The sequence below is a fragment of the Papaver somniferum genome, chromosome 3 (genome assembly GCF_003573695.1).
Source record: "Papaver somniferum cultivar HN1 chromosome 3, ASM357369v1, whole genome shotgun sequence".
NCBI lineage: Eukaryota > Viridiplantae > Streptophyta > Magnoliopsida > Ranunculales > Papaveraceae > Papaver > Papaver somniferum.
In genome coordinates, this window is record NC_039360.1 from 22,274,081 (window position 1) to 22,335,028 (window position 60,948).

At 41.2% G+C, this 60,948-nt stretch overlaps 1 protein-coding gene across 1 annotated transcript; it reads left to right on the top strand.

Annotated features, from left to right (window-relative positions):
* Window positions 1-32,055: 32,055 nt before the first annotated feature.
* Window positions 32,056-48,760, top strand: LOC113359147 (ankyrin repeat and SOCS box protein 3-like). The gene is made up of 5 exons (XM_026602824.1): window positions 32,056-32,106; window positions 46,272-46,397; window positions 46,714-46,836; window positions 48,077-48,178; window positions 48,638-48,760. The coding sequence occupies exons 1-5, from the start codon at window positions 32,056-32,058 to the stop codon at window positions 48,758-48,760; spliced, it is 525 nt and encodes a 174-aa protein (XP_026458609.1).
* Window positions 48,761-60,948: the final 12,188 nt, after the last annotated feature.

Sequence of the window (60,948 nt, forward strand, 5' to 3'; positions counted from 1 at the left end):
TAACTAACAATCTCCCACTTTGAAGACTCATTTGTTGTCTTAAATTCTCCTTTTCTTCAACTTTGGATTGACGGTGCTAAAACATTTCATGTCAGTGCGGCTCCCTCCCAGATCCTCATTCTGAGAGACCAACTAAAGCCTTGCAGAGCTTTAGCTTGTCTGATATAACTCCCTTGGTAAACATATCCGCCGGATTCTTCGAACCAAGAATCTTCTCGAGCTTCAACTCTCCTTTTCTAAGAGATCCCGAATGAAATGATAAGATATCTATATGCTTCGTCCTAGCATGATAGGCTGGTTCTTGGTAAATGTATAGCACTTGACTGTCGCTAAACAGAACACTATCTCTTGTTCCTTTCCCAACTCAGCTAATAATCCTTGTAACCAAATCATCTCCTTGCTCGCTTCCGTCACCGACGTACTCGCTTCCGTAGTAGACAATGTCACCAACTTCTGTAACCGTGAGTTCCAACTCACTGCAGCTGACCCCATAGTATAAACATAACCGGTCGTACTTCGCCTTTTATCTACATCACCTGCGAAGTCTGCATCCACATAACCCCTCAAGATAGAACCACCTTTTCCATAACACAATGGTACGTTTGTGTTACCTCTCAAATACCTGAGAATCCACTTCACAGCTTCCCAATGTTGTTTTCCTGGGTTGCTTGCATATCTACTCACTACTCCCACTGCATGTGCAATATCCGGTCTGTGCACACCATAGCATACATTAGACTCCCAATAAGAATATGGTACGTTACATGTACTCTTTTCTTCATCTGTCTTCGCACACTGCATACTTGAAAGACGAATTTGACTTCCAAGTGGAGAACTAACTGGTTTAGCATTCTCCATATTGAACCTTTTCAACACTCGTTCATATATTCATCCTGACTAAGCATAAGTACACCCTTAGCTCTGTCTCTTATGATCCTCATACCAAGAATCTGCTTTGCTTCACCAAGATCTTTCATAGCAAACTCACTTGCTAATTGTTTCTTCAAATTCTCAACTTCTTGTAGAGATGTTCCGGCAACCAACATATCATCCACATACAGTAATAATATGATGTAGTCAGAACGCACCTTTTGAAGTAACAACAATGATCTGCATTACAGTGAGTAACCACCTATCATGAAGTTATCAAACTTCTTGTACCACTGTCTCGGGGCTTGTTTTAAACCATACAAACTCTTCTTTAGCTTGCACCATCTCTTCCTTGCCTTTTACTATGAATCCTTCTGGCTGCTTCATGTAAATTTCTTCATCTAGGTCACCATGAAGAAAAGTTGTCTTTACATCCAACTGTTCAAGGTAGAGACTTCAGAAGCCACTAGACTTAACACTACTCGAATAGTAGTCATCTTCACAACTGGAAAAATATCTCGTTGTAATCAACACCAGGTTTTTGCTGGAAACCTTTCACAACCAACCTCGCCTTGTAGCGAATTTCTCCATTTGCTTCAGATTTCATCCGATAAACCCACTTGTTATACAACGCCTTCTTACCTCTTGGTAATTTTACTAACACCCAAGTGTCATTCTCCTCAAGTGAATTCATCTCATCTTCCATAGCAAGTTGCCACTTGCCTGAATCATCAGACGCTAGTGCTTCTTTAATATCTTCAGGTTCACCTCCATCCGTAAGTAATAGATAATTCAGAGCATACCTTGGGTTTGGTTTTAGAGTTCTTGATGATCTTCGTACTTCTTGTGGAACTATAGGAGTAACTCCCACTGCAGCAGAAGTCTTTTCACCTTGTACTTCTCTGCCATCAGCAACACCGTGCCCTTCTTGTACCACACTTTTTCCAGAAACATCATCAATATCGATATACAACTCCTTATCGATGTTGCTTGATCCGACATCTTAAACTTGTGTTTTATTCCTGTCCTTGTACATCTCATTCTCATTAAAAGTGACGTCTCTACTTCTAATAACTTTGTGACCCTCGTAGTCCCAAAGTTTATACCCAAAAGCGTCATTTCCGTAACCAAGAAATATACACTTCTTTGCTTGAGCACCTATCTTAGACCTCTCACCGGGACTAAGATGAACATAACCAACACAACCAAAAACTTTCAAATATGAAAGATTTACCTTTTTTCCGGTCCAAACCTCCTCTGGTATCTTCATATCTAATGGACTACTAGGTGTCCTATTAATTAGATAAGCAACCGTCTCTGTTGCATGTGCCCAGAAGGTCTCGGGCAAACCAGACTGCAACCTCATGCACCTTGCACGTGCATTCAACGTCCAATTCATACGTTCTGCTACTCCATTCTCCTGTGGCGTCCTTGGAACTGTCCTCTCCAAACGTCCATTTGTAGCACATAACTGTAAGAATTCTTTTTTGTCATACCCACCACCGTTGTCTGACCTTAGACACTTCAACTTCATACCAGTTTCTGTTTCAACCAAAGCTTTCCACTTCTTAAACACTTCATACACCTCGAACTTATTCTTCATGAAGTAAAGCCACACCTTCCTTGAGTAATCATCAATAAAGGTGAAATAATATTGGAACCCGTTGAGAGATGCAACATCAATTGGTCCCCATACACCAGCATGAACCAAATCAAGTTTCTCACTTCTCAAGGCTCTGCCGCCTCTGCTGAAACTAACCTGTTTTTTCTTTCCAAGAACACAATCTTCACAAAAACTCATATCAACAAAATTCACCTTAGGTAGTTATCCTCCCGAACATAGAATCTTCATGTTCTTCTCACTCATGTTCCCTAATCTTCTATGCCATAAGTTAGTGTCCACACCACTACTAGCCACTGATAAAGTAGTTCCATCTGAAGTCCGGTATAGAGTACCGACTCTAACTCCACTAGCTAATACCATAGCTGCTTTCTTAACTTTCCAATTGTGTTTCGTAAGCACAATTTCACAGTCATCATCACAAACTTTGCCCATAGACACCAAGTTCTTCTTCAAATTTGGAACGTGTCGTACATCCTTCAATTTCCATGTCGAACCGTTGACTTTCAAGATCACATAACCTAAACCAATGATGTCGCATGCTTCACCGTCATCTAAGAATACTTGGCCATAATATCCTTCTTTATAAGAGATCATAATACTCTTACCACCCGTTGCATGGAAAGAAGCTCCCGAGTCTATAATCCAAGACTCATCTTGCTTGTCCTTAGAGAGTAGTAGAAAACCTTCTGTAATCACCTTCTTGTTATCAAAAAGGACCTTCACCGGTTCCGCAGCTGCAACTACGTTGATCTCTTCTTAATTACCTTTGTTTCCACCATTATTAACACCTTTGTTTTCCGGACAATCGCGTTGTAATGTCCTACTTTCTTACACGCCCAACACTCAACAACACCTCTAGGCCGGGATTGAGATCTCCCCTAGACTTCCCTCTAGACTTCCATGGATTTGTTGTTGTTGTTCCTATTTGAACTCTGCCTCTATCTTCTTGCATACTTAAGGCCGAGCTTGAAGTACTAGAACCGTAACCTTGTTCTATTCTTTTTTCCTCTTCAGCAGTTAATCTTTGTTGCACATCATCAATCTTCAACTTCTCGCTCCCTGCAGAATTGCTAATGGTTGTCCCTGCAGTCTCCCAACTCTTTGGTAATGACGACAACAACCTTAAAGCTTGAACTTCATCATCAAAAGTAATACTAACTTTTGAAAGTTGAGAAATAATCGATTTAAACTTCCCAAGATGTGCTGAAATCGCTTCGCCTTCTTGCATCTTCAGATTAAATAATTTATCACACAACACGATCTTCCCAGAGGCTGATGACTTTTGATACAACTTTTCAAGTTTATCCATAAGATCCTTCGTACTAGTTTCCTCTTGTACGTTATTGTAGACTTCCTCCGTTAGACATCTACGTATCACGGCTACACACTTGCGATCAAGAGTTGTCCATTCATCGTTTTTGCGTGCTCCCTTTTTCGTAACTCCACCCAATGGATCATCAAGGTCTTTCTCATATAGGTAGTCTTCCATCTGAGACTTCCAAAACGCAAAGTTCTTCCCATTAAAAACTTTAACCCTAGCTACCGCACTTTCGTTATTATCACCCATAATTCCCACCCCAATCGTACTACGATAAACCCTAAAGCTCTAACCCGAGCTCTGATACGAGTTGTCAGGATTTTCTTAGGGAATCACTGATAACCGCGGAATGACGGATCTTGAGATATTACGATGAATAATAAGTAAACCAAGCACAAGTAACTATGAAAATACGAGAAAGATAAATCAACTCACAAGACACAAGATTTATAGTGGTTCGACCAATACATACAACGTGTATATATTTTCTACGTCCACTTTGAGCCGCACCAACTCAAATCCACTATGAAGAAAAACGATTACAACGTCGTGTGAATTCCAGCAAACCCTTGGTTACACCGCAATAATTACCCGTGACGATAACCTTGTCTCTTGTTCCTCACCAATATGCTCTCACCACGAAACCCTAGCTTTAGCCCTAAAAGCTATACAAGAAATCTCTCACCGATCTCTTAATCGTTTTCTACACAATACCAATTCTACAAGGCCTAATTACCTATTTATATAGGTTACAAACTTGGACACCAAGAATTATAATCGGTTTAGGAAACCCCTTTCCTAAAATATCACGGCTAAGTTTAGGAAATAATTAATTAGTCTTCAGTTAACTAACAATCTCCCACTTTGAAGACTCATTTGTTGTCTTAAATTCTCCTTTTCTTCAACTTTGGATTTGACGGTGCTAAAACATTTTCATGTCAGTGCGGCTTCCCTCCCAGATCCTCATTCTGAGAGACCCACTAAAGCCTTGCAGAGCTTTAGCTTGTCTGATATAACTCCCTTGGTAAACATATCCGCCGGATTCTTCGAACCAAGAATCTTCTCGAGCTTCAACTCTCCTTTTTCTAAGAGATCCCGAATGAAATGATAAGATTATCTATATGCTTCGTCCTAGCATGATAGGCTGGGTTCTTGGGTAAATTTATAGCACTTAGACTGTTGTTAAACAGAACACTATCTTCTTGTTCCTTTCCCAACTCAGCTAATAATCCTTGTAACCAAATCATCTCCTTGCTCGCTTCCGTCACCGCTACGTACTCAGCTTCTGTAGTAGACAATGTCACTAACTTCTGTAACCGTGAGTTCCAACTCACTGCAGCTGACCCCATAGTATAAACATAACCGGTCGTACTTCTCCTTTTATCTACATCACCTGCGAAGTCTGCATCCACATAACCCCTCAAGATAGAACCACCTTTTCCATAACACAATGGTACGTTTGTGTTACCTCTCAAATACCTGAGAATCCACTTCACAGCATCCCAATGTTGTTTTCTTGGGTTGCTTGCATATCTACTCACTACTCGCACTGCATGTGCAATATCCGGTCTCGTGCACACCATAGCATACATTAGACTCCCAATAGCCGAAGAATATGGTACGTTAGACATGTACTCCTTTTCTTCATCTATCTTCGCACACTGCATACTTGAAAGACGAATTTGACTTCCAAGTGAAGAACTAACTGGTTTAACATTCTCCATATTGAACCTTTTCAACACTCGTTCAATATATTCAGCCTGACTAAGCATAAGTACACCCTTAGCTCTGTCTCTTATGATCCTCATACCAAGAATCTGCTTTGCTTCACCAAGATCTTTCATATCAAAATCACTTGCTAATTGTTTCTTAAAATTCTCAACTTCTTGTAGAGATGTTCCGGCAACCAACATATCATCCACATACAGTAGTAATATGATGTAGTCAGAATCATTCCTTTTGAAGTAACAACAATGATCTGCATTACACCGTGAGTAACCACTTCTATGCATGAAGTTATCAAACTTCTTGTACCACTGTCTCGGGGCTTGTTTTAAACCATACAAACTCTTCTTTAGCTTGCACACCATCTCTTCCTTGCCTTTTACTATGAATCCTTCTGGCTGCTTCATGTAAATTTCTTCATCTAGGTCACCATGAAGAAAAGCTGTCTTTACATCCAACTGTTCAAGGTAGAGATCTTCAGAATCCACTAGACTTAACACTACTCGAATAGTAGTCATCTTCACAACTGGAGAAAATATCTCGTTGTAATCAACATCAGGTTTTTGCTGGAAACCTTTCACAACCAACCTCGCCTTGTAGCGAATTTCTCCATTTGCTTCAGATTTCATCCGATAAACCCACTTGTTATGCAACGCCTTCTTACCTCTTGGTAATTTTACCTCATCGGGTGAATTTATCTCATCCTCCATAGAAAGTTTCCACTTGCCTGAATCATCAGCCGCTAGTGCTTCCTTAATATCTTCAGGTTCGCCTCCATCCGTAAGTAATAGATAATTCAAATCATACCTTGGGTTTGGTTTAAGAGTTCTTGACGATCTTCGTACGTCTTGTGAAACTGTAGGAATAAATCCCACTGCAGTAGAAGTCTCTTCAACTTGTACTTCTCTGCCATCAGCAACATCATGCTCTTCTTGTTCCACACTTCTTCCAGAAACATCATCAATATCGATATACAACTCCTTATCGACGTTGCTTGACCTGACATCTTCAACTTGTGATGTATTCCTGTCCTTGTACAACTCATTCTCATTAAAAGTGACATCTCTACTTCTAATAACTTTGTGACCCTCATAGTCCCAAAGTTTATACCCAAAAGCGTCAATAACAAAGGAATATACACTTCTTTGCTTGAGCAGCTATCTTAGACCTCTCACCGGGACTAAGATGAACATAACCAACACAACCAAAAACTTTCAAATAGGAAACATTTACCTTTTTGCCAGTCCAAACCTCCTCTGGTATCTTCATATCTAATGGACTACTAGGTGTCCTGTTAATTAGATAAGCAACCGTCTCTGTTGCATGTGCCCAGAAGGTCTCGGGCAAACCAGACTGCAACCTCATGCACCTTGCACGTGCATTCAACGTCCAATTCATACGTTCTGCTACTCCATTCTCCTGTGGCGTCCTTGGAACTGTCCTCTCCAAACGTCCATTTGTAGCACATAACTGTAAGAATTCTTTTTTGTCATACCCACCACCGTTTTCTGACCTTAGACACTTCAACTTCATACCAGTTTCTGTTTCAACCAAATCTTTCCACTTCTTAAACACTTCATACACCTCGAACTTATTCTTCATGAAGTAAAGCCACACCTTCCTTGAGTAATCATCAATAAAGGTGAAATAATATTGGAACCCGTTGAGAGATGCAACATCAATTGGTCCCCATACACCAGCATGAACCAAATCAAGTTTCTCACTTCTCAAGGCTCTGCCGCCTCTGCTGAAACTAACCTGTTTTTTCTTTCCAAGAACACAATCTTCACAAAAACTCATATCAACAAAATTCACCTTAGGTAGTTATCCTCCCGAACATAGAATCTTCATGTTCTTCTCACTCATGTTCCCTAATCTTCTATGCCATAAGTTAGTGTCCACACCACTACTAGCCACTGATAAAGTAGTTCCATCTGAAGTCCGGTATAGAGTACCGACTCTAACTCCACTAGCTAATACCATAGCTGCTTTCTTAACTTTCCAATTGTGTTTCGTAAGCACAATTTCACAGTCATCATCACAAACTTTGCCCATAGACACCAAGTTCTTCTTCAAATTTGGAACGTGTCGTACATCCTTCAATTTCCATGTCGAACCGTTGACTTTCAAGATCACATAACCTAAACCAATGATGTCGCATGCTTCACCGTCATCTAAGAATACTTGGCCATAATATCCTTCTTTATAAGAGATCATAATACTCTTACCACCCGTTGCATGGAAAGAAGCTCCCGAGTCTATAATCCAAGACTCATCTTGCTTGTCCTTAGAGAGTAGTAGAAAACCTTCTGTAATCACCTTCTTGTTATCAAAAAGGACCTTCACCGGTTCCGCAGCTGCAACTACGTTGATCTCTTCTTAATTACCTTTGTTTCCACCATTATTAACACCTTTGTTTTCCAGACAATCGTGTTTGTAATGTCCTACTTTCTTACACGCCCAACACTCAACAACACCTCTAGGCCGGGATTGAGATCTCCCCCAATACTTCCCTCTAGACTTCCATATGGATTTGTTGTTGTTGTTCCTATTGAACTTCTGCCTCTATCTTCTTCTTGCATACTTAAGGCCGAGCTTGAAGTACTAGAACCGTAACCTTGTTCTATTCTTTTTTCCTCTTCAGCAGTTAATCTTTGTTGCACATCATCAATCTTCAACTTCTCGCTCCCTGCAGAATTGCTAATGGTTGTCCCTGCAGTCTCCCAACTCTTTGGTAATGACGACAACAACCTTAAAGCTTGAACTTCATCATCAAAAGTAATACTAACTTTTGAAAGTTGAGAAATAATCGATTTAAACTTCCCAAGATGTGCTGAAATCGCTTCGCCTTCTTGCATCTTCAGATTAAATAATTTATCACACAACACGATCTTCCCAGAGGCTGATGACTTTTGATACAACTTTTCAAGTTTATCCATAAGATCCTTCGTACTAGTTTCCTCTTGTACGTTATTGTAGACTTCCTCCGTTAGACATCTACGTATCACGGCTACACACTTGCGATCAAGAGTTGTCCATTCATCGTTTTTGCGTGCTCCCTTTTTCGTAACTCCACCCAATGGATCATCAAGGTCTTTCTCATATAGGTAGTCTTCCATCTGAGACTTCCAAAACGCAAAGTTCTTCCCATTAAAAACTTTAACCCTAGCTACCGCACTTTCGTTATTATCACCCATAATTCCCACCCCAATCGTACTACGATAAACCCTAAAGCTCTAACCCGAGCTCTGATACGAGTTGTCAGGATTTTCTTAGGGAATCACTGATAACCGCGGAATGACGGATCTTGAGATATTACGATGAATAATAAGTAAACCAAGCACAAGTAACTATGAAAATACGAGAAAGATAAATCAACTCACAAGACACAAGATTTATAGTGGTTCGACCAATACATACAACGTGTATATATTTTCTACGTCCACTTTGAGCCGCACCAACTCAAATCCACTATGAAGAAAAACGATTACAACGTCGTGTGAATTCCAGCAAACCCTTGGTTACACCGCAATAATTACCCGTGACGATAACCTTGTCTCTTGTTCCTCACCAATATGCTCTCACCACGAAACCCTAGCTTTAGCCCTAAAAGCTATACAAGAAATCTCTCACCGATCTCTTAATCGTTTTCTACACAATACCAATTCTACAAGGCCTAATTACCTATTTATATAGGTTACAAACTTGGACACCAAGAATTATAATCGGTTTAGGAAACCCCTTTCCTAAAATATTACGGCTAAGTTTAGGAAATAATTAATTAGTCTTCAGTTAACTAACAATCTCCCACTTTGAAGACTCATTTATTGTCTTAAATTCTCCTTTTCTTAAACTTTGGATTTGACGGTGCTAAAACATCTTCATGTCAGTGCGGCTTCCCTCCCAGATCCTCATTCTGAGAGACCAACTAAAGCCTTGCAGAGCTTTAGATTATCTGATATAACTCCCTTGATAAACATATCCGCCGGATTCTTCGAACCAATAATCTTCTCGAGCTTAAACTCTCCTTTTTCTAAGAGATCCCGAATGAAATGATAACGAATATCTATATGCTTCGTCCTAGCATGATAGGCTGAGTTCTTGGGTAAATTTATTGCACTTTGACTGTCGTTAAACAGAACACTATCTTCTTGTTCCTTTCCAAACTCAGCTAATAATCCTTGTAACCAAATCATCTCCTTGCTCGCTTCCGTCACCGCTACGTACTCAGCTTCTGCAGTATACAATGTCACTAACTTCTGTAACCGTGAGTTCCAACTCACTGCAGCTGACCCCATAGTATAAACATAACCGGTCGTACTTCGCCTTTTATCTACATCACCTGCGAAGTCTGCATCCACATAACCCCTCAAGATAGAACAACCTTTTCCATAACACAATGGTACGTTTGTGTTACCTCTCAAATACCTGAGAATCCACTTCACAGCTTCCCAATGTTGTTTTCCTGGGTTTCTTGCATATTTACTCACTACTCCCACTGCACGTGCAATATCCGGTCTTGTGCACACCATATCATACATTAGACTCCTAATAAGAATATGGTATGTTAGCCATGTACTCCTTTTCTTCATATGCCTCCGCACACTGCATACTTGAAAGACGAATTTGACTTCCAAGTGGAGAACTAACTGGTTTAGCATTCTCCATATTGAACCTTTTCAACACTCGTTCATAATATTCATCCTGACTAAGCATAAGTACACCCTTAGCTCTGTCTCTTATGATCCTCATACCAATAATCTGCTTTGCTTCACCAAGATCTTTCATAGCAAACTCACTTGCTAATTGTTTCTTCAAATTCTCAACTTCTTGTAGAGATGTTCCGGCAACCAACATATCATCCACGTACAGTAATAATATGATGTAGTCAGAACCACACCTTTTGAAGTAACAACAATGATCTGCATTAAACTGTGAGTAGCCACCTCTATGCATGAAGTTATTAAACTTCTTGTACCACTGTCTCGGGGCTTGTTTTAAACCATACAAACTCTTATTTATCTTGCACGCTATCTCTTCCTTGCCTTTTACTATGAATCCTTCTGGCTGCTTCATGTAAATTTCTTCATCTAGGTCACCGTGAAGAAAAGTTGTCTTTACATCCAACTGTTCAAGGTAGAGACCTTCAGAAGCCACTAGACTTAACACTACTCGAATAGTAGTCATCTTCACAACTGGAGAAAATATCTCGTTGTAATCAACACCAGGTTTTTGCTGGAAACCTTTGACAACCAACCTCTCCTTGTAGCGAATATCTCCATTTGCTTCAGACTTCATCTGATAAACCCACTTGTTATACAACGCCTTCTTACCTCTTGGTAATTTTACTAACACCCAAGTGCCATTCTCCTCAAGTGAATTCATCTCATCTTCCATAGCAAGTTGCCGCTTGCCTGAATCATCAGACGCTAGTTCTTCTTTAATATCTTCAGGTTCACCTCCATCCGTAGTAATAGATAATTCAGAGCATACCTTGGTTTTGGTTTTGGAGTTCTTGATGATCTTCGTACTTCTTGTGGAACTATAGGAGTAACTCCCACTGCAGCAGAAGTCTTTTCACCTTGTACTTCTCTGCCATCAGCAACACCGTGCCCTTCTTGTACCACACTTTTTCCAGAAACATCATCAATATCGATATACAACTCCTTATCGATGTTGCTTGATCCGACATCTTAAACTTGTGTTTTATTCCTGTCCTTGTACATCTCATTCTCATTAAAAGTGACGTCTCTACTTCTAATAACTTTGTGACCCTCGTAGTCCCAAAGTTTTTCCATGTCGAACCGTTGACTTTCAAGATCACATCACCCAAACCAATGATGTCGCATGCTTCACCGTCACCTAAGAATACTTGGACATAGTATCCTTCTTTATAAGAGATCATAATACTCTTATCACCCGTTGCATGGAAAGAAGCTCCCGAGTCTATAATCCAAGACTCATCTTTCTTGTCCTCAGAGAGTAGTAGAAAACCTTCCGTAATCACCTTCTTGTTATCAAAAAGGACCTTCACCGGTTCCGCAGCTGCAACTACGTTGATCTCTTCTTAATTACCTTTGTTTCCACCATTATTAGCACACCTTTGTTTTCCATACAATCTTGTTTGTAATGTCCTACTTTCTTACACGCCCTACACTCAACAACACCTCTAGGCCGGGATTGAGATCTCCCCCAATACTTCCCTCTAGACTTCCATATGGATTTGTTGTTGTTGTTCCTATTTGAACTTCTGCCTCTATCTTCTTCTTGCATACTTAAGGCCGATCTTGAAGTACTAGAACCGTAACCTTGTTCTATTCTTCTTTCCTCTTCAGCAGTTAATCTTTGTTGCACATCATCAAGCTTCAACTTCTCGCTCCCTGCGGAATTTCTAATGGTTGTCCCTGTAGTCTCCCAACTCTTTGGTAATGACGACAACAACCGTAAAGCTTGAACTTCATCATCAAAAGTAATACTAACTTTTGAAAGCTGAGAAATAATCGATTTAAACTTCCCAAGATGTGCTGAAATCGCTTCGCCTTCTTGCATCTTCAGATTAAATAAATATTCACACAACATGATCTTCCCAGAGGCTGATGACTTTTGATACAACTTTTCAATTTTATCCATAAGATCCTTCGTACTAGTTTCCTCTTGTACGTTATTGTAGACTTCCTCCGTTAGACATCTACGGATCACGGCTACACACTTGCGATCAAGAGTTGTCCATTCATCGTTTTTGCGTGCTCCCTTTTTCGCAACTCCACCCAATGGATCATCAAGGTCTTTCTCATATAGGTATTCTTCCATCTGAGACTTCCAAAAAGCAAAGTTCTTCCCATTAAAAACTTTAACCCTAGCTACCGTACTTTCGTTATTATCACCCATAATTCCCACTCCAATCGTACTACGATAAACCCTAAAGCTCTAACCCGAGCTCTGATACCAGTTGTCAGGATTTTCTTAGGGAATCACTGACAACCGCGGAATAACGGATCTTGAGATATCACGATGCCTAATAAGTAAACCAAGCACAAGTAACTATGAAAATACGAGAAAGATAAATCAACTCACAAGACACAAGATTTATAGTGGTTCGACCAATACATACAACGTGTATATATTTTCTACGTCCACTTTGAGCCGCACCAACTCAAATCCACTATGAAGAAAAAAGATTACAACGTCGTATGAATTGCAGCAAACCCTTGATTACACCGCAACAATTAACCGAGACGATAACCTTGTCTCTTGTTCCTCACCAACCACGAAACCCTAGCTTTAGCCCGAAAATCTATACAAAAAATATCTCACCGACCTCTTAATCGTTTTCTACACAATACCAATTCTACAAAGCCTAATTACCTATTTATATAGGTTACAAACTTGGCCACCAAGAATTATAACCGGTTTAGGAAACCCATTTCCTAAAATATCACGGCTAAATTTAGGAAATAATTAATTAATCTTCAGTTAACTAACATTATCAACAGAGGAATATGAAATCTTATTGACTTTTAGACATAAAACATGATTAGGTAGACTTAAATCCAGTACTTAAAGTTAAAATGTAATAACTATTCAATTTAAAAAACAAAAAAATATAAAAAAATTATTGCATATCATTGTTTATTTTATCACTTGTATCCTCCCAAACTAACCTTGGTTTACAATTACAGGAACCCTAACTTCTCTGAAAATTAAGGTTACCAAAAAGGAAAAAAAATAATAATAGAAAGAAAAGTCATATGAATTGACATTTAGACAAAAAGAAAACATTAGCCAGTTTTTGTTTTTTTTCTTCCAATGACGGTAATATTCATCATAAAACCCAAATTTCTCTAGATTTATTTTCCTATAATTATTCTTCTGAAAGAAATAGGAGAAACACTAGAAAAACACATTATATGTTTCAAAGCAATGGGGAGAACTTCTGATTAAAAAACGACAACTCATAGAATTCCTTTAAGGATGGAGAAAAACGACAACTCTAACATCCCCGAACTAGTATCAGGTTCATATCGTTTTTTGGATTTGCTTTCTATAAAGTGGGGCCCATCCAGGCATACGTTATTGGTCAAACAATGGTTTGCATGCCTTTTCTTTTTTTTGAATTAGTAGCCTTACTTGAAAATATTGGATCTTTGAAAGGTCTAAGAGAGTTGAAATTCATACGTTGTAAACTTTAAAAGTTTTTTTACCCAGAGAAGTCGGAAATGGACTCGATTGAGGTGCGTGGATTTGTCTGGTTCTAAGATTGAATTTATTATCCGAGTCATGCATCAACAACCTTTGCATTTTGTAGACAACTGTGAGCTTCCCAAAGAAATAAAAAATTTGCCGAAATTGAGAATTTTTACACATTGTAGAAGAAACAATGACGATATTCCCAGAGGTATAGAAACTTTAACTGTCCTTGAAGTGTTATATTGTTATATGGTGAGGAAAAAATTAACCACGTCTTGCAGTGGTGGTGACAGTGGGATCGAAGAATTAGCAAACCTAAATTCTCTACAAAAGTTGAAGATTGTCAAACTGGAATTTGAGAGAGGTGGTATTGATGCGGAGAGAGCAAAGTTAAAAGATAAGACAGACCTCCGTGATTTATCTCTACGTTGGGGGTCCGATGATCATGACGATGAAATGGCGTTTGATGAGGTGTTGGAGGGTCTCGAACCTAACCCTAAGTTGAGAGAATATTTGAGAGTAATTTCTTTTCCGGGTACAAAGCTGCCGTAATGGATGGGTTCATCCAACTTCCTTCCAAATTCCATGGAAATAATGATTTATAAATGCGAGAAGCTACCAGCGCTGAGTAAGCTCCCATGTCTTAGGTATCTAAAAATTGAGGAATCGAAGTCAGTGAAGTGTTTGGGTGAAGAGTTTTATTGCTAGCTAGAAGAAGAAGAAAGAGTCATCAGTAATGGTAGTGGCAGTGTTGTAAATACTAGTAGTAAAGTATCATTATTACTTTCTGTGATTAGTTTGAGATTGGAAAGGATGAAAAATCTAGAAGAATGGGTTGCTCCTCCTAAGATTTATAATTCATTTCTTTCCCTTAAAAAGCTAGATATCTTAAATTTCCCAAACTGAGAAGCATACCAAAATCATTATATTTAATTTCTTAAGCAATTGCGTTTGTGTGACAATATTTGGTTCAATTTTTTTCTACAGGAGGACTTACCTCTCTCACATCCATTAAACTAGATTATTATCGCAACCTATATATCCCACTGGGCGTACTACTCTATAACATTACTCCCAATCTTCATAAGCTATCCATTCATATTTTCTCTAAGTTTCAAGGTTTTGTTGAAGATGATGATTTAAACAACTACAACAAAAAATATGGTGATAACGATGATGAGGAGGAAGCCGTTCTATCTTTTTCATGTCTGAAATCAAATCCAACTCAAACAATACAGGCAATTCTCTTTGCTCATTAGAATTGATTGATTGTCCTGCTTTGATGCGCGTTACTCCCTGATTTATGATTGTTCATTTCTCTCAGGTAATTAACCATCCACAAGTGCAGCAAATTGAAGGAGTCAATATCATACGATACCTTTTTAAAAAATTTGGAAATTTCATTTTATTCAAGGAAAAATTGGGAATATGTCCCATTTTCACTAATTTGTTTTAAGGAATCTATCCTAGAAAGGGAAAAAAAACTGTTAAATACGTAACATCCCACATGTGTGGGCTTACACATGCCACAGATTGACTTTTGTACCCTAAAACTTTAGATGTGCGACACGTCACCTAGAGCTCTGATGAGCGACACATCATCTAGAAAGATCTAAGATCTACGGTTGGGGATAGTCAGACTGACGCAGACAAGACAGGGGCAGAGGACAGCTGTCTACCGCGGACAGACATCTCAATTACCCGCATTAAATACCCTCAAAAAGCATACGTGTCAGTCAGCCTGTATTGGAAGCGCAGATAATAATGCGTATCCAGACAGAACACACAGATGCAGCAGAGAACACGAAGACTTCTGCGTGAGTGGCACAAAACACAAGAGGATAAGGTTATAACGGGCTTCAGAAGTGGACCCCACGTAACCTCCCTATAAATACCCCTCTCTCCCAAGTGAAGAGGGGGCCGAAAAACATTGTGAGGAGAATAGGAGAGAGACAGAGAGATAGAGAAAGTGTAAGTGAAGTTCCTCCTGCTACGCAGGCTTATATTGGTCTCAAAGTCATTCGACTATTTCTGTAACCTTCATACATATAATGAAAAACCCAATCCCGTAGACAGAGATCTGAGTGATGAATCATATAAGTTAATCGTTTCATCTATATTCATGCATTTATACTTTATATGTTCAATTCGATATTTATGGTATATCATGTTCGTACATTTTATATTTCATCCACTATTTATCTTATTGTATGAGCCAAGAACAATGATTGTAGTTGATGAGATGAGGAAGAGTATTAGAACTCTGAGTCAAGGATTCGACATAACCTATCCATTCCCCTCAGGCGCAACTTATTTACTGTATTGTCATGGGTCTGCGCGCATTATTTGTGAATACTCAGATAATACTAGATCTTTGTGTTCACAATCTGGCGCTAGAAACAGGGACCTTCATCCGGTAAAAGATTTATCTTCTCCCGTGACTTTTTTCAGGCTTCGTTTTCTGAAAATAACGATGTATGGAACACTACGGTTTTTTCCGTTCATGATTTCAAAAACCAAGTTTTTTAACAGATCCGCGTTTATCTAAGTAGATCTGATTCTTCATGCATTTTCTAAGTTTTCACGTCTTTGAAAATCAAAATTATGAACAGATCCGCGTTTATCTAGGTAGATCTGATTCTTCATGCATTTTCTAAGTTTTTAGGTCTTTGAAGATCAAAACTTCGAACAGATCTGCGGTCATCTACACAGATGGACGCCTTAAGTATTTCAAGATTTTACACCTTTGAGGACTCAAAACGCTAATAGATATCACGTGGGGCCCATTGCCTTCGTGATTTTTTCTCTCTCTTTCAGGAAAATATTAAAAGATGGAGAGAAGCAAAGATGTCGGGAAGGCTAAAGCTCATTCAAAAGAGATGCCAAGGACAACCCCAGTGGTAAGGAGTAAGCGGAGAGGTGAAAAGCTAAAGGAAGCGTATAGGGCGCAGGATAACGCATAAAGCATGGCCCCCATCAATGCCAACATCATAGCAGCAAACGCAGTAAATGCCGCGACAGCCAAGGCAGGAGCTTCAAGAGCTGGCGGATCCAAAGTTGGAGCTCCAGAGTAACCAATGCTCAACTACAGGAACATCAGGAAGTCGTGGCAGAGTCAGGAATACAACAACCCCTCTATGGGATGCCCTTAACCAACGAACAGAACATACCCTTTCCAGCCAAGCAACCGCTTCTAATAGCAGGCCAACCCTCACAACAACCGTCGAGGTCCCAAGGTGCACAGTTAGACCCACCAGAACCAGTAATACAGATCGTGGATGAGGAACAAACCATAGCCGCTGATGAGCAATTGCGGGCAGGAACACCAAATCAAGGGTCAAATCATTCCGCTCAGATGATAGCCGAGCTGACAGAATTAAGGAAGAACTAGAAGGCATACACAGATGCTGTGGCGATATTAGCACAAGAGAACCAAACACTAAAGGAAAGAATCATTCATAGCGCAGAGGTAGAAAACCAACGCGACGAAGCCAACTCCAAGGCTGTAGCACTTAATTAAGATAGAAGAATGGTGATCGCAAACAACCCACTTCCATTGAATTGAAGAGGAGCAAGGAGCAGCCAAAGATCAAACCCTGATTACAATCCCGAGAACTCGGACTACTACGACGGTACCACCTTCCCACGAGCAAAATCTACCATTCATGAGGAACACCAGATCACAATGGAAAGTCTGCGTGCTGAGATGCTGGCAGAAATCAAGGAGCTAAAGACTAGGAAGGGAGGCGGAAGGCTAGAACAAGTGATGAAGGAAGCAAACACTACCCCGCTGAAACTACACTTGGCCAGGGCTTCCATACCTCAGAAGTGTTCGGTTCCTGCTTTCGATTGCTATGACGGATCAACTGATCCTGCAGCTCATCTTCGGTATTATAATCGAATGATGGCCCGTTGGGATAACGAAGACTCCATACTGTGCAGATACTTCCCATCAAGTTTAAAAGGGTCCGCGTTGTCATGGTTTGATAACTTGCCATCAAACTCCATCGACTCCTACGACCAACTCACAGAAAAATTTCTAGCAACATACATGTACAACAAAGTTGTCAATACCGGCATGGACGAACTATTCTCGCTGGAGATGAAATACAAAGAGACCATCAGAGAATATACTAATAGATGACACAAGATTTGCCAAGCTATTGGCAACGTAGATCCCGTGGTTAGTATCAACTGCTACAAATGGGGGATGGACAGGATGAGTCCTTTATTTGTCGAGATCCACGGAACCATCCCTACCACCGAAGGAGATCTCCGGATAATCATAGAAAAGCATGCAAGGTTAGAAGAAATTCAGCGTGAAAATCCCAGAGCTCATACTCAACGTCCCACACACACAAATTCCGTGGATCAAGCCAGCGGGTCTAAAAGAGGAATCACAGAAGAACGTCCCAACGAAGAAAGGAAGGAACGAAGGGATGATAGACGAAGAGGTGATCGAAAATTTGAAGATCAAATATATACCAAGCTGAATACCAGTTATTCGCGCATCCTGAGAGAGATCAAAGGGAAGGAGAACTTCGATTGGCCATGGTCCAAGGGAAAGCAGCCTCCTAGATCAGAAAAATCCAAGGAATACTGTGAATACCACTGTTTCAACGGTCATCAAACAGAAAAGTGCAAAAATCTCAAGATAATGATTCAAAAACTAATCGACGCAGGAGACCTGAAGCAATATATACGGAAGATTGATAACGAAGATAGAACCAAGAGAGGCAAGCAGGTTCAATTACCATAAGGCAACCGCACCCTCAACACAATCTCATGTTCGGAGATTCAAGGACCATCCTTAACCGCACAGATTGGGAAGAGATTGAGAAAACAATTCGAAGATTATTGTGAGCTTTATAAGATCGATGGGAAAGAGGTAAACGAGCACGAACAATGGATGAATGCGCCCATGACTTTCGATGCAGACGATATGGAAGGAGACATGGAAGACCATAATGATCCTCTAGTCCTCACACTCCCAATAGCAGGGTGCAATGTCAATAAAATTCTCATCGATGGAGGAAGCTCAGTCAACGTCCTGTTCTATAACACGTTCAAACGTATGGAACTCAACGACGAGCAACTGCTGTCATCTTACTACACCATCTACGGATTCAACGGCGCAGCTACAAAGCCCCTAGGGGACATTGTCTTACAAGTAGACGCAGGGCCCATGAAAGTGGACACTCGATTCAGCGTCGTAGATGCACCTTCACCTTACAACGCCATCATCGGAAGAAGATGGGTTCACAAGCTCAAGAGAGTAGCGGCAACCTACCATCAATATCTCAGATTCCCAACACCCCAGGGAGTCATGGAAATTAAAGGAGACCAAGTAACTGCGCGGGAATGTCAGACTTTACAGAATACGATCAAATATGAGCGGGAAGAAAATCACCAGTCCCGAAGAGCCAAAAATAAGGAGATAACCATAGATACATATCTGGAATAAATCTCCGGAAAAAGCCTTCTGAACGTAAGCACCATTGGCAGCACAGAAGCCAGCACCTCCGCGACAAAAGAAGACGGAAAGCCCACCAAATAGAAATCAAAGAATGTTCCTCTCTTGGGGGAACCAAAACCCACGTTTACACCTGACGAAGCAGCTAAAGAAGTCAACATAGGTACTGAGGGAAACCCAAAGATTATCAGAATAGGCACCTTGATGGATGAAGAAAGAGAAGCCGCGCTAATCAAACTTCTAAAGGAATACGCGGACATCTTTGCTTGGAAATTGGGGGACATGCCGGGAATTGACCCAAAGTTAGTTCATCACGAACTTCGAATAAAACCAGGTACCCCCCTTTTAGGCAGAAGGTGTGCAAAATAGCTCCAGAATACCATCGAGCAGTTGAAGTAGAACTCCGCAAACTACTGGACGCAGGATTCATCAAAGAAGTTAAGTACCCAACATGGATCTCTAACATGGTCATCGTACCGAAGAAAAATGGCGGAGTAAGGATATGCATCGACTTCACCAACCTCAATAAGGTTTGCCCTAAAGATAGCTATCCACTGCCAAGCATTGACCAACTTGTCGAGGCAGTTGAAGGATACAAAGAAATGTCATTCATGGATGGATACTCTGGATACAATCAATTATTCCTAGTAGAAGAAGATCATCAACATACAACATTCTATACACCACACGACCTCTATTGCTATGTAAGAATGCCCTTTGGACTGCGAAACACAGGGGAAACCTACCAAAGAATGGTGGATGCAATTTTCAAACCATGGATTGGAAGTACGCTGGAAGTATATGTGGATGATATGCTCGTTAAAAGAAAGCTGCAAAAAGATCATCACCAAGACCTAAAAGATATTTTCCAAGCAATGAGAGTGCACAACATGAAGGTAAACCCAGAGAAGTGCACTTTTGGTGTCACTTCCGGAAAGTTCCTCGGATATTTGGTGACGAAGAGGGGCATTGAAGTCGATCCCGCTAAAATTGAAGCCATCGTAAGAATGCCATCCCCAAAGAATTTAAAAGAGGTTCAGAAACTCAATGGTTCGCTGGCTGCGCTGGGGAGGTTCATATCCAGGTCCTCGAATAGATGTAAGCACTTTTTTAACATTCTCAAAAAAGGAAGCAAATTCGAATGGACGGCAGAGTGCGAGGAAGCTTTTCGAAATATCAAAGAATACCTGGCTGAGATCCCTATATTACAAAAACCAGACCCTGATGAAGTGTTGGCACTATACATAGCAGCAACAGAAGATGCAGTCAGCGCAGTATTGGTTAAAACCAACACGAAGATAGAGCAGCCCATCTATTATATCATCAAGACTTTGAACGAAGCAGAAAGGAACTATACGAAGATCGAGCAGCTCATCTTGGCACTAGTATGGGAAACCCTGAAACTCAGAACTTACTTTTTGACTCACTACGTCCGCGTCCCATGCAAAGCTCCGGTAGAAGCAGTCCTTAAAAACGCAGGGAAAGTAGGCAGAATTGCAAAATGGAATACTCACCTAGATCAATTAAATATCATCCATGAGCTACGACACTCTCAGAAGTCACAAGTATTAGCAGATTTCCTAGCAGACTTACCATTGGATAACTGCGAAGAAGTCATCATCGAAGGATGAAAGGCAGCAGGACTACCAGAAATGGACGAAGGTAAAGACCCTATAGACATCTTGGAACCAAAAAATCCTAGGCAATGGGAAGTCTTCGTAGATGGGTCGAAAAATAAAGAAGGGGCGGGGATAGGCATCGTAATCACCACTCCAACATGAGACAGGATCATACATGCTTTCAGGTTAGAATTCAAGGGGCATACCAACAACATAGTTGAATATGAAGCAGTGGTGCATGACCTTCAGTTGATAATAGAAATGGGCATAACTGACGTGCGTCTAACAAGCGATTCATAGCTAGTCATTCGACAAATAGGGTTGCAATATAATCTTTATGACAGAACATTGTCAGCATACATGGAATTGGTGAAAACACTGGCATCACAAATCCCAAACATCAAATTCCGACACCTGGCAAGGAAGGAACTCAGGCACGCGGATTCCCTGGCCTACATATCATCGATGCTCAGAAACGAGGACGTCAAAGCAATCAAAGTAACCAGTATTTACGAGCCTTCAATTGATATTCAAGAACTCTGCGCTGCACAACATAGGAACCATGCAGAAGAAGATATTGCATATGATGACGTGGGATAATTCATCGCGGATGATTTCCAAGAAGACGACATCATGGCTAAGGCAGATCAAGATGAAGACTTCAGCAAAGAAGGAGATTGGAGATCTGAGATTCATCTTTTCCTAAAAAAAAAGAATACTACCCTCGGATCTAAAGCAAGCCAGAAAATACAGTCAAAGGCAGGAAGATATGATCTGAGAAAAGAAATTTTGTAAAAAAAATCTTTTCTCGGACCATTATTACGTTGCCTATCCAGATCCGAAGGACATTTGATTTTGAAAGACATACACCGCGGCGACGAAGGCAATCACAGCGGAATGAGATCCCTAGCAGATAAGGCGAAAACTCAAGGATATTACTGGCCAACAATGATACGAGACGCTGCAAGAATGTCACGAAGATGCGAAGAATGCCAGCGTTTCGCCAAAAAATTCCACGCACCCGCAACAATGTTGAACCCAGTAGACAGCCCTTGGCCATTCTCAAAATGGGGCATAGACATCGTGGGTCCCCTAATCGAAGGATCAGGGAAGAGAAGATTTTTGATAGTGGCCACGGACTATTTCAGTAAATGGGTAGAGGCTAAAGCCCTGGCAAGGATTCGAGACGCAGATATCTTCACATTCATTTTTCAAAACATCATTTGCAGGTTTGGCATACCAGCTGAGATTGTATCTGACAATGGCAAGCAATTCCAGGGAAAAAACATCGTCTTACTCTTCGATACTTTCAAAATTCGAAAGAACAAGTCAACACCAATTTACCCTCAAAGCAATGGTCAGGCAGAAGCCACAAAAAAAAACCCTCGCACTCATCCTCAAAAAGCAGTTGGATGAATACAAGAAGCGTTGGTGTGAGCAACTACACAACGTTTTGTGGGCTTATAGTCAGCCACGGGAAATCCCCATTCTTACTCACCTATGGAGCCGAAGCTATTATCTCAACAGAAATAATCATGCCAACTAAGAAGACTGAAGCATGGGAGAAGAACCTCACAGCAGACATGATGTTGGAAAGGTTGGATGATCTATAAGATAGGAGGGAGGCAGCACTACAAAAAATGGAAAACTATCAAAGGAAACTAGCAAGGGAGTAAAATAAGAGGGTTAAGCTTAGAAATTTCGTAGAAGGGCAGTATGTGCTGAGGACCATTCCCCAATACCAACGAGAAAAGAAGTGGGGCAAATTAGCACCAACATGGGGGGGACCCTTCGTTATACATGATGTTGCAGGAAATGGGTCTTATTATCTGCGCAACCTAAAAGGGGAGATCCTCAAACACCCATGTAATGCAAAATATCTCAAACCATACTACCCGTAGAGGGCAACGCAGACCTGCATCTGCGTGAAGAGCGCCAGAAGAAGAAAACGACGCTTGCGATCGACATGTTTCTATCTCTGAGAGAGGAATAGCAAACCTCAACCTATCAATCAAGCAAACTTTTGGCAAAAAAATAGTCACAATATATGGAGCAACATAGTAACAAGACGATTGCGTGAATATAACACCTCACGAGAACCCTACACATGTAAATACAGCCTCCGCGTCAATACTTCATCCTCCTGTTTTTTACTATTTACTACCTCAGAGGTTCCATCAATGGAATTCTTCTAAATGTAACTCAACAAACTGAATAGACACTTTAACCCTCTTTCACCCGTGGACGTAGACACTCTGTTGTCGAACCACGTAAACATTGGTGTTAATTGTTCTATTTTACTTGGGGAAAGTAGTCACCTACAATCTCTCGGGACTCCCCTATCAGCGTCTATAAGTGTAGGACCATGGGGAAGGCATCCAGCAGAAATAGATACCCAACCAATCTTATGGCAGCGGGTTGACGGAATGAACGTACATTCCAAACAACTCATATCCTAGAACGCTGCCCCGACCCCCACCGTCTAGGAATCCTCTGGCCCAGGATTAGCCAGCGGGGTGACAGGTCTCAAGACGTTCACGAAGATACACATATCTTCGGGTTCGCACTCAAACACTTTGCTATCCCTGATTACATTCAGTTATGTTTCAGATTAACCATAACAATATTGAAGAAAAAAAAGTCGGACAACACAGATAAAAGTTAAAACAATGATCAATTCATTAAAAGTTGATTACAGGCTTGGAAATGATACGCGGAAAAAAGAAAATACAAAAGGAATCTCACGAAGCCTCATAATCAACAAAGATCAACTCTCTACAAAAATCTACTTGGATGGTTCAACCCCACCAGCAGGTTTAGCAATCTTCCCCTTCTGCGTTGAAGGTACGCTCCCACCCGAGGAAAGCCCTGAAGAACCAGATGTAGGGGCGGGGGTTTCTCACGGCGCGGATAGATCTTGATAAGTCCATGCTCGGTCTTAAGATCATACTCGATGCTATCCAGAATTTTGTTAGTCTCTTCCACTAGTTGACACCGAGCCTTGTACTCAATAACAGTATTCATCATCTCAGCCTTTGACAACAACGAGGAAAGGCGACTCACTTCCTTCGAATCGGCTTGGGAAACCTCGTCCCTTGCTGTAGCTAAACCTTTATGATAATTAATTTTACTTTCCTGATGCACTAATTAAGATTGAGCCTCCGCAAGCTCTTCATTTACAGTGCGAAGCTGTCCCTGGAGCTCTGCAAGGAAAAGAAAAATGCAGATGGTTAGGTCCAGGAAATTACAGAATCACACTCGATAATATAAGCATATACCTTTGACTCTCGCCGAAGCTATTTCATATTCTTTAACAACAACATCACGGGCTTCATCAAGAAAATTATACTCATCTGACAACTTCTTATAATCCGCTTGAAGGGTTGAAAGGGCGTACTGACTCGCATCTAATTCTACCTATTTCATTGAATCCAAGTGATGAAGATGGTTGACCTCATTATTTAAACCCTCCATACCCTTGTTGAGCCGATACATATTTACTTCAAGATTTTTCTCAGACTCAGCTTGGCGTACCACATCAGCCCTAGACGCCGCTAAAGCTTTGCTAAGAGCACCAGCCTCAGCCCTAGCGTCATCTCTCTCCCTAGCAAGACACTGAATGTAATCTTTAACATCAGAAGACTGAGAAGAACGAGATTGACGCAATTCTTCTTCCAAGAGATTGATTTTAGCTTCCAATGATGAGACATGTTCTCGGGATTCACGAAGATTATCACGCATCCACAACAACGTTCCATTAAACAAACGACGATCATTGTTATATTTGTTCTGCATATCAATCATTTGGACTCGTCTGACCCGCCACTCCTCTGCCAGAGCATTATGTTCATCGGCACGAGCATTCCACTTATCAGCCTCGCTCTTTATCTTCTCTACCAACTCTGCGATGCGAGATTTCTGACGTTGCCGCTCTTTCCGAAGCCATACTAACTCAGGAACTCCACCCACTGAAGATAGGGTGGGGGAGGGAGACTCGGACAGAACACTAATAACAGCAAAGCACAACAGCAAGGAAGAGAACATATAATCAAACCTGTAACAGCCGAAGAATTCTTCTTGGCCTCCTCCAACTCACTACGAGCCATAGAAATATCCAAGCGAAGCTTCTCCTCCTCATTTCCTTGTTGCTCCTTAGCCTTGAGGAGACTCTTCAACTCACATATCTCCCTATCCCTATCAGCAATGACAGTCTCAGCCGCAATAAGATCCTCTTCCTGAAGACGAAGCTTAGCCTCCAACTTAAGGGATTTGTCCTTAAAAAACTGGTACAACATGTGATTGCAATGCTCACTCCTCATCATCTGCGACTCAGAAGATTAGAACACCCTGACTCTAAAAATTGCTAAAAATTGATACCAGGAAAAATGATAAGAGAACTCACCTCTAACATCCGTTGTTGGCGAAATCCATACTGATACCCATCAGCCAACGGCATCATATCAGCAACAGTCGAGGGAGCGTCGACTACTAGAGCATCCTCCAAGGCCCGAATATTCTTATCCCACGTTTCTGTAACCTGGTCCTCGGGAGACAATTGCATCATCTTACGGGTATAGGCATTAGATTTCTTCTCACCCTCCACCACAGGAGCTGGATTGGGTACGAACATCAAGTTCTTCTTTTTAAGCCAAGCTAAGATGGCATCATCACCCTCAAGGATCCGTGACTAAGGAAAATCATCTTCAGAAGACCCAACCGAGGCCTTACCCATGTCCGTGAATTTAGCACCCGAAGAGTTCGAGGCTACTCCCGCATCCAAATTTGGAAGGTATCTAGCACCGCTCCCCTCTGGAACATCACTAGCATCCACGACTCCCTTTCCCTTTCCGTCCGCCTTGTTAGAGTTACCAAGCACATCCCAATCATCATTTTGGGAAAGCAGGTTGAACTCAGAAGCCAGGCCCAGGGCAGCGTTTATGTCAAAACTATCCTCCGCAGAATAAATCCGACCAAAGGAAAACTCCTGAGACATAGCAGAAATTTCACCACCAACACCCTCATCACCAAGGCCAGTTTTATCATCACCAGCATCACTGCAACCCGCAGGATTAGCTTCGGCACCAGCATCATGACAACCTGCGGGATTAATTTCACCACAAATACCGCTGCCACCAGCGGTAGTATTCCCTTCAACAAATTCTTCATCATCATGACCTGGAGGGGATGTATAAGTACGCTCTTTCATATCAGACATATCTTCATCCTCTCCAAGATCAGTCACAGGACTGTTAACTTCTTCATAAACCTCCGCCTCCTCGATTGTTGCGGTGGTGGACTGCTTGGGATTTATCCTCCTCTTCTTCGTCGCCTAAAAAGACAAGGCACAAGAATAAAAATCCCTGACTTTGAAAAGAATTTAAACTGCCTCAACTAAAGGACAAGGCATATGGAAATCTTACCTTGACAACCGCAGCATTCTTCTCCTGAAGATCAGCATCGGAACTCTCTTCATCATCTCCATCAACAACATCGAGGGCATATTGGAAATTCATTCCCTCAAAATTCAAATGCCAAGGACGGAAATTCCCATAACGAGCAGGAGGAGCCGCACGTATCTGTCTATCTGCGGTAGGACGCCATCCTTGCGGACCTGGAACCCATCCCCAAGCCCAGGGACCAACAACCTCAATAACAGTTGCGTGTCATTCATAGTCATGATCACGCTTGATCCGCTCACGAGTAGGAAACACCAGTTTGTTAGTAGAATTCTCTGTACCCGGGACGTACTTCACCTTAGCACCACTTATTTCACTCAGAAGGCGGATCTCACCACGAGGAGCGGCAATATTCTGAAGATTCACACTCCACGGTTTACGATTCCTACTGTTAACATAGTCACCGAAAGACTTGTTAAAATTCTCAGGCGTATACCACTCCCTTTCCTCGGGATTGGGAACATAAAGAGTCATCATTGTCTCTCCTTTGCTCCGAAGGTAACACTCCCTCAGTGCACGAATATAATTCCCATGAAGTTGGGAAATAGAGCGACAATGTGTGTTCTTCGAAGAACCCTCTCGACCAGCCAGCACATCATAATAAAAAGAATCCCCAGACTTGTACAAAGGCAACATAAGACCCGCTTCAAAGGCCCCCACCGTTGTCAGCAGATGAAATTCATCAAACTTATATGTCGATATCATCTCATAAGTAATATCGTCATCAGCAGCGTAAAAACGAACATCGAATAGCTGAAGACCATGCTTTTCCTTGAAAAACTCCAGATCAATATGTTTGAAGGTCACTTTCTTCTCCCCAACAGCGACGCTACGTATTTCCTGAGAAATATCTTCCTCCTCCACGGGATCAGGCGCGGAACCCTTCGAAGGGTTTCTCTCGGAAGCTTTCCTCTTAGGATGAACCTTAGATACATCAGTCTTCGAAACCACTTCTTTCGAAGACCTCCCCTTGGGTTGAGACACTGGAGGGGGAGGTAGAGGATGTTGATGAGATGCGGAAGGAGGTGCCACTGACCGAAGAGGTGGGACATCCCGCGTTCTCTTAGAATCATCACGCGGATTAACTAAGGGATGAGAAACAACATACCGGGAGCCAGGAGCCTCTTTTGGCCGGTCCCCCTTCTGCGTATTCCCTCTATGAGACTCACCCCTCTTAGAAGATAAGTGCCTCTGACCAGAAGAAGACGAAACCCTATGAACGCGGGCATCACCTTGGGAAGATTTAGACGAACCTCCACCAGGCGGAGAAACATCAGGATTCCTACGCGGAGGAGATCTACGCGGACTAGGAGGTGGAGTTTGATAAGAAACCCGCGGACGGTCATCCATGTCTGCGTAGTACACAAACAAGTTTCAGATTTCCTCGAAGACAAAATAGAAATCAAAAAACCCAATTTCATCCAGTTCTTCATAATCATGAACCAGATGGAAAATAAGAACAAACCCTAAATAAAAGGGGAAATAACAAATAGGGGCAAGCATATACGAATGAAGAAATCATTATTGTTTGTAATAACGAACAGGGCAATCATACACACACTTATATATATATGTTCTTCATCACAAACACATATAGCAACAGTTCATCAAAAGATAATCAAGACACAGTAAAACCACCTACATATAAACAAAAAATTAAGCAGAAAGCCTCGACGAACAGTAGCAGCAGCAGAAAACCTCGACGAACAACAGTAGCATCAGCAGAAAACCTCGACGAACAACAATAGCAACAGCAGCAGAAAACTTTGAGGAGCAACAGTAGCAGCAGCAGCAGTTAATAACAAGGATACAAAAGCAGATAACAAAGAATGAAAATTCCGAGGAAAGAGAAGGAATGAAATTTTTGATTAGAGAATTTTCACATTCCTTCTCATATATATATGCAAAGAGAGTAATACGTTTTTCCACTACCCAAGAAGAAGTTATTACAAATAGTGGGGAACGTGCCCTAAATTCTAGGAAAATAGTAAAGAGAAGATGAAGAGAGTAATACGTTTTTTCTTCCCACTTCGACTAACCGCCCAGTAGGAGGAAAAGGGGCAAATTGTAGGTACACATTTCATCTTCCGCCACGTGCCCACAAAGACACACGTGGAGGACATACGGCTAAGGGCATCAAGATATGATATCACGCGTGGACATCCAAGAGTCACTTTATCCTATCCCTAGAAAGATCTAAGATCTATGGCTGGGGATAGTCAGACTGACGCAGACAAGACAGGGACAGAGGACAACTGTCTACCGCGGACAGACATCTCAACTACCCGCATTAAATATCCTCAAACATCATACGTGTCAGTCAGCCTGTATTAGAAACGCAGATAATACTGCGTATCCAGACAGAACACGCAGATGCAGCCGAGAACACGAAGACTTCTGCGTGAGTGGCACAAAACACAATAGGATAAGGTTATAACGGGCTTCAGAAGTGTACCCCACGCAACCTACCTATAAATATCCCTCTCTCCCAAGTGAAGAGGGGGCCGAAAAACATTGTGAGGAGAATAGGAGAGAGACAGAGAGATAGAGAAAGTGTAAGTGAAGTACCTCCTTCTACACAGGCTTATATTGGTCTCAAAGTCATTCGACTATTTTTATAACCTTCATACATATAATGAAAAACCCAATCCCGTAGACAGAGATCTGAGTGATGAATCATATAAGTTAATCGTTTCATCTATATTCATGCATTTATACTTTATATGTTCAATTCGATACTTATGGTATGTCATGTTCGTACATTTTATATTTCATCCACTATTTATCTTATTGTATGAGCCAAGAACAATAATTGTAGTTGATGAGACGAGGAAGAGTATTAGAACTCTGAGTCAAGGATTCGACATAACCTATACATTCCCCTCAGGCGCAGCTTATTTACTGTATTGTCATGGGTCTGCGCTCATTATTTGTGAATACTCAGATGATAGTAGATATTTGTGTTCACATTTTTAATATTTTCTAGGATTTTGTTTAGACTTCTTTCTTGCATATGCAAATGATTGGTTGTGGTTGTGATGCCAACCTAGTTGGGATGACAGGCACCATAGTCATGCTCATGGGGCTAAAGTCTTGTGTGTTTTTATTTCTATCTTTTAATTTTTTTTGTATGTTTTTTCTTTTGGATCGAGGCTGCCCTGTTTTGCATTGGAATTTCAAGTACAAGAATGTAACTAAGTTCTTACTTCCCAGCAAGAACTTAGCTGTAATGTGTAAAGGATTATGTTATATCTAGAAAAAATCACCACCACCTGAGTTAGTACGGCCACCGAATTCTTCATTTGTTATTGTATTCTCTATCTCAACTAGAACAACTCATCTATTCACGGCAAAACCCATATGAATCTCGACTAATTTAATCACTATCACTGACTGCGTACAACATTAGCAAACTCTTCAAATCGAACCAAATATCCACATAAAACAAGCCAGCACGCCATTTGATTCCTTGCTCTTCCCTCTACCAATTTCTCAAACACTAGGTGTCCACTTGACTCGAACCAACAACCATCCGATCTCCGAACAAGACCACCCTTGGTAAAATCTTGATTTGATGCAAGAATACTAACCGAGAAGCAAGAAAAATAAAAATAAATCTACAGTGGATAATCAACAACATTCATAGCAGCCAGAGGTAATTTAGCGAAAGCTAGATGCTACTATGAGAAAAGATTGGTATCAAATCTGATTTTGGAGTAGCAAGAGTTACAGATCTGAGATGGTTATTCAAACAATTATATTTTTGAAGTTTTCAATAGAGTTGAAAAGGTTTTAAGATGATAAATAATTTGGGTTTTGTTGATTAAATGAGTGAAAGAACTCAAGGGTTGGTGTTGATGGTGATGGATAAAGTGATGGAGATGAAATTGCAGTAATTAGCGATGTAGAGATTGATGAAAAATGGGTTTTTAATAAGATTCGAGAAAGTGTATAAATGATGGTTTTAATTGTTGTTGAATCTTATGAGTGGAAGACGAAGTTGAGAGGAATTAGTCGCCTGTAAAGTAATAATGGTGAGCCTTGACTTTGATTTCGAACTTCATGATTTGATAAGATCAGGCAAATGTTGAGATTTGAGAATTGAGACGATTAAGAGTTTAATTAGGTCACATGATCAGAGAAATGGCTAGGGTTTCTCCCTGGCTCTTGATGCCATGACAGAATTTGTACAAGGTAAGATAGTTGTATTACTCATTGATGCTCATAATAGATGGGGTTGTCCTTATGTAGCTAGGTAGACAACCCTAATACAAGAAGAAGTCAAATACACTAACACCCCTATTACATTTTTATCTAAGATAGTAAAACAGTAATAAAGTAAATCTACATATTCTAACATGGATATTTAGGATTTACTTACTAGTTTCCTATCTATCACTCCTATCTATCACGGATGGCCGCTCTGGTCCTTGATTAGTAACCTAGGGTTTTGTATTCTACCACATACTAAGAATTAGTATGTATTTTAAGTAGACTTTTACAATTTTTATTCAAACTTATAATCTGTTGATTATAGAAGAGTGGCTTGGTTTTTAACCTAAGACTTAATTATCTATGTTCTTATTGTTCAATTGTTGCATTCTACTCATCTACATCTGTTAAGATACCCGTTACTTTACCAGCCTACTAGAGACTTCTTCATAAAGATACACATACTAGATAGGTTAACCAGATTTGATTACCAGAGTGCGAAGATCATCTGGTCCCAGTTTTGCTTGTAGTATCTGTAATGTTGTTTGTTCATGTTGTACACTGAGAGAATAAGCCTCCATCAAAGAAAGAGCTATGGCTATGGCACGATAACTTGCAGCTATCTGTCAAGTTTAAAAGGAAAGTAAAACAGTACGCTCTTCAGATTCGCTTGTGGAGGATTCTTGGTCAAGTATACAAATCAAGTATGTTTTCCCATAGGAACAAAAAAAGGTAAATAGGTAATTGATATCCTAAACTTGGATTTTGATTAAAATGAGAGAAACTTGTATATGGTCAGCGCCCAATAGCCTTTCATTGCATTTGAGGGGTTCATGTAGGTATCTGAGGGCAACATGAACGTTTCCCATTCCCTCCTCCATCATAGCCACATTAATATATGTTGCAGCAGTGTTTGGGTGCGATAGGCCACATGTGAAATGTAGAAGATACAATGCCCGATTGACATACCTGCCATTTAAAACAGAAATGGTCAATAGAATCAGAACAAAAAATAAGGGCAGGGCACCAGAGAAATAAATTACTTCAACATATTGGGAAGAGCTCGTCCACTATATTTAATCCCGAATGATTCTCTATAGACCGCCCTTTTAAACCAGGAAAAAACTGCTCACACACAAAGTTTGTGGGCCCCACCACCCCCACAAACAAACAGGGGTCCCATGTTTTGGCTCATGTGAGGGAGCGGTATTTTCCTTGTTTAAATGGGCGGTTCACACAGACTATTTGTTTAATCCCAATATTCACTTTCTTGTATTTCTTCGTATAGTTAGGTCACTTGAAACAGTAAAATTAGCTTGGTCGACCTAAACTAAAGAGCTTCAACTATACAAATTCAGATGAAGACATATGTCAACTGAAAGGATTCGCATCACTTTTGGATTATTAACCTCCTTCGTTCATTCTTACAAATTCATTGATAACACCGAACATGAATAGCAACCTTTCAAATGAAAAACATTAGACCATATAATTCATTAACTTACTTCAGAGATAGATCAATGTGTTGCAAGCGATAGTACAACACAGAAATTCCTAAACACAGACCTCTAATGGCGGCTATTGCTTCCAAGTCATGGGGAAGTACGAAACTTTTACTACAGGTAATGAAATTCCTAAACCTTCGGGTGGCACAATGTTAGTATTGATTACTAGGCAGGTTTTGGAAGTTGTAGCTGTATGCTCCTTCACAAGTCATGTGTACACATATATCTCACCATCGGACACGTGTATACAGAAAGGTACGTGGAAAGCATGCAAGCCAAGACATCAAAACACGATGCGTCGCGAAGCACCAAATAAACCCCTAGGAGTTGCTTTATCTCATCCCCAGAAGAGGAGCTAAGATCAACGGTGGGGAGAAAGTCAGCTGACACGTACTGACAGGGGCAGAAGACACTTGTCTGACACGAGCAGACCCCTCAACCACCCGCATTAAACACTCTGAGCAGTGCACGTGTCGACCGACCTATGGAACGAGCGAAGATGCCTCCGCGGGATCGAGAGGGAAACGCAGACCTCTGCGTGATGGACACAAGACACTAGAAGATAAGGTTCCAACGGTCTTCAGAGATGGGTCCCACATTCCTACCTTATAAATACCAAATCTCCACAAAGGGGGAGGGGGATCGAAAAAAAACATCAGGAAAGAGATAGAGAGAGAGAGGGTAGCAAAGGTAAGGAATCCCATAGTGGAGAGAAATATGTAAACCCCAAGTCATTCAACTATTCGTGTAACCGTGAATAATATAGCAGAACAACAAACCCCGTGGATGTAGGCCTTAGTGCTGAACCACGTAAACCTTGGTCTTATTTACATTTCAGCACTTTACATTCATTTAGTTCCGCATGCATTTACTTATATATGTTGTTTTCCTTTTATATTTGTACCCCATGCCTAATCGCTACGCATGGGGAAGATGGAGGAGGCCATGATAAACCCGCGGGTTTTGAGCCAATGAACCCACATCAGGGTATCATCATCGTAATCTCTTTAGACTTTAACAATTGATTGCGGGCATTCGGATCCCGCGTAGTTCGTGTGTCCACAATTTGGCGCTAGAAACAGGGACTTCGTCCCGGTAAAAGATTTATCTTGTCCTGTGATTTCATTCTAATTTGGCATACGATTGCTCCGATTTTATCAGCTCTGACTGTATAGATCATTCGTCAACAGTATTATATTCAAAAACCCACCTTTTGCCTTCGATAAGAGTTAGTGTTCCAAGCATGGGTTATTGTCCTAATCCGTCGGATTTACAATTTTCAGTTTTTTTTTATATACTAAAGATCGCCTTTAATAAACCCGCTTTTGAAAAATTGTATTTCGACAACTAACCCGCTTCACGCGGATATTCCCGTTTCTGTTTGAATAAATTTATACAGAGAGAACGTGTTGTGAGTAAAGAAGGCGAGTTTACGCTAGATTTCGTCAACAAAAAGGCACGTGATGGAGAAGACGCAGGAAGCAGGAAAATCCAAAGCTTTGTCAAAAGAAACACCCCGGACAACCCCGATCATCACCCGAAGCAAGCAGAAAGGAGATAAAACTAAAATGACCAATCGAAGGCAGGATACCACTGAAATCACTTCACCCATGAACGCTAATTCTGTTGCAATGGCGGCTCTCAGAGCAGCAACGATAAAATACGGGGAAGCCGCGGTAGTCCCGAAGGCTGCGGAGGCTAGCAATACCTTCGCCATGAGTCAACTTAACCAACCAAGGGAAAGGGTGGATGAATCCAGAACATTCCAACCCGCGCATCTGCTAACCTTTGGAATGCCGCTAACAAATAACCAGAATCAAACCATACCGGCGGCTCGGGCACCGCAGAGGGGCGCTCACTCCAATTTGGAAACACCAGCAACAGAAGTTGAACCCCTGCCACCTTTAGTACAGACCATGGAGGAGGGCGGCGCCACGGCTGTAGCGGCACGTGCGGGGACTCCCAATCAGGGGTCCAACCAATCACACCAACTAATGGCTGAGCTCGAGGAACTGAGAAGGAACCAACAGGTTTACGCAGAAGCTGTAGCACTTTTGGCCAGAGAAAATCAAGATTTAAAGGAGCGGATTGCTCTAAGCACAAAGACCAACCAACAACTTGATGAAGCAAGCTCCAAAGCACCAGAGCCAAACCAAGACTGCAGAGTCGTCCTAGCGACTAATGAAGACGCGACAAGGAGACATAGCGTATCCGACCCGGATTATGACGATGGAGAATCAAACGGAAATGATCTGAAGAATTTAGAACACCAACGCGCAATGGAGGAACTGCGAGATGAGATGATGGCAGAGATCAGGCAATTGAAAAATAAACAAGGAGGGGGAAGGTTAGAAGAGGTTATGAGAGAAGCTAACTCCACGCCCCTGACGCATCGCTTGGCCAACACCCCTATTCCCCTGAAATGCCCTGTCCCGACGTTCGAATGCTATGATGGGTCCAGCGACCCTGCTGCACATGTTCGGTACTACAACCGCGTCCTAGCAGATGGGGACAGAACGACGCCGTACTCTGTAGATACTTCCCGTCAAGTTTGAAGGGATCGGCGTTATCATGGTTTGATAATCTGCCACCAAACTCCATACACTCATACGACCAACTGGCAGAGAAATTCTTAAGAACATACATGTACAACAAGACTGTAAACACTGGGATGGATAAGCTTTTTCACTAGCAATCGGCTACAAGGAAACCACGAGAGAATACACAAACAGATGGCATAGGATCTGCCAAGCCATAGGAAGCGTGGACCCAGTGGTAAGCATCAATTGCTATAAGTGGGGCTTGGACCGAATGAGTCCCCTATTTGTTGAAATTCACGGGAGCGTGCCCAAGACAGAAGGCGATCTCCGAATAATTATCGAGAAGCACGCTCGACTTGAAGAAATTCAACGGGAAAACCCGAGGGCATATCCGCAGAGGTCTCACCGCACCAATTCAGCAGAACAAACCAATGGGGCCAAAAGGGGTTCCTCAGATGAGAGACCTCACGAAGATAGAAAGGAACGGAGGGATGAACGAAGAACAGGCGACCGAAAATTCGAAGACCAAGTTTACACGAAACTCAACGCTAGCTATGCTCGTATCCTGCGGGAGATCAAAGGGAGGGAAAACTTAGAATGGCCATGGTCTAAGGGAAAGCAGCCCCCAAGATCCGAAAGTCTAAAGATTACTGTGAGTATCACTGTTTCAACGGACACCAGACCGAAAAATGCAAGAACCTTAAAATAATGATCAAAAATTAATTGATGCGGGAGAGCTCAAACATTACATACGGAAGGAGGTTACCGAGGACAGATCCAAACGAACCAAACCAGTCCAACTTCCGGAAGAAAACCGAACAATCAACACCATCTCGTGTTCCGAAGCCACAGGACCCTCGCTCACAGCACAGATTGGAAAAAGGTTACGGAAGCAATTCGAAGATCGCTGCGAGTTATATAAGGTCGATGGGATAACAGTGGACGAACATGAAAAATGGATGGAATTACCTGTCATCTTCGATGCCGAGGATATCGAAGAAGATATGGAAGACCATAACGATCCCTTGGTCCTGACATTACCAATAGCGGGATGTAACCTCAAAAAATCCTCATAGACGGGGGAAGCTCTGTGAATGTCCTATTCTATGACGCATTCAAGCGGATGAAGCTCCATGATGAACAGTTGATGACCTCTTATCACACCATCTACGGATTCAATGGAGCGGCCACGAAGCCCTTGGGAGACATTGTGTTACAGGTTAACGCAGGGCCCATGAAACTGGATACCCGATTCAGTGTGGTGGATACCCCTTCCCCCTACAACGCCATTATTGGACGACAGTGGGTACACAAGCTCAAAGGAGTTGCGGCAACATACCACCAGTACCTCAGATTTCCAACACCTGAGGGATGGAGATCAAGGGAGATCGAATCGCTACACGAGAATGCCAGGCCACTCAGGATCATATCAACAACGAGCAAGAAGAACAGCGAAAAATCCGAAGAGTAAGAAATCAAGAAACCACGAAGAGAAAGCCGTAGACTATTCCTTAAGGAAACCACAGGAAAAGGCTTGACGAAAGATAATGTCCGAGGCTCGGAAACAAGTACCTCAACAATCAACAAAGAGCAGAAACACGCCAAATAGCAATTAAAGAGCGCCCCAGTCCTCGGAAACCCAAGGCCTATGTTCACACCCGTGGAACCCACTAAGGAAATCAACATAGGAACGGAAGAAGACCCGAAGAGGTCAAAATCGGGACCATCATGGGCGAAGGGAGAGAACATTCCTTAACCAAATTACTTAAGGAATATGCGGATGTGTTCGCCTGGAAGTTAGGAGATATGCCAGGGATCGACCCAAAAGTAATCCAACATGAACTACGCATCAAACAGGGCACACCCCCGTTCAGGCAGAAAATACGAAAAGTGGCTCCAGAATATCATGAGGCGGTAGAAACAGAACTTCGGAAGCTACTAGACGCAGGATTTATCAAGGAAGTCAAGTATCCTACCTGGATATCCAACATGGTCATTGTTCCTAAGAAAAATGGAGGGGTTAGAATATGCATCGACTTTACTAATCTCAACAAGGCGTGTCCAAAGGACAGCTATCCCCTGCCGAGCATAGATCAACTGGTTGAAGCAGTTGAAGGGTACGAGGAGCTGTCGTTTATGGACGGATACTCTGGTTACAACCAAGTAGCCCTGGCAGAAGAAGATCAGCAACACACAGCATTCTATACACCACATGGCCTTTATTGCTATACCAGAATGCCTTTCGGGCTCCGAAACGCAGGGGCAACATACCAAAGGATGGTCGATGCTATCTTCAAACCATGGATTGGAGGAACCCTAGAAGTCTACGTGGACGACATGCTCGTCAAAAGCAAGCTGCGTAAAAATCACCACCAGGACCTGAGGAATATTTTCAATGCAATGAGACAACATCACATGAAAGTAAATCCGGAGAAATGTACTTTCGGTGTCACCTCAGGGAAGTTCCTCGGTTATCTGGTGACGAAAAGGGGCATCGAGGTAGACCCAGCTAAGATTCAAGCCATAGTAGAGATGCCGTCACCAAAGAATCTAAAGGAAGTGCAGAAGCTCAATGGGTCCATAGCAGCGTTGGGCAGATTTATTGCACGGTCTTCGGACAAGTGCAAACATTTCTTCAATATTCTTAAGAAAGGGAGCAGGTTCGAATGGACCGCCGATTGCGAGGAAGCATTCCAAAAGATCAAAGAACATCTAGCTTCGATCCCTATCCTGCAGAAACCTGACCCTGATGAAGTTTTGGCACTGTACATAGCAGCAACGGAGGACGCAGTCAGCGCGGTATTAGTCAAAACCAATACAAAGATAGAACAGCCTATCTATTACGTCAGCAAGACACTCAATCCCGCGGAAAGAAATTATACTAAGATTGAACAACTCATCCTCGCACTGGTATGGGCTACCCAAAAACTGAGAACCTACTTCCTAACTCACTTCGTCAGGGTACCATGCAGAGCACCATTGGAAGCAGTCCTCAAAAGCACAGGAAAAGTGGGCCGAATAGCCAAATGGAACACCCATCTGGACCAATTCAACATCATTCATGAAATTCAACATTCTCAGAAGTCCCAAGTTCTGGCAGATTTCTTAGCAGACCTCCCTCTAGACAACGACGAAGAGATCAAGGGAATACCAGAAGCCGAGGAAGCAATCAAGGATCCAATGGATATCCTCGAACCTGCGAGTCATAGACAATGGGAAGTCTTCGTCGACGGATCTAAAAATAAGGAAGGGGCAGGAATAGGTATTGTCATCATCACCCCAACTGGAGAAAGGATCATACAGGCACTTAGATTGGAATTCAAAGAGCATACCAATAACATTGTTGAATACGAAGCTGTCATACATGCCCTACGTATAATAATAGAGATGGGGGTAACCGATGTAAGGCTGACAAGTGATTCGCAGCTGGTCATACGGCAAATCGCGCTCGAATATAATGTGTACGATGACACCCTTTCAGCTTACATGGCATTGGTCCAAACATTGGCTTCACAAATCCCGAACATTAAGTTCCGGCACTTATGCAGAAGGGACCTCAGGCATGCGGATGCCCTAGCATACATATCATCCATGTTGAGGGATAAAAATGCCGAAGGTATTAAAATAGCAAGGGTATACGAGCCTTCGATTGCATCTCAATTCTCCTTCGCTACCAATCAAGATACGATGGAAGATATTGAAGACCAAGTAGGAGAAGACATCCATAACGACTTTGATGAAGAAGACATCTTGTCAAAAGCAAATCAAGACGAAGATTTCAGCAATGAAGATGACTGGAGGGTGACAATACATGCCTTCCTCGACAAAGGAAGCCTACCTGCGGATCGGAAGCAAGCTAGAAAGACGCTCTCCAAAGTGGGAAGATACGATCTTCGGGACGGGGTCCTATATAGAAAATCTTTCCTCGGACCATTACTACGCTGCTTATCCCGAAAAGAAGGGCATCGAATTCTAAAGGATATCCATTATGGTGACGCAGGGAATCATAGCGGTATGAGATCACTAGCTGACAAGGCAAAAACGCAAGGATATTACTGGCCGACCATGATACAAGATGCTGCGAGGATGTCCCGACGATGCGAAGAATGTCAGCGCTTCGCGAAAAAAATCCACGCGCCGGCAACATTGTAAACTCTGTCGATAGCCCGTGGCCATTTGCAAAATGGGGAGTAGACATCGTCGGGCCTTTCATCGAAGGATCCAGGAAGAGACGATTTTTGATAGTAGCCACGGACTACTTCAGTAAATGGGTGGAGGCTAAGGCCTTGGCCAGGATCAGAGACGCGGATGTGTTCACTTTCATATTCCAGAACATCATTTGCAGATTTGGTATACCTGCTGAAATTGTGTCTGATAACGGCAAGCAATTACAGGGAAAAAATATAGACATGCTCTTCGACACCTTTAAAATAAGAAAGAACAAGTCCACCCCCTTATACCCTCAAAGCAACGGACAAGCGGAAGCTACCAACAAGACCCTCGCCCTTATACTCAAAAAACAATTAGACGAGCATAAGGGAAGATGGTGCGAACAACTGCACAATGTCTTGTGGGCATACAGGACAACACGAAGGTCCGCTACCGGAATCCCCGTTTCTTCTTACTTATGGAGCTGAAGCAGTCATACCTACAGAAATCCTCATGCCAACCACGAAGACTGAAGCCTGGGAGAAAAACCTAACACAACAGATATGATGTTAGAAAGGTTGGACGACTTGGAGGGAAGAAGGGAAGTAGCATTGCAAAAGATGGAAAATTATCAACGAAGACTAGCAAGGGAGTACAACAAAAAGGTAAAGCTACGAAATTTTGTAGAGGGACAGTATGTGTTGAGAACAATCCCACGATATCAGCAAGAAAAGAAATGGGGAAAGTTAGCACCTACATGGGGAGGACCGTTTATGATCCACGACATTGCGGGTAATGGTTCTTACTACCTTCGTAATCTAAAAGGTGAGGTCCTCCGGCATCCTTGGAATGCTAAATGGCTCAAACCATACTTCCCATAGAAGCAACGCAGATTTGAATCTGCTGGGAATATACCAGAAGAAGAAAGGAGCCTCCCCGCCCAACATGTTTCTATCTCTGGAAGAGGAATTGCAGACCTCAACTTATCAATTAAACAAGCTTTCAAATTATCAAGTCTGTGGAATCTACCTACAATATTGGGGAAAGTAGTTAATCTACAATCTCTCAGGGCTCCCCCATCAGTGTCCATAAGTGTAGGACCAGGGGGAAGGCACCCAGCAGAAAGAGATACCCAACCAATCTTAAGGCAACGGGTCGACGGAATGGGTGCGTACATATTTTACGCCCCATATCCTAGAACGTTGCCCCGGCCCCCACCGTCTGGGAATCCTCTGGCCCAGGATTTGCCAGCGGGGTGACAGGTCTCAAGACGATCACGAAGGTACCTTCCTTTCGTATCGCACTCAAAAACACTTAACTTTTGTTTTGATTTTTCACAAACTTAAAATACAAAAACATTGTAGGTATATCAAGAAGAGATTCATTTCATAAAGGGTGATTACAAGAAGTGAACGGCCAAAGCCAAGGATACACAATCAAAAAACATTCCTTTTACATCGTTACAAAAAGCACAATTATGCCGCGGACCCTACAGAACGCTGCCATCTCTACCTAGGTGGCGGTCCCGTCAGGATTTTCAGACTTGATGGGACGCTCCCACCAGAAGAGGGGCCCGAGGAGCTGGGCAATGCAGCAGGAACGGGACGACGAGGGTAGTTCTTCACGAGACCATGTTCATTCCTTAGGCCAAGCTCTATCCTCTCCAGCATCTTGTTCGTCTCCTCAGCCAATTGACAACGAGCCTTATGTTTAATAACTGTTGTCCGCTGTTGGGCTTGGGATAATAACGAGGATAGCCGATTCACTTCTCTGGAAGCAGCACCAACGGCCTCCTCGCGGGTGGCTGCTAAATTCTTGAAGTGATTGGTTTGTTCCTTTGCTGTGCTAAGGAAGATTGAGCCTTTTCAAGTTCTTCATTTGTGACGCGAAGCGTTCCTCGAGCCCTGAAAAAGACAACACCACGGAGTTAGCGTAGAAAACAAACAAGATCACACTCGATGAATTGGGATTATACCTTCGACACAAGCCGAAGCCTCTTCATATTCATTAACAACCGCATCTCGCGCTTCATCAAGATGATCATATTCCGCGGATAATTTTTATAGTCTAGTTGAAGGTTGGTGAGAGTAAATTGACAGGCATCTAATTCTACCTGCTTCATCGAGTCCATATGACGAAGGTGGTCGACCTCTTTATTTATCTCTGAGACCCCTTTGCTGAGTCTATACATGCACACTTCAAGATTCCTCTCAGACTCAGCAAGACGGGCTACATCGGCACGAGACGCGGAAAGAGCATTGCTGAGAGCATAGACTTCAGCACGAGCATCATCTCGTTCCCTGGCAAGACCAAGCATATTATCTTGGACCCCTGAAAGAGGAATGGACCGCGCCGTCTGTAATTCTTCTTCCAATAGCTGAATCCTAGATTCCAACAAGGAAGTACGCTCGCGGGATTCCCGCAGATTATCACTGGTCCACAGCAGTGTGCCATTAAATAAAGCACGATCATGGTTGTACAGATTTTGCATGTCGACCATCTGAACATGCCGCGCGCGCCATACTTCAGCCCGAGCATCCCATTTCCTAGCCTCACTCTTAATCTTCTCAACCAAATCTCTAATACGAGATTTTTGCCGAGCTCTTTCGTTTCGAAGCCATACCAGCTCGGGGATGCCACCCACTGGACATAGGGTGGGGAGACTCAGACAGAACAACTAAGAGAAAAGAATGACGACAACGGCGAGGAAAAGAACCAAACCTGTGAAAGTGGAAACTTGGCTACGAGTTTGCTCTAACTCAGCGCGCACTGCAATAAGTTCTGAACGAAGATCAGCCTCTGCTTCACCCAGTCTTTTCTTTCTCTTAAGGCTTTTCTTCAGCTCTTCTATTTCCACCTCCGCCGCAGATAATTCCTTTTCCCGATGACGAAGCTTAGCCTCGAGCTTCAGAGATTTTGCTTTAAAGAACTGATATAGCACGTGGTTGCAATGCTCGCTCCTCATCATCTACACATCAAAATGACAAAACATTATTCAACCGAAGCGTCCTATTCTCACGAACAAGTACGAAAATTTACCTCCAGCACACGCTGTTGCGGGAAGCCATATTGATACCCGTCGGCAATAGCCATCATATCGGCAACAGAAGTAGGAGGCTCCGGCACGAGGGTAGCTTCGGGAACGGTCAACCTTTTCCCCAGGCTTCAGACACCTGCGCCTTCGAAGACATCTCCATCATGCGACGGGTATACGCGGTTGATTCCTTTTCCCCAACAACCACAGGAGCAGGATGAGAGACAAACAGAAGATTCTTCTCCTTAAACCAACTCATGATGGCATCCTCACCCTCAGACATCGGCGACTGGGGAAGACTATCGGCGGGCGCGTCAACAACAGATTTTCCTTTGACCGACTCGACCCCCTCAGCATGAACGTTGGCATGTTCTCCTCGCCTACATGCACAGCAGGCTCCTCCGCACCAACACCTTCTACAGCAGCATCACCATTACCATCACCACCAAGAACATCCCAATTGTCATTAGGGGAAAGTAAAGAGAAGTCCTCGGGAAAATCGAGGGCTTCGTCAAAGAACTCCCCCGTGGAATACATCCGATCGAAAGAAAATTCTTGAGAAGTGGGGAGGGTATCCATGACATCACCAGCAGGGACGGAAACATCCTCGATGACAACATCATCCGCCACTACACCCTTGTTCCTTCCTCCATCACCGGCGGACCAGCGAAGACCTCTTCTTCGGCATTGATAGGGGAGGTACCAGTACGTTCCTCCCCATCTGTAATCTCGTCCTCGCAAACTCTTCGTTCACAGGACTAGTAACTTCTTCTTGGGCCTCAACCTCACCCACCACCATAGTAGAAGACTGCTTCGGCCTAATCTTTTCTTCTTCAATACCTGAAACCGACACCACAAAGGAATTATTCTTCCCGTCCGATGGAAGTTATAAAAACGAAACACAACTAGAATCTGCGTACCTGAGCAGCTGAGATATTCTTCGATGGGAGTATAGCACCGGAACCATCCTCTCGTCCCCTCTACGACATCCAGGGCATAAGGAAAATTCATGCCCGCAAAGTTCAGACGCCAGGGGCAGAAATCTCCATAGCGAGCGGGAGGAGATTCGCGCGGCTTACTATTCTCGGTTGGCCGCCATCCGCGGGAACCGGGAATCCAACCGTAAGCCCACGGACCTACTATCTCAATGACAGTGGCGTGCCACTCGTAGTCATGATCGCGCTTGATCCTTTCTCGCGCGGGGAAGAGTTTCCGACGATTGGACGCCTCCGTGCCAGGAACATACTTCAGCTTGGCATCGCTGACCTCATTTAACAGACGAATCTCGCCTCGAGGAGCAGGAAGATTCCGAAGGCTGACACTCCACGGCTTGCGATTCCTGCTATTGACGTAATCACCGAAGGAGTTATTAAATTCTCAGGAGTGTACCATTCCTTCTCCAAGGGATTGGGGACGTAGCAGTCATCGACGTTTCCCCCTTACTCCGCAGATAGCATTCCTTCAGGGCGCGGAGATAATTCCCCGATAATTGGGATACGGAACGGCTATGAGTATTTGTGGAAGAACCCTCACGACTAGCGAGCACGTCGTAGTAGAAGGAATCACCCGATTTGTACAACGGCAGCATCAGACCAGCCTCGAAGGCCCCAACCGTCGTTAACAAGTGAAATTCATCGAATTCGTACTTAGAGATCAGCTCATACGTAATATCATCCTCGGGGGCATAAAACGAACCCCGAAGGCTTGGAGCTCATGCTTCTCCTTGAATATTTCAAGATCGATATGCTTGAAGGTTACTTTTCTCTTGCTAACAGAAACACTGCGTATCAAGGGAGCAGCCTCTTCCTCCTCGGCGGGGCCGGATGAGCTAACAAACGCTTCAGACGCTTTTCTCTTCACGGGGGGATTCTTTGAAGATCCAGCCGCAGGAGCTACGCCCTTTGTATTCTTCCCCTTCAAAGTTGGAGAAGACCGTGGATGATGCTCGGGCACTAACGAACGTAAAGGAGGAACGTCAAAAGCAACAGCGCGGGGAGGAGCCTGCGTACTCCGAGTCTCTTCACGAGGACGCACCATTGAGTGATTAAAGACTCTCCGTGAGCCAGACGGAATTATCGGAGGAATCTCTTCCCGAGAAGACGAGGCTCTCGCTCCGGAAGACACTCGACTCCGACGAACATCATCTTGAGACTCTCGACGCTGAGGAGATCTCGACAACCTAGAATCAGGAGTCTCATAGGTAGGCCGCGGACGGTCAGACATGGCTGCGGAAAGAATAAAATCAAAAACAGGTTACACACAATAACCAAAAATCAAAAAACACATTCATAGCAATACAACCACGACAACATAGCAACCCTAAAATTAGGATACAATCTCAATACTCCACCCTCGAAGTAATGACTGCCTTAATTTAAGATGAAGAACAGGGGCAAACTAGTATGAAAGCATCAGAAAGAGTTCTTCATCACAAACAAGGAACAACAATAGCAGAAAATTCACAATTCAACACGGCATAAAACAGTGAAATCAAGAAAAACTCACCGGAAAAAACAGCAAGTAGAAGAAACAAACAGGGGAAGATCCCAGGTGCAATAAAGACTGACAGAAGTTAAGATCACAGGTGCAATGAAGACTGACAAAGATTTTAAGGTCACAGGTTTAATGAAGGCAGGTAGGAAACTTAAAGGAAGAATGAACTGAGAGAGTGTTTAGGAAGAATGAAATTAAATTTCCTCTCTATCCTTAAAATACCCGAAAGAAAAGAGGAAATTAAGGGAGAAATAGGAAAACGTGCCCGTTACATAAGCAGTTAATGCACGAATAAAAGACGTGCCCAAGTATCTAGGAGAAGTTATTAGGAGTGAGAAGAATGTGCGGCGATAGTTTTTCTTCAAGGCACCCATTAGTCAGTTAAGCCTGAAGAAAAGGGGCAAATTGTGTACACATATATCTCACCATCGGACACGTGTATACAGAAAGGTACGTGGAAAGCATGCAAGCCAAGACATCAAAACACGATGCGTCGCGAAGCACCAAATAAACCCCTAGGAGTTGCTTTATCTCATCCCCAGAAGAGGAGCTAAGATCAACGGTGGGGAGAAAGTCAGCTGACACGTACTGACAGGGGCAGAAGACACTTGTCTGACACGAGCAGACCCCTCAACCACCCGCATTAAACACTCTGAGCAGTGCACGTGTCGACCGACCTATGGAACGAGCGAAGATGCCTCCGCGGGATCGAGGGGGAAACGCAGACCTCTGCGTGATGGACACAAGACACTAGAAGATAAGGTTCCAACGGTCTTCAGAGATGGGTCCCACATTCCTACCTTATAAATACCCAATCTCCACAAAGGGGGAGGGGGATCGAAAAAAAACATCAGGAAAGAGATAGAGAGAGAGAGAGGGTAGCAAAGGTAAGGAATCCCATAGTGGAGAGAAATATGTAAACCCCAAGTCATTCAACTATTCGTGTAACCGTGAATAATATAGCAGAACAACAAACCCCGTGGATGTAGGCCTTAGTGCTGAACCACGTAAACCTTGGTCTTATTTACATTTCAGCACTTTACATTCATTTAGTTCCGCATGCATTTACTTATATATGTTGTTTTCCTTTTATATTTGTACCCCATGCCTAATCGCTACGCATGGGGAAGATGGAGGAGGCCATGATAAACCCGCGGGTTTTGAGCCAATGAACCCACATCAGGGTATCATCATCGTAATCTCTTTAGACTTTAACAATTGATTGCGGGCATTCGGATCCCGCGTAGTTCGTGTGTCCACAAGTCAGAACAGGCATTTACCATTAGTATATGTGTGTGTCTCTTGTTGAGAATTTTCACTATTATTTTTTTTTCGTGAAGTGGTGCGTTAGTTACTTTTTACTTTTTGTTTCAAATAACTCTTGTTTTGTCTTATCCGTACTTCTTCTTCGGTTAATTAGTTTTTCACTATATGAGGCCTGTCATTATAAGGCTATCTTGTTAAAGTCAGGCAATGTTTTTCCAACCGAATGAGGCGAATTGATTTGTTTCTCTGGATGACCTTGTGTCGAGCCATTAACCTGTCTGCTTATTGTGAATAAAGCTTTGATTTCCACCCTGAATGTGTTGCTTTTATTTCTCGTTATGAGATGCTTACAAGATCAGTTACCAAAATATGTTACTTGATATATTTTGTCACGTTCATCAGGTATTAGTAAACTGGTAAACATTGTTGCGTATCAACTAGATTTGTCCAATTTTATATATATATATATATATATATATTATTTTTTCTATGCATGATCAATCACCTCTCTTATTTTATACTTTCTCGTTCTTCAAGCTCTCAGAATTAATATTGAAATTCTGAACAAAAACCTAAAGGTTAGTATGGAGCCTTATAATTCTTATGGACCATAATAATGGGAGTCATAGTTCTGGAGGCTTAAAAAACTCTCAATCCTATTACGTGGCGTTCACATACTACATGCATGTGTAAAATTACATCCTATTATCCTCAGGGAGATGTATTGTATCTTACAGCTATCATACATTTTGTGTCCTATTAGCTGTTATAACTCTTTCAATTGGCATATATATATGTAGGCAGGCGCTGATCCAAATGCCGTATCATGTGGAAATACACCTCTGATATTTTCAGTGAGGGATGGACGCATAGATGATATCACACGCTTACTGGAAGCTGGTGCGGATCCAAATTATGTAAATAATGTATGACTGCAATAAATTTTGTTTATTGCTCCATTTTTGTCCTAATTTTGGTATCTTCCGAGAGTATGTTCTATCTCCCCAATGACCAGTCCGAGGATTTGTTCTCCGCCTATATTTGATACCTTCAGTAGTTAATGTCCGTAGTCTATTTCATATCTATGTCACGCCTGAAGAGAAAAACACTATATATGGTTTCCCAACTGATTAAGTCTTATTGCATCAGAACTATAAATAGCATGTTTGTTCAGTTTAAATTGTCTTCTTGTGTGAGATACTGAAACATTCTTATATACTTTCGTTTTGTTTTCCATCACAGTTTGGGTTGACAGCATTAAGGATTGCAGCCATGAAGTGCAATTATCCAATTATTGGGGTGCTTTTTCCTGTGACGTCTCGCATCTCAACTTATCCTGATTGGGGCATTGGCGGACTATTTGAGGCATGTAAATTCTTATGCAAACTTAATGAAGGTATGAAGTTTATATCCTACATTTCCGATATGTTCTCTAACGTGGTATCATTTTGATATATATATATATATCTTAGATTCACGCAGGGACGAGCCTGGCAAGGGGCTAACTCGGGCTATAGCCCGTCCCTATATTTAGCTTGAATTTTTTTTGTATAAGTAATTTTTATATAATTAGTAATTAACTCTCCCATATTAGTAATTAGCCCTCCCATAGTTATAATTAATCCTTGTAGTTGTAGCACAATCAATTTTTAGTCCAAAAATCTTGTTTAAAACATAAAATTTCTTTATCGCATCAATGTATTTTCTCATTTTTCTTCTATAATAAATTTATTTCTACAATCACTTTCATAATTAAAATTGATGAATTTTAAAGCTTATATTTGTCCATATATCTAGTATTTTATAGACAAATTTCAGTAAACTCACTGTTTATTTAACCTGTTCAAAAAAATTTGCCGGCCGCATTGACAACTGCTGATATTTTAGCCCTACCCTATGAAGATTTCTGGGTATGTCCCTGGATTCACGCCTTCAAAGTAACTTAGCAAAGGGATTCTTCTGGCTCCTTTTTGCATTGATAAAAATCATTCCCTCTACTAGTTCATGGACCTATAGCGGACTTCCCTTCTAGTCTACACATTCTTTTTCACCTCCAGTATGAGTCATCAAATTTGTTGTCCTGCATTTTATAAACCTGCAGCAGTACCGCCAGGTGTTTGAAAATCTAAAATGGCCATCTTACCAATAGTCTCGGAAGCAGGTATGGCACCATGAGATGACTCATAGCCACATACCAGTCTTTATATGATGTTATTGCCTCAACTAGTCAATTACCTGTAGAGTATGACAGTATGTTGTCGGGTTTGAGGCTTGTGCACTCCATAATGCAACCACGCTCGTGCATTCTAAGATAGCTACATATATACACTTTTAAGTTGAATATAAACATAGTTCCAGGACTATTTATTGTCTCGCAAACATGCACACAGGATACCCCATGGGTGTGGCTCACTCTGTATCAGGCCAGGCTCAGACTTAGGGAGGTCAGGTTTGACTGTTGCTATCCAGGCATGTTTGACGCATCCAGTTATGGTGCATCAATACTAATTTCCATCGTTTCACAACTCTTATCCTTGTGTGCTCTCACCGCCAGTTCATAGCTTTGAATATACTGGAATTCTCAATTTTGATGTGAACTTGGCAGAGGGAAGTCTATGAGAAGGAGAAATTTCTTGAGGCAAAATCAAAAGGAAGAGATGCATTCCAGGAAGAGCAGTCTTTCCTGGCAACTCATTGGTTTCAGGAGGTAGTTTTCAATCGATTAAACTGTTTATGCTTCAGCTTATAATTTTTTGGTATTCAAAGTATGAGTAATTTTCTTCGTTCTGTTTTACTTATATATTCTTGGTATTTGTCGCACATTTGTCTTTTTCAAGAAGGATGATTTCGCTTATTGGAAGATAGGCAACCTTTTCTTTTTCACTGAACTGTTCTCACACTCACTTAAACGAAGGAGTATATAGGGGTGTAGATAACATCTGTATCTTCCTTTATAAGTAGTGAAGTAATATATGCCATGAAGCCCATGATACATTTATAATTTTATTAGGAAATTAATCAGTTGTATTACAAATTGCGGTAGCCTCACTTCATTTGTCAATGACTGGATGCTTTTAATAAATTGAGTTGACATCCAACAACATATTTTCTCATTCTCTTATTTTGATTACTTTAATGATTTAGTCTTTTTTTGTAATGGAATTAGGCCTTGGCCGCTTTTCCAACAGATGCAGCTGTACTGCGCAACATGAGTGCCTGTTATGCACGTATGAATGACGGAATCACTGCACATGAGTATGCCGTTAGATGCATGAAAGAAAGGGCCTAAGGCATACTATAGGATAGGTGTTGCGCTCAATATACATAAAGTATGTATCTTTCTATTTCCTTACTTTCTCCTGTGAACAATATCCCGTATTAACTCTTTGCTGCATTTTTTGTGCCAGATATATCATGACGCAGCAGGTGCCTTTCTCGAGGGTTTGACGCTCGATCCAAGAAACAAAGAGCTTAAAGATGCGTACATGTAAAATTTTATATGCCTTGACTTCCAACATCAACCTGATATGATATTTCCAGCTTTACTGATCTAGTTTGTTTCTTCATACTAATATTGTCTTGCATCTTTACCAGGGCAGCTGTTGAAGCTAGATTGAACTCTATCAAAGGGTAAGAAGATAATGCTGAGTACTGTGGAGATGAAAGCATTAAAATGACAGAGTAGATAGTCACTTGCGAATTAATTCTGTAAATGAAGTACTCTAAAGACAATCCGTTGGTAGTTGAAGCATTTAGAGCTAGTGTGTAACTACAGTTTTTCATAGATAGGTTGTCATTTTGAATAGGGTAGTTTATATCACCTAGCATCAAGCTGTGATGAGACAGTGTGTTTCCTAAGTGGCAGGCTCTTTTAAAAGGGACAACTAAGTTATGTATAACTTAGCTGTGATGAGACAGTGTGTTTCCTAAGTGGCAGGTTCTTTTAAAAGGGACAACTAAGTTATGTATAACTCGGAGTAAACACTGTGGAGATAAAACTCCATCCTATTCCTGTGATGAGACGGTGTGTTTCCTGAAATGTGTTAGGATATAAGCTATACAAGAAATTTATTTCTCTATCTTTACCACTCAAAACTTACATTACCTACACAATATCCCAATCCAAAAGAAGCGGTGATGTCTGTATTCTTGCAGATCCTGCATCAAGCTGTGGACTCTCAATTCCTTCAACATGAAACTGAAAGTTTGGAGCCAGCAACAAAGTTACCCTCGTTCCCCAAAATACTATACCTCCAGCATTGAACAAATTAAGGTTCTTTTTCCCTAATGAAAGTTGAAGGAAACTTAGGCATTGAAGAAGAACCTGCCACTAAGGAGGCTCACCTTGAACAGTTCAAATCAATAGAGGCCGAACAACCAGTTTTGCCTTACCAGCTGATTATCAGCTAGATAGAATAAGACATTCCAAGTACCCATACAACCGTTCAGTTATTTAAGATAAAAATAATAATTACTATCTTTTAACTTCTCTACACATATACTAAATCCAACATTAATTAAAAAGTAACAAAAAAAAAGAAACAGAAATCGAAAATTTATTTTGTCGGGACAACCAAATCTGAGACTTTGAATGAGTTTGGGATAACCATATTTAGAGTTCCTTTCTCTCATTGGATTCACCTTGTTTCTGGATCAAATATCTTCACATCTTCTCCAAGATCTTTCAGGGAAACAAAGCTTTTCTTATATGGCATTGCAGTAAACAAATACAACCTGACATGAGCGCCATCATTAAGTTTTTCCTTGTGATAGACGGACTTGGTAGATTTCATCGTATAGCGATACACTTTGTTTGTTGTTCTGCAAAACAGTAAAAGTTCACCATTCTTTGTAAGAGCAAAAGGATCAGCGGTTTCCACCGGATCATAATGCTCACATAAACCTTTTGTTAAACTAAACTCTTTGCTCCAATTCCAAGAAGATATATAGTTTGTAGTAATCCAGTTTCTCGTTCACAGTACTATTACTCCTCTTTCTTTTCTTATCATTTCTCTTTAGTAACCATATGTCCAAGATTGTTCTCGAGTCCTTGTAATGAACCAGAGATAAACACTCTCCCAATAACCACAGCTCAAAATGATCATTAACAGCTGCAAGTTGGAACGGTGTGTTGGTTAAACTTCAACATAGAAGTCACTAACAAGCTGGTTACGACAAGATTAGGAAATTGATGTAATCCTAAGGGAATTAGAAGTCATCTAGTTCTACGAAAAGGAAAGACATGTAATAAGGTAATAGGACTAGGAAAAGGAATTCATAGTTCTATACATATATGATCACCAAAGTTGTGGTTGATCATATGAGCAAGATTAGAGCTTGTGTTTAGTTTTGAGAGATTTTCTAAACATCAATAAAGAGAGTTGTCTTTATATAAGCTAAGTTTCATCTTACAGTTGCCATTAATTGGTATCGGAGCTTGTTTATGAGCCATGGAAAACGAAACCACCATTGTGGGTGCAAAACAGTTCACGCCACCATCAATACAAGTTCCAATCCTCAACGCCACAAACTACACATTATGGGCCATGAGAATGAAGGTACTGATGAAAATCTACAAAGTTTGGGAAACAATTGATCCTGGTACATTGGACCCAGACAAAAACAATGTTGCCATTGGATTACTCTTTCAAGCAATACCAGAATGTCTTGTTCTACAAGTTGGTGAACAGGAAACTTCAAAGAAAATTTGGGATGCAATAAAGGCACGCCCGTCTGCAAACCTTAATGTCTTAATTTGAAAGAGTGAAGATGAAAGACACTGATACTATTGATAGCTTTGCAGGAAACTATCAGAGATAGCCTCAAAAGTTGCATCACTTGGACAAACTATTGAAGATAACAAGCTTGTCAAGAAGTTTCTCAACAGTCTACCAAGATCCAAGTATATTCATATCATAGCTTCTCTCGAACAAGTCTTAGATTTAAAGAAGACTAGCTATGAAGATATAATTGGAAGATTGAAAGCATATGAAGAGAGAATCCTTGATGAAGAAAACAATGGAGAAACTCAAGGAAAACTCTTGTACACAAACTCTTACCAACAAAACTCTGCGACAAGGGGAAGAGGTCGTGGAAGATGTGGTAGAGTAAACAGAGGCCGAGGAAGGGGAGGAAGGTTTAACTCACAAGATAGAACAACAAGTCAGAATGATCAAAACCAAGGGAAAGAAAAGAAGGATATATCAAACATTATTTTTTACAGATGTGATAAACCAGGACACTTCTCCTTTGTATGCCCTGAAAGAATATAAAAGATGGAAGAAGCAAACAAGAATGAAACAAGGGAAGCAGATATAGCTCTTTTCATGCACGAAGTTGTATTCTTAAACGAAGGGAAACTAATACCAAAGAACTACGAATCAAAGGATGGTGAAGAAGGAATCTGGTATTTAGATAATGGAGCCAGCAATCACATGACTGGTAATTAAGAGACACTACTTTTCTGAACTCAATGAGAAAATCAAAGGAAAAGTGAAGTTTGGGGATGGATCTTCTATAGAAATTGAAGGGAAATGATCAATTATATTTCAGAGCAAGACCGGAGAACAGAAGCTTGTCACAAACATCTACTTCATCCCAAACTTACAAAGCAACATTATAAGTTTAGGACAAGCTACAGAAGTTGGATGTGATGTTAGAATGCGACAAGATTATCTAACAGTTCATGACCCAAGTGGAAGACTTTTAGTTAGAGTCTCACGCTCACAGAATAGACTCTACAAGATAAGTCTCATGATTGGAAGGCCATTGTGTCTGAATATGAGACTAGAAGATCAGACATGGAAGTGGCATGCAAGATTAGGACACATAAGTTTCAGAACCTTAAAACTATGTCTCAGAACAAGATGGTTCGAGGGCTACCACAACAAAACGGAGTGGTGGAGAGGAGAAACAGGACTCTAATGGAGATGACAAGAAGTTCTTTAAAGGATATGCAGGTACCTAATTATCTATGGGGAGAAGCTGTACGACACTTCACATACCTAATAAACAGGATACCTACGAAATCTCTGAAAGACATGACTCCATATGAAAGCTTACGAAAGAGAAACCAAACAGAGATCATTTAAGAGTGTTTGGTTGCAAAGCATACGCAAAAGTTGATTCTGCAACTCTTAAGAAACTGGATGATCGATCTCAGACTCTTGTGAATCTAGGAATTGAGCCTGGATCCAAAGCCTACAGATTATTCAATCCAACAACGAAAAGAGTGATAGTGAGTCGAGATGTGGTATTCGATGAAAAAGCAAACTGGAACTGGAAAGAAACTAATGATGGACCAAGTAGGGATCCAGGAATGTTTCACATGAGATGGGGTCAAGTAATTGATGAAGGCGAAGGACCCATAATCATCAATACCAATGGAAACAATGATGTTAATCAAGAAGAAGAAGAGAATAATGAAAACACTGAGAATAACGAAGAAGTAGAAGAAGAAGAAGAAGAAGAGATCGATGAAATAACTCAACCCATTCCACTGTGAAAATCAACAAGACAGATATAAAAGCCACAGTATCTGGAGGATTATGTTCTTCAAGCTGCAGAAGAATGTGAGATAATGCTACTTTCTGTTAATGATGAACCAAGGAATTTTCAGGAAGCAAAGGTCTCGACTAAATGGACACAAGCATGTAGAGAAGAAATTATTTCAATCAACACAAACAAGACTTGGTTTCTAGTTGATAAGCCAGGTGGGGTAAAAGTGATTGGTCTTAAGTGGATCTTCAAAATAAAACGGAATGCTGATGGTACTGTCAACAAATATAAGGCAAGACTTGTAGATAAGGGATACGTTCAAGAATCAGGCATAGACTTTGATGAAGTTTTCGCACCAATTGCTAGACTAGAGACAATTCGTCTCTTAATAGCAGAAGCAGCATCAAACTCATGGGAAATTCACCACTTAGACGTTAAGACAACATTCTTACATGGTGAATTGCGAGAAGATGTGTATGTTGAACAACCAGAAGGTTTTGAAGTAAAAGGACAAGAGCATAAGGTTTATAAGTTATCAAAAGCTCTATATGGTCTAAGACAAGATCCTCAAGCCTGGAATACAAAGTTAGATCAAATCTTAAGAGAAATCAGATTTTTTAAGTGCTCTAAAGAAACATCAGTATACAGAAGAGAAGAAAAGGGAACGCTTCTTGTGATTGCAGTCTATGTAGATGATCTATTTTTGACTGGCAACTCCCTTAAGGTGATCAATGAGTTCAAGAGAGAAATGTCATCAAATTTTGAGATGTCAGACCTCGAAAAACTCACTTACTACTTTGGCATAGAAGTCCATCAAGGAGTAGATGGGATTCAGATTAAACAAGAAACTTATGCAAGGAGAATTCTGAAAGAAGCAGGACTTGAAACTTGTAATCCAACTAAGATACCAATGGAGTTTGGACTTAAAGTTTCAAAGGCACAAGAAGAAGCTGAGATTGATCCAACGAGTTATAGAAGAAATGTTGGATGCCTTAGATACTTGTTACACACAAGACCAGACTTGGCTTTCTCTATGGGAGTAGAAAGCCGTTATATGCAAAGTTCACGCAAGTCTCATGGTGATGTAATAAAGCAGATATTGAGATATCTAAGAGGAACAATCAGCTGTGGATTGAAGTATGGTCGAGGAGGATCAAAAGGTATTGTTGGGTATAGTGACAGCAGTCATAATATTGACCAAGATGATGGAAAAGGTACAACTGGTCATATATTTTATCTAGGTGAAGCACCTATTACATGGTGCTCACAGAAGCAAGACACAGTAGCTCTGTCATCATGTGAAGCTGAGTTCATGGCCGCAACAGAAGCAGCTAAACAATCAATATGGCTTCAAGAACTGTTGGGTGAAATCAAAGGAAGAGAACCTGAAAAAGTTCTCATCAAGGTTATAATATGTCTGCAATTGCACTCACTAAAAATCCAGTGTTTCATGGGAATACGAAACACATTCACAAAAGGTATCATTTCATACGAGAATGCATCGAGAAGGAGGTCATTAACGTTGAACACATACCAGGAACTGAGCAGAAAGCAGATATATTGACAAAGGCATTAGCTCGGATCAAGTTTGAAGAAATGAGACAATTGATTGGAGTACAAGATATGTCACGGGTAAGGTTGAAGCTTAACGGAGAGAATGTTGGTTAAACTTCAACATAGAAGTCACTAACAAGCTGGTTAGGACAAGATTAGGAAATTGATGTAATCCTAAGGGAATTAGAAGTCATCTAGTTCTAAGAAAAGGAAAGACATGTAATAATGTAATAGGACTAGGAAAAGGAATTCATAGTTCTATATATATATAATCACCAAAGTTGTGGTTGATCATATGAGCAAGATTAGAGCTTGTGTTTAGTTTTGAGAGATTTTCTAAACATCAATAAAAAGAGTTGTCTTTATATAAGCTAAGTTTCATCTTGCAGTTGCCGTTACGGTGGTGATGGGATACACCTGAACTCTTCATCTGCCAAATCGAAAGTCCAAATCCTGTTTTTATAATCAAGCCAGTGCAGAGCTCCATTACAAGGAATACCCGTGAAACCACCAAATCTAGAACACCGTATTTGTGCAATGTTTTCTTTCCTTCTCCACCCAACTCCGCTCCCAACAGTGTAGACATGGATCATATCGCCACGAGTGACCCGGTCAGGATCCATTCGTACAACTTTGTATACGCCAGCAGAAGTATCGTAACCGAATCCACAAACCGTTGGTTCCTCTTGTATGGGAAGATTCAGATATTCTCTTGTCATTGGATTAGACAGGTAAAGGTTTTTTTGTTTATCCGCCAAGTGTTTGGTTGGCAAGACAGAATCAACCCGTTGCATGAACCAAGAACGAAGCCAAAAAACCTACAAGGAGGATGGTGGATCTGAACAACTGTGTTAATAGTATTAGCATTGCTGTTACCAGTATACTCTCCGTAGTAAAGTTGGAATCTTCTGTAGGCATCACCTGAACGTGCGCATGTGAGAATGTAACTTACTTTGGAATCATCTAAATGTTGTCGTTGTAAGTGCAAATAAGGGAAGTGCTTACACGAACGTAAAAGATTTTTCCAGCATTTGCAAACGAGTTTGCACTGTAAGACCGCCTCAGAAGGATCGACGAAGAATGTCTAATATGATCTCTCCTCGGCAAATATCAACCACACTGCTCCTATAATCTTTCTTCTCCTCCATATTGATATCTTTCTTTCTACAAATAATCAGCGGGCAGAAGAGTTCTTCATATAAGGGTTAATTAAAAATTTAGGAACCAGCAGTTGTGGCGGACGTGGGACTAATTTTTGATATCTTTCTTTCTACAAATAATCAGCGAGCGAAAGGGTTCATTATATAATGGTTAGAAAATTTAGAAATCAGCTGTTGTGGCGGATGTGGGACTAATTTTAAATAAAAATTCAGACTTTTTGTTTACTTGGGCTTCAAGTATGCACACTCTTGGACATCAAGTCTTGCTACTTTACCTCTATACGTATTCGCAAGGAATTAACTTTTGTGTCCCACATCGGTTAAGCAGCAAGACATTGACGAGGACAGAAGCTGACACAGAGCCAAGTTTTTTTTTTCACAAAATTGGTTAAAAAGAACAAAATCAATAATTTTTGGATGAAAAAGACATTTAGATTTTGATATTGTTTAAATGGACAAAAAAGTAAAAATTGTCAAGATGTAAACAGTTTCATCCTGTCCATTTTCAAATATTTTTTCTTATTTTTAATTTACACAGGATGCATCCAGTTCCATCCTCGCTATTTTTTAAGTTTAAGCCGGGATGACAATTTCATCCTTGCTATTTTTTTTGTGTCCATTTCACTCATACTAATTTTTACTCGTCCATTAGAACCGTGTTTTAAAAATATTTGGACAAATGACCCATTTTCCGTTTTTTTTTATCATACAGAGCCAAGTTACTAAAGGGAAATCTTTCGCATCAAACTATAGATAAAACTAATAAAGTGGAGAACGTAATTTACCAAGACTTGAGCTCAGTTTTCATTTGATCACCTTTACAACAACTTGTTCTTAAATTTGAAAGTGAACAATTTTTTTTTAAGAACAGGTGTAGGCAAACAGACAGCTTACGAGTTTCTGGAGTCTTGTTTCTTTTCAACAATCAGTACTCATATTGCTCTTAACATATGCGCAATGAAGCACACTAGCATGTAATAACTGTATAAAAATTCAAACAAAAAGCTTAACAAGCGTGCCTCATCCCCTCTGACCTCTTCTGTCTAAATCAACAACTTGATGAAGGAGGGCCATAACTAGCTTATCTCCCTGGAAAGTTGCGAACCACTTTCTCTACCACATTCGTCTCTTAACCATCTCAAGTCGATCGCATTTTCCCTTGTCCACTATAGAATCATTAGGCAGCTGATATATATATATATATATGTATAGAAGAGAATATATATAGATGTTTCCTCCTCCAAAACTAGCTCATTTTCGAAAGAGTACTCGTCAACAACTAGCCGAGTAGAGTAGGTACACATGGAAAACTCCCGAAACTCCATCGGTCAAATTCTCACCACCAACATCAATGGAAGAGTCGGAGAATACCTACCTACCTACCGCCTCAAGAATGACTTGAACTGGTCACCCCAACTTGGTTGATAATGCTCTAATGAAATTAAAATATTTGCTGTTTTTCTTCGGGTACGATCTACACTGTTCATCTGTTGGAGGAGGGAAGAGTTAAATGATGTGGGAAGAAGAACAAGAAGAGGAGGAGTTGTAAACTGAGTTCACTCGTTCTGATGGATCGGTCGATTCTCTTCTCAAGAAACAGGAAGAAGAATCGTTTATACTCTAATAGCGTGGTCAACAAAGAAAATCTTCCACTACATACTATATGGAAGCAAATTTGGGAGGAAAGGAATGAAAAAGTCATCTGAAACAAAGAAAAAACGGCATAATGAGTTATATGTCAAGGTAAACACTGTTCTCGGTATGTTTGTAACACATACTACTATATTACCTTTGAATGGAAGTTGTACACGACTGTAAGACCAGTGACCAGGCTGACCTTCTCTCAAGTGGAAGCGAATTATTCTTTTTAACTATTTTTTTTATTGGATAAAGAATATTACATTAACTAGTTGGAAGCCTAACAACGATATACTACTACATTAATTGAACAGGTTGCCGTGTTAATCTACCAGCGAGCCTCATGAATAACCTAGCTAAGGTAGCCGAAGCGAATGGTGGGGCTGAGATTGTGTCGCAAGGGGGGCAAGCTAACACTATTTTTTGTTTTTGTTTTTAAAATTTTTTTTTTTTTTGCCTTTTTATGTATTCTTTATTAGTCTTATATATCTGGTTTTTCATTTTGCTCCCACTATGGACTCAACAAACATGAAAAATGGATGTTCAAACCAACAAATTTGTTGGTTTGTTTATTGAGTTGTAGGATGTAGCGAGCGTTTGATGATAGGACGGACGATCTTGTCTCAAACTCCCGCGTTTGAGACAACAACACTGGCGCTTGTCATTGCAGCGTGTGTTCTTGATGAGAGCGCCAGTGCTTGTCCTTCCAGCGCCGTGTTTTTCACAGAAGCGCCAACGGCTGAATCTGGATGGCTGAAAACTCTTGTGATCTAACGGTTATAATTTTTGAGTTCTATAAATACTCCTCATTTCAACTCCAAATTCATATTCACACATCTAGTCTTCTTTACTCTTCTCTGAGCTTAAAAAAATTCTTCAAATTCAACAAAATTTTCAACTTCTTGAACATGTCTCGTCCCTTGTTAATTCGGCGCGCTTCGTATACTAAAGAAGAAGATGAGTCTATTTGCAGAAATTATGTTTTTTTATTTACTCAGCTTGCTTCAGCAAACTATCCATGGGTGAATTTCTGAGCAATTATTCACGACGGGTTCTGCATTGCCACCCGTATCCGAGTCGTCGTGCTATATGCGACATAGAAAATCGTTTTCGTACAATTAAGAAAGAAGTAAGTGAGTTTGGAGCTTTAACCATACAAGCCAACTGATATAGACTTAGAGGTGAAACTGATGCTGAGATGGTAATAAGATCTTTGGCTGAATGGCGAAGATGGAAATGAGGCTTTTCCTTTTGAAAAATGTTTTGAAATCCTTAAGGTGTTGAACAGTTTCAACCCCTTCTTTGAAGCTAGTGTAGTCCGCCGTAATTTAGTGAAGCTAATGTAAAACGCTTAATTTTGAAGCTAATGTAGTCCGTCGTAATTCAGTGAAGCTAATGTAAAACGCTTAATTTTAAACATATGTAATTTTATTTAATTAAGACCGTCGTACTTTTGAAACTAAAATTACAAATGTAGCAGAATTAAAAATTACAATTTTTATAACGTCGCTCATCGCTAGCTCCCCCATTGTTATTTTCTCGAGTCCAGAATTCTGCAAGACTTAAGGATAGACTTGGGACGTTCCCACTTTCCAAAATATTAAATAAATATGCATATGTTGATAAACCTTGGTATGGACCTGGTTGACCAACATTAGGCGATTGGAAAGCATTAGGCGATTGTTGGAAAGCACACGGTGCACTCGGTCCTCCAAGCATATAAGATGTTTGTTGTTGTTGTGGTGGTGGTGTAACATTGTAGCAGCTATCATTTGGGTTGTAGGACGAGAATGATAATGAAATGCTCTTAGGATCTAGCCAAAATATTTGAAGTTGAGATACAGGCACAGTTTGTGGTGAAGAAGTATGGTGTCGTATGTGTGGTGAAGAAGAACTCTGTCGTACTTGCGTTTCTCCCACCACTGTATCATCACTATCGTGCGCTGATCTGTTGATCTTGGTGGAATCGGAAGACTGTGACTGTTTCCCATCATCATTTATAGTTGGTGGACTCAATCCAAATATTGAGTTCTCGTGCCATTTCCGACACACATCCAAGTGTATAGCCCCAATTTTCCGATTCAGCCAATGCAAATTGTTCAGTTGGCTCATCAACTCTCCTTCAATGGCAGTCACATTATTATAAGGATAATCACGTTCCATACTTTTTGAAACAATGGGGATCGTGGTTGGATCACCTTGTGAAGTAATACTTGACATCTACCAAAATAATTCGGACAAATTTGACGAAGATGATGAAGAAATTGCACCAGTGGTGGGTAAGTCATAAAACATGGCTCTTCTGGAGGTGGCTGGCTAAGAACGATATTTGCATCATGGGACAGGCGTGCTAACGCTGGGAGATCAATTCCATAGATGTGCATGTTGTGTGTCCCAATTACAGGCTTCGCAATCGACTTGTACCATTTGACATAATCTGCTTCACTAATATTCATCTCTGTATTTAGTTCATGCCTCGCCCAATTGGTTCTTCTCAGCCGATGAAAATCTTATCCAGAGGTTTGCATCTGTTGTGGCGGGTTAATTGCAATTGCATATATACCTTGCATTTGGTACTGCAGTCTTTCTCCAAGGTACCAAACTCCTCTATCCAAATGTGGAGTGTATAAAACAACTCTACGTAGAGATAATCAAGAATACTTTGTCCGACATCAACATGAGACTGAGGAAAATCAATGTAAGGGTGAACAACGACATTGTTGTGGCTCCGAGTCATCTGATGAAACCTCTGAACAAAAATGGAACTCGAGATGTCGCTGTCAGTGCCCTTCGCTAAGTTGGTCGAGATGTACATATCCAACATTGGAAATCTTGGGTAGCATCTTTAAGGATTGGTTTACCAACACGGAAATATGCATACCACCAATACTGCAAATTACTCCATAATTTTAGTATTTTGACTTAATATACATTTTCTCATAAAAAATATTTAAATTTAAAAATAATAATTTTGATATTTACCTCTATGATGCCCCAGAAACCAGTGAAGTTATCTCTGCCCATGGACGCTACATCCAGATCAAAGTACAATTCTGCTAAAATTGCAGATCCCCAGTCATAATCTGGTGCTTTGTCAAGATATTCTAATGCTTGAAGCCAACCAACACGAGCAACAGAAGTTGAGTGTGGAAAGAATATCTGACTCAGTACCCATAAGATAAACGCCATTTCGAGTTCAGGATAGTCATCTACATGCTCTGGGTTTCTGGGTTTGATTAGGAAAATCTTCAACGCTGAACATCTAATCCCACCTCCTTTCAATTGTTTTTTAGTTTCAGGTATTTCTGAATCCAAAACGAGGGAAAAAGCGTCTCATATTTACTATTTGATATTCATTCGTCAGCGTCGAATGGTGGCGTCTCTCCTATTCCACTTGGTATCCCACAAATCAAATACAAATCAAGGGGTGTAATCCCTATTACAATTATAATATCAACTATGATTAATTCTTTTGATTATTTAATAATTATTTAAAAAATATAATTTAAGTTAAGTTAAACAAGTTTACCAAATTCAAAATCAATGAAATGGAATGTTTGTGTCGTCGTCCACCACCTTTCTACTACTGTTTTCGGAATTTTGTTGTTGTGTCTTCTATCCTTCACAC

Excerpts from the sequence above, each read along its gene's own strand:
- LOC113359147 (XM_026602824.1), top strand. The coding sequence starts at position 32,056 with ATGGCGGCTATTGCTTCCAAGTCATGGGGAAGTACGAAACTTTTACTA. Across the intron at positions 46,837-48,076 it reads GCATTGGCGGACTATTTGAG|AGGGAAGTCTATGAGAAGGA; the intron begins GCATGTAAATTC and ends TGAACTTGGCAG. Across the intron at positions 48,179-48,637 it reads CAACTCATTGGTTTCAGGAG|GCCTTGGCCGCTTTTCCAAC; the intron begins GTAGTTTTCAAT and ends TAATGGAATTAG.